The 72089-nt window shown below is 38.1% G+C and overlaps 2 protein-coding genes and 2 long non-coding RNA genes across 8 annotated transcripts in view; 2 read left to right on the top strand and 2 right to left on the bottom strand.

The window, feature by feature from the left end:
• Positions 1-16404: 16404 nt before the first annotated feature.
• On the top strand, positions 16405-19937 carry LOC118163250. Its single transcript, XR_004748941.1, has 3 exons — positions 16405-16740; positions 17922-17964; positions 19802-19937. It is a non-coding gene; the product is annotated as an uncharacterized LOC118163250 (long non-coding RNA).
• Positions 19812-35763, bottom strand: LOC118163251. Its single transcript, XR_004748942.1, has 4 exons — positions 35752-35763; positions 33928-33934; positions 32620-32624; positions 19812-19937 (listed from the first exon to the last, which is right to left on the bottom strand). It is a non-coding gene; the product is annotated as an uncharacterized LOC118163251 (long non-coding RNA).
• Positions 35764-40429: 4666 nt separating this feature from the next.
• On the bottom strand, positions 40430-56060 carry XKR9 (XK related 9). Of its 5 annotated transcripts, none has more exons than XM_035319770.1 (4): positions 53340-53371; positions 52988-53083; positions 43963-44186; positions 40430-42805 (listed from the first exon to the last, which is right to left on the bottom strand). In XM_035319770.1, the coding sequence occupies exons 3-4, from the start codon at positions 44057-44059 to the stop codon at positions 42168-42170; spliced, it is 735 nt and encodes a 244-aa protein (XP_035175661.1). In that variant the 5' UTR covers positions 44060-44186; positions 52988-53083; positions 53340-53371; the 3' UTR covers positions 40430-42167. The 5 variants fall into 5 exon arrangements, with proteins under 5 accessions (XP_035175661.1, XP_035175660.1, XP_035175659.1 ...); XM_035319769.1 differs by adding an exon at positions 56010-56060 and having other exon boundaries at positions 40432-42805; positions 52988-53379; XM_035319768.1 differs by adding an exon at positions 56010-56055 and having other exon boundaries at positions 40433-42805; positions 52988-53570.
• A 6034-nt stretch (positions 56061-62094) lies between these two features.
• The window catches only part of LACTB2 (lactamase beta 2), a 13493-nt gene continuing 3498 nt past the window's right edge, over positions 62095-72089 (top strand). The window contains exons 1-5 of the mRNA XM_035319772.1: positions 62095-62331; positions 63523-63686; positions 65024-65150; positions 67373-67551; positions 71027-71175. Of these exons, the coding sequence (XP_035175663.1) occupies positions 62210-62331; positions 63523-63686; positions 65024-65150; positions 67373-67551; positions 71027-71175 (741 nt within the window). The 5' untranslated portion in view covers positions 62095-62209. The remainder of the gene's footprint in view (positions 62332-63522; positions 63687-65023; positions 65151-67372; positions 67552-71026; positions 71176-72089) is intronic.

Genomic DNA, 72089 nt, shown 5'->3' with positions numbered 1-72089 from the left:
TGGAAAACTGGCCTGACAGGAACCTCATGAAGTTGAACATGTTGAATTATGAAGTTCTCCACCTGGGGAAGAACAGGACCAGGCACCAGCACATTTTGAAAGTGACTGTCTGGAAGCAGCTTTGCAGAGATGGTGGTCCTCATCGAGAACAAGCTGAACATGACAGAAAAATATCCTTTTGGCAAAGGCAGCCACAAGACTCATAGGCTGCATTAGACAAAAAAAGTTTCCAGAAGGTTGAGGGAGCTGGTCCTTCCCCTCTACTCAGCACTGGTGAGGCCACACCTGGAGTACTGTGTTGAGTTTTGGTCTCCACAGTGAGAGACATGGAGCTACTGGAAAGAGCCCAGTGAAAGGCTACTAGATGATGAAGGGGTTGGAGCACCTCTTCTATGAAGAAAGGCTGAGAGAGATGGACCTGTTCAGTCTGGAGAAGGATCAATGCATACAAGTACCCAATAGGAGGGAATGAAAAAGCTAGAGACAGAGTCCCCACAGTAGTGCCCACTGACAGAACAAGAGACAATGTGTACAAATTATAAAAACATTAAATTCCATCTGAACATGAGAAAACAATTTCTGACTATGAAAGTGACCTAGCACTGGCACAGGTTTCCCAGGAAGTCTGTGGAGTCTCTCTCCCTGGAGACTTTCAAAAGCTAAAAGCTTCAAAAGCAGTTTTCTTGGACCAGATGTCCTCCAGAAGTCTCCTCCAACCTCAACTATTCTGTGATTCTGTAAATGTTGACAGAAGTAATTACAGACCTTTGTAAAGCTTTTCATTATTTCTTCCCCTCTTATATAGTAGACTAATAGTTTTATCTTCAATTTGTAGGTTGGAAAACAGTGCTCTGTACTGATAAAGTACCATCTGACCTGAAGGATAGTCAGAAATAACATTCAACTCCTCTGAGTCCCATGGCAACACCTTGTCCATCAGAGCAAACTGATGTGAACACAAGCCAGAACAATAGAGAATGGTGTTTCCTAGCCATAATATTTACATGTATGACGAAAAATAATAATAATAATAGCCTAACAAAAGAGAAAGCTTAGACTACAAAAAGCTGATCTGTTTTCAAAGCTGATATTGTATTCCCAACATGTTCAAAGAATGCCTGTGTTGATATTTATGCACTAGAAAGCCACAAGAGCACAAGTGAAAAATACTTTGGTTTTCATTTGAATGTCCTGTCATTTATTCCAGAGGGATCTGCAGACAATTTTCCATCTAACGTGATCAAGTTCTGATTGCAAAGACTTCAGAAAAAGTCAGATCCAATGTTGGGTTTTAAGCATGAGCTGTTGAAAGTATTTGTTTATTTAGTTTTTTTAAGTTTCTTTACAAAATTAACATAATGAAATCAGCCCAACAGGCTGAAATATGCTACCCATATAACTAAGATTATTCCTGATCACTTGCATATTGCTTATAATTTTTACATGTTTACAATTTTAGTCTTTGGTAATTGTATGATAATCTATAATATATGTAAAATATGCCTATATACTGACTTGGATCATTTGAGGAAAATGCCTATACTGTCCTATAATTTCTTACTGAGAATCTGCATCAGTTTACATGGAAAATGAGGACAAAACATTGCAAGGTAAAGAAATAGAAGAGCAAGGTGTTTTCATCACAATAAGCTAAATCGTATACATTGTATACATCAAAACTTTAATTGCTTTAAGGATGGAATTTTATTTTATTACATTCAGGCAAATCCTAAAATGCAGCAATAACTAATTATATGCATGTACAAATCTATGGTAAGTGAAAACATCACGCAATAGAAAAAAAAAATATGTATTATTAGAAATTCCATTATGTTATTTGCTTTGGCGATCTACGGAAAAATAATGTGATACTCATGATTCATTAATTGTGATTTGCTTAGGGCTTTGTGTAAATCATCTTATTTCTGACTTCATGCAAAAGCTGTAGTACTAACTGGCACATCTCAGCTTCCACATTTGGTACATGACACACACAATGAGCAGGACTATTTGTTCTGGACATTCTTTATAAAATTAGCCTGTTTTCATAGCAAACCATTTATGAATTGACACTGGTTTTCTATGAAGAAATATTCCTGTTTTCTGAATGGCTTTAACAATAAATTAGACCACTCAACCCAGTCTGCTCACCAGCCCCTTTACTAACAATGTACTTTTGATAATAACTTCTGGACAAATCAGTCTTTGTACTATAATTCCTGAAAGAAATTGTGCATGTTACCAGCTGCCTGATCACAGCAGTTTCCTTGCAGTCCAATATGAGAGCTGTAACTAAACTGCAACAGGAGGCAGATGGCAGTCTGGACAAATGTACCTGTGGCAGATTAGATTTAACTAGTTTGGGTAACCCTGGAAGCCAAGTCCATGGAAATTGTACTGCTGTGAAATTTCAAGTGTTCTGGACTTTCCTTGAAGAGAAGATCTGGATTGCCATGTGATTACTTCTACAGGTTCAAGAGCTACTTCAGTCAACTATATATCTGACCACAGAGTATTCTGAATTTCTGCACAAATATCATTTTCAGGCATGGGAGACCAAATCCAGGTCTGTTTCCAGATTTTAGCAGTCAGAGTGATGTCTGATTGTATGGCTCTCAGTCGGTACCCAAATTCTGCAGAGGAGATGCATTAAGTTCTTGTGTAAAGGTATCACTGTAGCAATTGAAGCCTTTCACCAAAGGGAAAACAGGCAGCAAATTGTTTCATTCTCTTTTCTGGTCCTTATGTTAAAGTGAGTTGCATGATCTTTAGCAGAGATGTTGCTGGAGTACATCATGGTGTGGAAAGGTGAAATGTGTCTAGCACAAGCCAGGGTAATCCATTCCAGACTCATGTGTAATGCAGGGGAAACAGGTGCAAACAATTGAGCTCGCTGTCAGTAAGCTACAGTGATCGCTTTTGATATCTTAATCGTTAGTTGATCCATGTGCAACATTGGCAACATCACTGTCATAGCTGACTGCCTTCCGCACATCTGTAAACCTTTTCTGGGTGCTTCTTGATGTGTGTATGAGTCCACAAAGTCCTGACATCATGAGAACCTAAATTGGACATGATTGCTGCCATTTCCGTTTTCCTGCTAGAAAACCAGAGAGTTGACAAATGTCAATAATTGCTAATAGCTCACTACTGTTTGTCATGTGCCACACAGGGCAGGTGTGAAGAGAAAGCAGTGAGTTCCTGTGAGCACTCAGCGACCAATTCATTCATGAGACTGCTATCTAATTGCTTTTGCAGATAAAGGAATTGCTGCTGCTTCACTTCAGTGTTAAACATGTTCCCCGCTGTGTCTACTTAGCTCCAACAAACTGTGCTGCAGATTTCCTTACAGATAATAATAATATTTTAGGCCATATCATTGCTTCACATATAATGCTATCAGTTAACAAATTAGCCACCTTCTCTCTCTTTTCCTGTAGAAAATATTAACACAATTATCTACACCTAATTATGAACCCCCATAAAACATGACACTCTACATGATGCCACAGACTGTTGTTGTGGGTACTTCTGTTCCTAGTTCCAACAGGTGACACCAGCCTGAGTATATCAGATTTTTTTTGTATTCCATCACAGATCTGTGTACTCTGTTAATTTTAACTTTCAGTTTTTTGTTTTTTTTTTTAACTTTCAGATATTTTTTTTTGCAACAAAATTGGACTTGTATCTACACAGCCATTTTTTGTTCACAATAAGTTTCCAGGTGGAAATTGTGCCTTCTCAGAGCAGGGCTTGTTCATACAAAATATATCCAATGTTGTATATGTTTCATTAATTTCTTCAATAATTATTTGGTTTGGATCCCTGTCTACCTTATGATAGTGAATATTATGGCTTGCCATTAGATACATATTAATCATCATTGATTCAGCTCGTTTTAACTTATTTTGAAGCATTTCTTGAGAATAATATCACAGGCCTAACACATAAGTGACTGATCTTTTATTACATACTTTTATATGTATATGACTTTTATATGTATATGACTGCAACATGTTCAGCTGATGAGTTGTTCCGTTCACTGAATATTTCTTTCAGCACTTTTATTAATTTCTCTGAGAGTCCAGACAAAAGAAGGTCATTTAAGCATTCAATTTTCCCCATTTGACCTACTCCATTGTTGCTCACTGATCTTGCGCAAGCAGGTGTTCCCTATCTTCTAAATAGCCCTGCAGTGAAGGGATACATGAAAATCTTGCTTTCTGCCAGGGAATCCTTTCAGAAAACTCAGTTTCCAGAAAATGCTTACAGAACTTCTGTACCCTGGTTGGCATAAGGAAGTTATAGAAAGTATAGTTTCTGGGTTAGATCAGACTCAGAAATATTTTCTTCTCTCATTAATTAATCAACTAAAAAAGCAGATGGGTAGATAATATCACATGCTTCTTCCTTGGTTTTCCTATGTCATCAGAAGTAAATAGAAAATTTGGAGAAGAGTCTGACGTGGCTCCTTATTCAAACTGGTAAAATCAAAACAGAATTCATTGCAGGTTGCCGTGCTTTTGCTCATCTGACTTGCCACTCCACACTGATGTCAGAAGTGCTATGAGTGGATGAGTGGATGAGTATTTATGGATGACTGTCCATTATGGCTTTTCTTTTCATACAATTAGAAATTAGAGCCAGATATGACTGTGAGACATTATTTAGTCTGCCCCCATCGTCCCACTCAGGGGAGGATCATCTGTATCTAAACAAGACATGAGACATTTTTTCTAGCTTGTCCGAAAGCCTGCCCATAAGGCAGATGTATTCCAACTCTTCCTTTCAGAATCTGTTTAGAAAGAGGTTTATAACATGTCTCAAAGGTTCAAATAGAGGATTAACTGAAAGCCCATCTATTAGACTGTGCAACAGCAGCTGGGAAAAAAGAGTGAGAAAATGTGAGAGAAGCAGCCCTGCAGCCCCCCAGGTCAGTGCAGCAGTAGGGCAGGAGGTGCTCCAGGCACACAGCACAAGTTCCCCTGCAGCCTGTGGAGGCCCCTGGTGGAGCAGGCTGCCCCCCTGCAGCCCATGGTCCCACATGGAGCAGATCTCCACGCTGCAGCCCGTGGAGGAGCCCCCGGTGGAGCAGGTGGATGTGGCCTGGAGGAGGCTGCAGCCCATGGAGAGCCCCCGCAGGAGCAGGCCCCGGGCCGGAGCTGCAGCCCGTGGAGAGGAGCCCACGCAGGAGCAGGGAGCAGGGGGCCTGGGGGGAGCTGCCGCCTGTGAGGGACCCGTGCTTGAGCAGTTTGCTCCTGGGGGATGGACCCTGTGGTATAGAGCCGTGTGGGAGCAGTTGTGGAAGAGCTGCTGCCTGTGGGCAGCCCACAGGCTCAGTTCGTGAAGGACGGCATCCCGTGGGAGGGACCCCGTGTGGAGCAGGGGCAGAGAGGGACCGTGAAGGAGCAGCAGAGATGAAGTGCTATAGACTGACCGCAGCCCCCATTCCCTGTTCCTCTGTGCCCCTTGCATGGAGGAGGTAGAAGAGGGAAGGAAGGGGCAGTTGCTTTTAGTTGTAACTGCTCCATTCTGTATTTATTTGAAAATAAATTAATCTTCTCTACGTTGAGTCTGTTTTGTCCATAATGATATCTGGTGAGCAATCTCCCTGTCCTTATAAGCCTTTTTCATCATAATTTCTCCCTCTGTTCTATTGAGGAGTGTGGGAGAGTGAGCATATGTGTGGTGCTTAGCTGTCCATTATTAAAACACACCAACATAATATACATGAATTCAATACATATATTTACAGGTATGTCTAGTCAATTAGTTTTTAGAGGCGATCATAAGTAACCTCCAATGCCTTTCTAATGTCACTCTCCCCATGGTCCCAGGAAGCTCATAGCTTTCATTTCACAGCAAAAGCACTAACTCCTGCTTTTGTTTGACATATTTTCAAAGTAAATAAATTTCACCTATTCTCCCTCTTTTTACATATTGTTATTTTACTCAATTTGGAAAAATTTAAATTCTAGAGGCAGCACTTTGGAGCAACTGTTTCAGATCCTGTGAAGATGAAAAGAAGCGAAAGCTTGACTTACAGAGAATGCTATTTAAATTGTCTGTGAAACTTAGCTCTGCCCATCTGATTCCTTTTAAAGCAAAACCATGTGTGAAAAATAATGAATCTTTATACCTTCCTTTACCTTTTAAAAGAAAATTAATGTATTTGTTTATAAAACTGTTTGCTTTTGTTAGATTTATATTTAATTTCAAAATATATTGCTTTATACAATATGGATCATTTAGGATGGATGTTAGTAGGTAATTCTAGTAGTAGACCTTTCATAGTTCTTTGCAATATCATAATTAAATATTAAAACATTAGAAAAACATATCTGAACAACATGACTGACCTTTGGAATAAAAGCCTTGTAAGGCCAGAAAGAATCCACATGGTTATATGCAAACTTATGACCATGAAGCGAGACCAGCCCAGCTGCGCTTGGTGACATAACACCACGTGCATAGCCTCCCATCCAGTTTAATCAGCCCTCTACAAAGCATTCTGTAGTTTGCACCTAACCACATCTGCACTTGGATTATCCACGGCCCACAGTCTTTATCTGCCAGCAGCCCACTGGCTCTCACCAGTATGGAAATGATCCAAGAGGAGCCACAAGGTTGCACGGCTAACCAAAATGTAACCTGCTGCTTAACAGGGCTTTTCTCGGCAACAAGTGGTTCATGACTGCTGCCAAAGCCTGTGCTCCCTGCCAGCCAAGCGAGTGCCAGGGGAATTCAACAGAGGGGTCAATAATGGTTAAAAGGATTTTGCATACTGCATTCAGGCAGGTGTAGAGTTAGGTTTGGCTCCCATTTTGTCTTGAAATTTACAGCAGAGTGAATGAAGGCAAATGAAGGAGCAGGAGAGTGTCAGTACAATGTATATGACCATTAAGAACTGCATGTAGTGAATGGAGAGTGGAGCACAGGGAAACAGCCTTAGTTGGACTTCGGTAGTCCGCTGCTGTGGAGAGTCTGGAATTGCTTCTGGCTTGAGGATCCACAGGCGGATCCAGAAGTCTGACAAGTAGGTTTTTGATTTGGCAGACAATTTTATCAGATAGTCCCAATAACTCAAAAAGAGAGTAAAATCTTTTGGTACATTCAGCTGCATGCACCAGTAATGAGACACAATATCTATATTAGCATTGAAGATATAAAGATATAGATGGCTGATCTGATGTCCTCAGAATAGACTAAAATGCTTAGTCTGGAGAAGAGACAATGAAGGGTGTGAAGATGTCAATCTTGCATGGTATGAAGTTGAACAGAGAGCAACTGTTCACTGTCACACAGTATACTAAAAGTAGGAGACATCAACTAAAAGCACCTGGAATTATGTTCAAAATTAATAGAAGCTTAACACTAACCCTAGTAAAAGTGTGGAAACTTATGAATGCTAGGGATTTACAGGGCTTTAAGGACCATTTACACAAACTCTCTAGAAAAAAAAAAAAAAAAAAAAAAAAAAAAATCTCTTGAAGGCTATCAGAAAAGCAGATAAAGCAGATATTGTGTCTAGGTGAGAAAGACTGTGGGCAGCAGACACTGGAAGAGTTTACTGGACTTATCATTATCTATTTGCTCTATTCTTCTGTATTTCTGTAAGCATCTGAATACACTGAAAACAGAATACTGGACTAGATAAATCTAATCTGCTGCAATACAAATTGCTATCTATTAATTCTTAATTTCTTTGTGGGGAAAAGGGGGTAGGAACTAGTTTAGTGGTTAGTTGGCATTTCCACCTTTCTACAATGAAGACTGTCAAGTACTTAGAACAACAAAAGATTTTCCAACAAGACCAAACATGAACAAAGTAATTTACAACCCTCATCCAGTCAGATCCAATGCTCCATCCAACTTCTTGTTCACTGCCTCAGATTTTGGCCCTTTGCTTTTCAGGCTAAGATCTTTCTCTCTGCTTTCTCATCTTTCTCAACCAAGGTAATTACAACTCTTCAGAAACTCCTATAGACAGAAAATGCACAATGCTTCAACATTCAGAGGGCTTCACTGTTGAACTGACAGAAAAAAATAAAGAAGGCTCTTGAAATTTATCATGCAGGCAGGGTTACCATAGCTAGCTAGTATTTTGCCAACTTATAAAGAACAGAAAATGACCCAAAACCTGCAAAAATGCTGTCCTTGACAGCCATACCCAGGCGAGCCTTTACATCTGTAACTCACATTGTGGAGACTCTGGAAAGAATGAATTGTTCTGGAAGAAGCTGGATAAATTATGTTTTAAATTATTTTTGTGGGAAGGGAGCCCTTTAGTCTATTAACAAATGGCTTGCAAACTGACCCTGTATTCTATTTATGTATTAGCTGAATAGTTTAATGTATTTCAGCTTTTTGTGAGTTGTTCCAAAACAGTCTGTCAATGGTTACATGAGTCATAGGTCATTGTTTCTGAGAGCTGATTGGATGACTACAGTTTTTAATAAAGAGACAAAATGTGAAAAATAGCACCCAGAGAATAAAACACTTAAAAAGGTCTGTGCCAAAAGATTAATCAATTATGGTGAAATGTTTTAGTTTGGAGAGTTAGAGCCTTTTATGCTCTCTGAGCACTCAAAACACATGGGTGACATGACCTGCAAATAACAGTTAGCTGGATTCACCACTTCAGCTTAGACTATTTCATATCCTATAGCCTTTTCCATCAGATGTGACTTGGGTCAAAACATAAAACATGTTTCTTACAACTTTACACTTACTCTGATCTGTTAATCACAGACAGTAAATGCATGGCCTCAACTGCAGTTGGTCTGAGCTGTTTCTCCTTTTTGCTTCCCAGCTGATGAAGAGAGGCTGCACAGGCAGCTTAAGTTCAAGAAACACAAAGTCTCTGTTGTGGAATGGTGCACCTCTAACTGCTGGTGTACGAGTGTTGACAGGGCCTCACTCCTGCCCCAGGCAGCATCTGTTGCCGTGCTGTAGATTTCCCTCTGATGAGTCCCAGAGGTACTTGCACACCACACATCAGGTGATTCAATGCAGGAATCTCCCTCCTGGGGTCTGTGTTATGAAACTAACTCAAACCAAACAGTTCCGTTTGGCCACACCAGGTACAAAATAGCTTCTCAGTAGTCCCAGCTCCTTTGCATTACAGTATCCATCTTAGAGTTGTCCCTTCCCCTTCCTGGCTGGCTTTGGTTCTTCCAAAGTGTACGGCTTTGAAATACTTTGAGGGTCTCTTGCCCATAGTAGTTTGCTATAAGTGTAGGCAGTGAATCTCCTAGGCCATCTGTAAGCCATGCCACAAACTGCCTTCAGGATCACGGCCACCTCAAATGCCCACTTGGCAGCCACAACATCCACTGTTTGCCCCCAGGATGCCCATGTGGGCCATGAGCCCACCATGGAGGTTTGTGGCAGCACTCACCAAGCCATTCTTCCTGACAGACCCCACTCCTTCAGCTTACCTCCTTAACTGTCCCTGTGACAGGTCTTTAGTTTGCAGGTACATGGTAGTTATGAATCCTCTGAAGACACTTTTCCAGCAGTTCTTTTTACAAGGCAGCAGTAACCTACAGTACCTGCAGTAATTACTCGGGTCAAATTCTACATTGGGCTCATGAGTCATTTCAGCCAGCATTAGACTAGCAAGTCTGCATCTGTACTAACTGGATATATCTACACAACTATATTAGTAAATTAAATACACCCAGGATGGTTCTGTGCTGCCCCATTGGAGAGCCCTAGGGCACCTAAAGCCATGCCTGACAGCAACTGGGGTAAGTTTGCTGCCATGGGCACCAGCACTGCCAGGCACTGCATGTCCTGCACTGGGGTAGCCAGGCACAACTAGGACGTATTTCACTGCACCCCAAATAAACATATGAAATAGGTCATTCTATAAATGTCCATTTCTCTCAGTTGATAATAAAGGGGGTCTACTCTTGACAATTAGTTTAGATGGGTGCATCTATATTAGACATAAACAACTAATTGCCAAAGTCAGTTTAGGTGAAACACTTCCCAATCTGTAAACTCTTGAGTAAAACTATGTTTCCTGAAGGCCAAAACAAGCACAAAAGACATAGAACTTGAGGACTGAGGACTTTACTCAGCATCATTTAGAAATCATTTTGTTAGAGCCTGGTTTAAAATCTTCATTAAAATTCTAAATATTCAGGTCTTTGGCTTTTTTTTTTTTTTTTTCCTCTAGGCCATTAAAAAGCCTCACTTTTAACATTTTCTTCACAATTCTTGTGTGTCTAGAAACATTTGGTTTTTAAATGTAAAGTAACTGGATTCTCATTAATCCCTCCCTGGAACTTTTAAGAAAAACACCAAAAATTGCAGTAACAATCATTAACAACCATTTTTGAGAACAAGCTACCCTGCGTTTCAGTAGTACTTAACTCTCACATAAATCACAGCATTTGAATTAATTCTTTGACTCAGTCAGTGATTTCAGAACAAAAACGCACAAATGTATTTGAAATTTTGACCAAATACCCTACAAATGGAAGGAAATATTTGTGAAATCACTTGTACCATAGAGAGGATCCTTGGGGCAGGTGATGGGAAAGATGCTTGTAAGTGCAATTAAAAACGATCAGTTATACTGACTGTCAAATTCATTACTTTATTTACAACCATATCTAGACTGAATTGGCTTTTTGAAGTGGCTAGCTGTATTTTAGTACCTGTATTTTTAGGAGCTGAATGTGAAATATGGGGAAATAAAAGTGGGTGGCACTTCCTAAATAAGATTAATTTTGTATAAGAGTAGGAGAAATCATCCTCATTATCCATTCAGATCATTCATCTTACACAGATCCTGTGGTTTCACCTGATTTTTACTAGTTGTATGTCATACAATTGGGACAAACCTGCATGTTCAGTTTAATAATAATAATAATATATTTAAAAAAAAAAAAAACTCTCTTCCCGTATCATTTCAATCATCTCACAACCACTATGTAACAGATGACCTAATTATCCAACTACAGAGGCAACCAGCATGTAGCTCAGCTTATTGACTCCTGTGTGACCAAGAGTACGGAGAGTTTGTTCATTGCTTTCAAGATGTTCTGCAGCTCTACAAAACATGTGTACCAAAGAGATTTTAAGGGTTAAAGAGCCTTTAATTTAGGGCCATTGAGTCCCTGGTGTCTGAACAAAGGAGCAGGCCACCCAGTCCTTCACACAACTGATATCTAATTAGACACTGCTTGTCCACATATATTTGACAGAGGAGTAATTTGGACCTCCACTTCCCCTGTACTTTCCATAAGTACAAGAGCTGAGAGCACAGGCTGACCTGACTTCCTGCTCCCCAGATCACGTGCTATTAGAAGCCAAAAAGCCAAAAATTCAGAGCACCTTAGCTGAAGAAATCTGTAGCTCTTCCCTCAGAGCAATTTGTCAGCTGTTTGCATTGGCACCAGAAGACAAGGCAGGTAGAGCTAATGCCAGTGCAGGTGCAGTATTCTAGTGAACACAGAGATGTTCATTGGTTTGCTTCTGGGAACAGAGAGTGACAGAGCAAAGTGGAGGATGAACCAGCCACATTTAGTGGATGTATCAGTGGGTGTATGCTGCCAGGCACAACAGGCATATCTAAGAAGAAGGTCACAGAGAAGTTACACTTCTTTAAGGACTCCCAGATCTGACATGCCACAGCTCAGTGCTTCATGAGATTGATTGTCTGTTCTTGTGAAAGGGTCAAAAAGAGTTGTGCCACCAGAATAGCGCTTCATATCTTTACGTGGACTCTGGATTACATTGGTGTCTATTTCACATTTTGCTCTGTGTTTAAGCAGAAGAAATGTGTGGTATAGTCTGCCTTCGTAGCAATATTTGGAAATTTCCATGCTTTCTCTTTAAATCCATCTTTCTATTGTACCTTTGTATTCATTTTTATTAAGATCTTTGTTTTATTCTTGAGTCAAGAGATCATATCCCTGGAGGTAGATTGCATAATTGTGAAATCATAGAGACCAGAGAAACAATCACATAAGTACTCCCCAGAGCACAGCCAACATGGAAAACAAAAAAATGTTCTCCAAAGGCTGGTGCCTCCCAGACAGTTATAGCCTCTGATGTTATGTCAGCTTCTGACTTGTACATAAACCATAAGACACATGGCCTCTTTGCATCATTATTTTTCAGCTGCTTTTATTGCTCTATCATTGACACTAGTACTTGAAACACAGGCTGGAAGTAAAAACTTTCACAGTTGCTGGAGAATAATGAAGGCTGACCTGCCTTTTTCAGGTGCAATTTTTCATTTTTTTTTCAGCTTTTGCTAGCTGTTCTTCAACCTGTTCAACACTATCAAAAAGTAAAAACTTATCTGCTACGACTCAGGGATAGCAGGAACATCTTGACAGGGCCACTGAGTTGGGTAATCTTTTGTTTTCGGAGGGATTATGTCTTTTCTATTGTGTGGTTCAGTGCAATAGAAAACATGAAAAATGAGGGGCACTTCTTTCACCTGGCTAAAAAGATGATTATCCCTCAACTAGTCACCTTTCTACCCCTCTGAGAATTATAGTTAATCTGACATTTTTGATATAGGTAGCAGAAAGCAGCTGGATGACTGCCCAGACATCTTTGTCCTGAGTCTGCTGGTGGTGAATAATCAGAGGGCAGAGGAAAGGCTCAGATGGTGCAAGTCAGGCCAGGAGTCATTAGAAGTGTCTGGGTAAGAGGAGGCTCCTGATCCCAGATCCTGCAGGATCAGCACAGGCTGAGACCTTGCTGGTCTCCGTCACTGCCGTGCCTTATGCTGGGGAGGGACACGAGGGCTGGCGAGAGTAATGGTGGTATCCATCTTGGTAGGCAGCACATTGTGACAGTCTGCTGCTCTGCTTCACTAGATGTCCTCTGGCTGCTCTGCAAGGATCCCTGAGACATAACCACCATCTTCCCTGCAGCAGAACTCCTTTTCAAAAACAAAACAAAAGTTCTTTGCATCTTGAGAGGCTGTTTTTTAATAATTCTGCATGGCAAGGTTTATTTATTTATTTTTCTCAGCTTCAGACTGTAATTGTGCTTTTAGTGGATGTCTCTCTATCCTTCTGGTGGCCTTTGGCCATGTACTCCATAGTCAGAGTTGTAATGATGGCTATAAATACTTTAACAAACAGAGAATAATTTGACTTCCCGTGCCAGAAGACAGAGCCTGTCCTGGAGGTACCTTTGCTAAGGTGAAAAACCCTGTTCCCTCCCCAGCCCTCACTGATCGATTTCAAACCCTTCCCAAACATGAGAGGGGCATCTCTTTGATACTTTACATCTATTTACTACAGCGATCTGTCTTGTGAAAAAGTAAACACAAGGAGATGCCACAATGTCCTGCTTTCCCTGGTTAGCATTATTCACAGTAGATACAGTGTTTTTCTGAGGGGATGAAAAGACTTTAAAGCAAAAGGTAAAGTCTAATTGAAGAGGGTTTGAGGGCTATGTAAATATATATCAGTTTAAAGCTTTTGATATAACTTCATGATGTCAGCTTGGGTTAAACCTTTAAGATTGAGAATGGATATAATAGGGATAGTCCATCACGGGGAATGGGGTTTCCAGAGATCTGTAAGGTTAATCTAAATTATCCCGGAGATTAGCCTTGAGACAGTGAATGGTTCCACAAACATCACCACTGCTGTCCTGAGCAGTGATATGATATGTTCAGACTTTTGTTAACGTTTTCAAGGAGGCTAATCCTGCGAACCCTGGTGATGAGAAGACATGATTTTATAGGTGAGGCTGTCACTCTCCCTCTCAGTGAGTTATGGGGCTGGGCTGGCAGGGGAACAGGAGCATACAAGTTACAGGTCAAACTCTTCAAAGTCTGTCAGCTCAAGAAAATCCACTACGCAAATTTAAAGCTCTTCACCCTGAAGCATCAAGTAATTTATTTTGCTTTAGAAGAGAAATAAGCTATGACCTTGTTACTTACATTTCTAGCTACTATCTTTGACTTATTATAGTCATCCTTTAAGCACTTTGTGAGATGTACACAGCACTTTTTGTCATGGTAAAGCTCCCAGAAAGCTTTTCAGTACTCTGCAAGTCCAAAAGAAAGATGCTAAAATACTTGTTCTTTGACATCAAAAATGGCAGTTTTGCTGTCTGCAGAGATTTGCTATACAGATCTAATTCAAGGAGGCTTTTTTAAAATTAGCTCTCTCATACTTTGTTTGCCAAGTTGCATATATATACATGAAAAATGACTGATCATCATGACTACTAGTAATGCCTATGTAATATCATTGTCCCCCTGCACACACAAAGACAGATTTATACACTTACCTAATAGATGCAATTTTACCAGTTCAATATAAACATTTATTTTTCACATTTTGGCCCTAACTTATTACATAAATTATGTGAGGAAAAGCTTCATATATTTCACTTTCCAGTTGTGCAAATATTTGTTTCAGTGTGATTTTAAGGGAATTTGGTGGGTTCTCATTTCTAGAAAGCAGATTTACATAGGGCTGGAGACACAATAAGTTTATAATAACTTAGGATAACTCAAAATATGTGGGAGGTGAAATAGCAAGTAACATGTGAAATGGTACAGTGAATACAGGTCAGTTTTAAGTGAATATTCAAATAATAACAGATTGTTAGTTAATTTTTAAAATATCATTTTGTTGATTAATCATTTTGTTGATTATGAACACCACCTCAAATAGAAAATTAACATAATGCAAGAATTCAAATAAATATAATGTGTAGTTATGAAAGCATCCTGAAGCCAAGGATCAGTGTAGATGCTCTGATTATTTTTACTTAATTGCATTTTTAAAGAAGTGAAAAAGGAATAAATGATGCATTAAAAATTCAGGTAATATTAAGTATAAGACAATGAACCTCTCCAAGGTCAGTGGATTTTTTTATTTCAAGTGCCTAGAACTATGGAAAACTAGAGGCACTCATGATAAAAGTAGTTTTCTGTTAGTCAGTCTCATCAAACTTTCTTGTTCAAAATGAAAATGATTTGCAAATCAAACAGTAAGAAAGTCTGTTTCTTACTGATGCATCTATGGAAATGTGCTGTCTCAACATTGCCATTCTAAAATCATTTTTCATGTAATTTCTTACTCTGAGTGTAAGAATTGAGGAGACATCATAACCACACAGGCAGACTTGCATCTGTGCCTCTTTGCCCTCATTACACCAAACACTAATTCTCAGCTGCAGTGCTAGAATTTTTGAAATGGGCACACTTCATTTTTAGTTTCTGCTTAGAACTGAAATTGTTAAGTACCAAAAAAAAAAAAAGGCAGTTTGTCAATTTTCCAGCTCAGTTTTCCAAATTCAAAAAATGTGGACAGGTTGGATAAGTTTCAAGTAAACACCAAACAGTTCAAAGCAGCAAGAGGTAGATCCAAACCAAACCAAAGCTCCTGCATTTCACAGACCCTTGGATCCAGATCCAAAATTCTTTGTGGGCCCCATATTTACATAGGGGTGAATCAAAAATATGTCCAAATCACCTTTGTTTTCTTTTTCCTCCTTGAGCAATGAAAGTGTTTGGATCTGAAACCAAGTTTGAACATTACTTCTTATGCCAGTCTCCTGTTTTGGTGGTTCTTCAGACTGAACCTGAACACACAGATCTTTTGAGGTTTGTCCAGAAAAAAAAAAAAAAAAAAAAAAAAAAAAAAAAAAAAAAGATTTGAACAAATACTTCTGACTTGGCTACGATCTCATGAGACAGCATAATTGTGTCTGCTCTGAACGCCAAAATATTTCAGATGGCAATATGAGCTACTGTATTTTTATCAGCGAATACAGTGGCAGTGAGAGGCTCAGTGCACTTAGGCTTAGTTTTCCAAAAGCAACCAGTAGTTTGGGGTGCTTGGTTTGAGACACCAAATGCTTCATTTTCAGAAGAAGCTGAATACCTGAATTCTGAACATTGGGATACCTCTGAATTATTACTATTATTATTTAATTTTAAAGTGTAAAGGATTTTTTTTTCCAGAAATATGAAAAAGTCACTGCACCAGGCATTATTTCTGTAAAAATATTTTTCCAGAAAACATTTTTTTCTGTAAAAAAATATTTTTGTATTTTTTCACTTCTGTGCACTGAGCTTTTTGTAAGTGATGTCTACACATCTCACAAAATAAAAAAAAAAAAAAAATGCTGCATCAACTTTGTGAGATCTGGTCTTAGATGCGAAAAGCTGGAAAAGCGCAAAATCCATTCTTAATAATAATAATAATAATAGTAATATAACGCTCTTAAGGTAGGTAGATGCACGGGCTCGCTCGTTCGGCCCGGCGGGGGCTCGGTGCCCCGCTCCGCTCCGGTTCCGTGTAGGGGCATCGCCACCTGCCGGCGGGACCCGCCGCGGTTGTAGAGATTGTAAAGACCCCCCCGCAGCTTTTCCAAGCCGCTGCATGGATATGGGGGGGCCGGAGGGCTGGCCGCTCCTGCGTCGCTGCGGCGGAGCTGAATGGCAGACTGGTTGGTAAAAGCCCCAAGGTTTTGGACAGCTCTTTGGACGGACTCCTGTTATCAGGAGGGATCTGCAAAGTTGGGGCTTTCACGTAGCTGTGTGGCTTAATTATAGCTGTGTGTTGGCTTGGAGTGTAAATGGTGTCAACAGGGCAGATGGGGTAAACTGAGGGTGGCAAAGTGTTGAGCAAGCTCTATCAGTTGCATCAGCAGACAATTTAAGATATTGCTGGTTTATGAACTGAGGCTCTGATTGACTGTTAGGGGTGAAATTACAGAGTGAAATCAGAAAATAAGGTAAATACCTACTTTTATATACTTTTGTCATTTATAATCTCTCTATAAAGTACTGAGTACTCGATATAAAGTACATCTTTAACTTTAATGTTGGTCAATTTACAGTTTACATTTGTGTAATTTTATTTTCCCTTGTTAAAATGTCTTTTAGTACTCCCAGCAGCTTTGCAGTCCTTGCAGAAATACACGACAAAAAAAAAAAAAAAAAAAAAAAAAAGGAAAGAAAAAAGAAAAAAAAAAAAAGTGGTTAACATCGAAAAAAAGGAAAAAGCCTAAAAACTTCCCCTATTCTTCTATCATTCTCCTCCTCCAAAAAAAAGAATGCTCAGAGACAGAGACGTTCCTCCACTTGAACTGATGATCAACTGACTTGGATTTCAGCATAGAAGAAATCAGGACATACTGAGGATAGATAATACCTAGTGGTGTTTAGAACTTATAGTCCCAATGGATTAATTGGAAAACAGTGCTGGGTCTTGACCACATGTTTATCTGCAGTGGAGTCATGGCTTTTTTAGTGGGTTGGATTGTTGGGCAGGAGGGAAATGTAATTTTCTTCAAGAGGTATTCATTTTAAGCATGGGAACAAACTTAATGCAAGGCCTGACTCATTCTTTGATGTTACATGTATGTATATTGTAAATCTCATCAAATGCAAAAAGCTAACAAAGAATTGAGCATTTTTTAGCTGTAAACCATCACAGCCTTCCTTGGGAATGCCCATCTGCAAGTAAAGCTCTTCAGAAGAAAAAAAAAAAAAAAATCTAGGACATGATTTTTCCATGATTTTTACCCTTCCCTTCTGCTTTTGTCATCTATAATTATTTGCACTGGTTATAAATAGGTATCACTGCCTGTCTATGAATGAACCCATTTGAGGTAATACTTTTACATGTTCCTTGCAGCACTAGAGAACTGCAGTGTCGTATACAAAATCAATTGTGAGCAGAAAGCATGGTTTAAAAAAAATAAATATTTGGGGTGGGGCTTAAATGTGACCTGGATGTGTCAATGAAATCTAGAATTGTGGTGTCTGTGTTATCTCCAGTTAATTCAGTGACATTTGTATTTTTTACTTTAGAGGATGTAACATGGCATTTATCTTTATTTTCTTTCTTTTCTTTCTTTTCTTTTCTTTCTTTTCCTTTCTTTTCTTTTCTTTTCTCTTCTCGGCAAGTCAGGTATTGCTGATATTGGACTTTCAATCTATTTGGAATAAGTGAGGTAAAGCTTAAAGAGTGATCGATACTTATCGATATTTTTACTATCAGACTTGTTAATAAAATTGGAAAAAAAGAAAAAAGAAAAAAGCAACAAACCTTCAGGCACATAAGCCCTTCTTCCTGAGATATAGAAAATGATTTGGGGACCTAAGAGTGTCTCATTTTTTTCTCTTCTTCCTAATATGAAGAGTTGTAGCAAGCATTACCTCTTCATATACCTGGCCTCACTTATATCCTTAGGCCATCAAGCTGTGGGCTAAGCACAGCCCAATTCTACCCCCTGATCACTGCTTGGACGGTGACACTGCTGGGTGACCAGGCTTTCCTTTTGTTCCTCTCCTGGCAAATAGCTTTGGGATACCAATCATAGAAAAAAATAGCAGCAAAGTAAAGGAGTAACAGAGCAGGAAGCTGATATTCGACATGTTTGGCAGGGGAGGGATATTTTCCAGGCGTCTTTCATCCTTCCTCACTGCACTGCTTGTCTTCACCAGTAGTTTTCCCTACTCCCTTGGACTCCTTCCAGCCTCTTTAAGCCACCACCACTATTACAGAGCCCAAGCCCTTTTCTGGGTGGCAGCACTAGCAGTGACAGCAGATGAAGTGTTTGGGATATACTTATTCCTGCTTGGCATGTTCATCTTACCTCCCTGTCACTGACTCTGCTGGACAACCTCAGATGCTGGTGTAAGGCTGCAGCCAGAATTATCCTCAATCCACTAATTTCTGGCATAATTCCCACTTGATCTTCCCAACCCCATTCGTGGCATTGGGCACTGCTGAGTGCAGAGTGCCCTCCAAGCCGTGGTCATTAAGCCAGGGTCATGCTGCATGCTTCAAGTGTAAGGTTAGGAAGATGCATAATGTTTTGTAAGATGGGAACCTAGGAAGGAATTTCACAGAAGTGAATGCAGGCAAGTGACCAGGAATTACTATCCTAGATATGTTACAGCTTGAAAACAAAGAAGCCTGAATAATAACCAGTGACATGCTGCATGCAGTTTTTAAATGCCCAGGATGATCTAAGTCCCCACTGCTAATACCCTCCTGCCACCTCTGTTCCCCTGAACACACAGACACATGCACATGCACACATGCATACCTACATGTATAATCTCATTTGATTTACTACTATTATGTCTTTTGGGAAGGATCTTTCCCCAAAAGGCTCAAGATCTAATACTCTGCATTTATTGAGAGTAGATGAGCTCCAAAACAATCTGCTACATGAGTGAGTCACATTGACCTAGAATACAGTTATGAACTCGATACCCTATCCAGAAATGAGACCACAGTGAAACGAGGTGATGTGCTGTTTATGTGAAAGAATATTTGTACTAGATACGTGTTTTTTGTGTTTTTTTTTTTTTTAAAAAAAAAAAAAAAAAAAAACTTTATAATCAGTCTTAATAGATCATTATCAGGCTAAAGTAAACCTCTTAAATGCTCAATTTGCGTGCGTGTAGATGAAGCTATGCAGAAAGGCCTCAGGATAGAATGAAGTTTATGAGATTGTAAGCGAGCTCTATTTATAAAACTGTTTGGAAATGAAACAAAGAGTTGTTCATGGCTCAGTGTATACACACTATCATCTCTAACAAGCAGCCTGGGACACTGTACATTTGGGATTTCCTAGTTCAGAAGGATGGAAATACACAGACCGGGGTTTCAATACGAACAGTGATTTTCTGGCAAGTAGTTTGATTTTAAAATATACTGGAATAGAATAGGTGGGAAGTGTAAAAGAATAGTGTATTTGGTTCAGTTTGTGTCAGGAAGCAAATGTTAGTGAGAAAACCCATGTTGTGTTTTAACAGCTCTGTGTCTCTATGTTTTAGGCTGCAGTGTCTGGTGGATATTGGAGATTACTGGGAGTGTTTTGCAGTTTCTTTCAGAATTCCAGGCCTGAGTCCACCGTAGTTACCAAGCACTAAGTAAAATACTGAATATTTATCACTCGATCTTCATGGGATCCTATCCAGATCCCTCTGCAGAACCCTCCCACCCCTAAGCAGATCAATGCTCCTGCCCAGCTTGGTGTCCTCTGCAAACTTACTGAGGGGTGTAATTAATCCCCTTGTCCAGATAATTGATAATGATATTTGTGTTCTGGTGCACATTTGTGGTCTTGAAGAGTAATGTGCAAGTCTTTCTGGGCATTAATCTGCCTTTTTAATACCCATTCTTTCAGCCCTGGGAGATTTTTTGCCTGGTTTCATATTTATAAGCTGAACAACACGACGGTGCCTCTGTGACAGAAGGATCTGATGAGGAAAATTATCAAAATAAGACATTCTGGTGACACAGTTGTTTTTGTCTTTATAGCTTGCACCTGTTGAACTGTTGGCAAAAATTCAGTTATGATTCAAATTAGAAAAAAAAAAAAAAAAAAAAAAAAAAAAAAAAAAAAAAGTGCCACAGATGTAGCTTGGTGGGGCTGTGACTAAGGGGTTGGGAACAAAGGAAACTGGTATTTAACCTGTAGAAATTGTATTCTAGTTTACATAAAGCATCATTTAGCCTCCCATTTAACTTTTATAGATCTGTCTTTGTTAGTAGGCATGCTCTTTGGAAAAATCCTCAGGAAGTGCTCCTGCTGGGTCTCCCCAGCTGCCCCAAAGTACTGATCCCCTCAGCTGCATGCAAGGGGTGAGGCACAACCTCTCTTCCCCAAACTTACTGTCCCACATCATGGTTGTTCAGAAACTGCCTGGGATGTCAAAAGGTATTGGACCAGGACAGTGAGGTCTGGAGCCAAATCTCTCTCAGCTGTGGATGCAGTGGCACAAAGGGAAAAGCAGGAGGGATGTCCTCACTGCTTCTTCACAAATGGTCTGATATGTTGCCTTCTGTACAGCAGTGCAAACTGAACACAAAGCTAGAGGCTTGTTGCACAACAAATGAAGCTTGCCATATATCCTAAAAATGATGGCTTTTTCACTTTGGCAAACAGAACGCAGACGCTTTTATTATGAGGTCAATAATCAATTCCTTTAAAAAATACAAAACTTTTCTTCTGAGTTGATAAATTGCACCTTAAGACTGCAAAAAAATGCAGTTTCTGTCTTAAGAAAATATTGTGTGTGTGTGTGTGTGTTTTCCTCTCTTTAGCTGGCATGTTGCACCATGCAAACTGTTTGAGAAAATTTTTAATTAGGTAAATAGAGCATTAGTGTTAGAGCAAGAAGGGTTGGTCAAGCAATCATGACTCAAGATAACCTCTGAGACACTCTGACTAGAAAGGAAATACAGCTCTGTGTGGGTGAATGAAAGATGAGACCTTTTATATGCATTATTATTTATTGTTCTATTTGAAGTTTGGATAACAATTGTAAACCGCATGTGTGCCTGTATGTGCATGGACTTATAATAAATAGTTAATGAAATCTGGAGCACAAATCTGGATACAAATGCCTCTGCTGATCTCCTTCTATATATGTACATATATATAATGGACCCAGCCAAAACACAATCCCCAGGTTTTCCAGACCTGGGTCTAAATCCAAATGTCGTGGCTCATGCCCACCCCTACTTCTTTTCAAGGAACTCATTCATCAGTGGTGTAGACATTTCCCTGGACTTTATTTTAGCTGCCAGAGTTTTTTTAGCATTTTATAATAAGACTAATTGCAGTGCATGTGAGCCCCAAGGAATGAAGATGCTTCTCTGCTTTAAAATTAGTAGCTGTGACTGCCAAAGTGACATGCAGAAATATTCTGGAGGGCAGATAGAAAACTTGATGAGAGTTTCCAAGGCCACACAACGGAGTGCTGACTTTTTCAACTCAACAAATATAGTTTTTCAAAATACTTGCCTTCCTTTTATTCCTTTGGGGCACTGCAACTAAAAGAAGTAGAGCTAGCAATTTTTGGACTTAACCTCTTAATTTCCCCTCTGATGAGCTTTCATCTCACTCTTACTGCACAAAGCTATTGTTTTACTGGCTGTTTTGAATATTGGTTCCTTGGCTAACAAAATTTTACAAGTGATTTTGAAAACAAACAATACTATATTATCTTTTTTTTTTTTTTTTTTTAACTCATGAAATAAATATTCCATCAAAGAGACTTTTATGTTTCACAGTGGCAGTTCTCAAATGACCAGCATGGTATCATGTTCAAAACGGGGCACGGTCCATTTTTACAGTAGATTTACTCAATCACAGTTACTAATCGGATTAGTACTGCTTTTATGTCTGACAAATTTTTAAAAGTTGGGGGTCATTAAAGCACTTGCATATAAAGAGCTTGTGGTGCTGCATTGTGTTTTTTCTAGTTAACCATTTCTGCTTTGAAATAAATCAAACATTTTTTAATTTATTTTTTAATGCATATAGAAGCTAAGTTGTTCTTATAGATTTCAGTGCCACCAAGCATTTAAATCCATCACAACTGAGCAAAGCACATGCTTATGTTTGTAGTTAAGAAAGAATATCCACTTAAACAGTAGGAGAAGGCTGAGTACTAGGGAGGGACTCATACACGCTACTACCCAAAGGGAAAATATTTCCTCACACCTTGATCTTCCTCCTTGATCATATGCAAGACCTAACCCTTACCATATGAGTCACAGATTTCAGTATTATTTCACAATTGATCAAGTTGTTCAAAATTCTAATAAAAACATTACAGTTAGAATTGGCAATCATGACACTGCCGGTGATTTTTTTAAGAACTTAAGAGGAAACTACCTGTACCTCCGAAGGGAGAATTGGCCACCAAAAGGCTAAGTTTTTCTCAGGAGGCTGAACTCTAAGAAAGTCGGGGGGTTATTCCATATCTTGTGCACATATAATACAGGCCTTGTTTGGATGCTATGTGGGTATCTCCTTCTACTTTGGCTGTTCTCGGAAATTGCACAAGAAAAACAAACGAGAAAAACATTTTACTCATAAGACTATAGGAGTGTCCAATGTCTTCTAGCAGTAACTTGGTTTAAAGCTCAAGCAGAATCAATCCTGTCTGAAAGAGAAAGCAGACAAAGCAGATAAAAAGGGTAGAAAATGAAATCTAGTCTTTTATTTCTACTGGAAATTCCTTCCTGGAGTAGGGAGAAGAAAGCAGAGGGTGTGCAATAGCCATTCAATAACTATCGCAGCATTAAAACTGTAGGAGTGGTTCTGAATGGCTCATTGCTGAACAGACAGAAATTGGATGTAAAATTTGTAAAGGACCTAGAAAACATTCCTGGTGTCATACAACACCCGAAGCAATTAACAGGATCTGCCCTTTTTTGAAAGTCAACTCTACTCTAGTTTTAAAAGACTGTTACCAAAAGGGTGTCTTGCTAAAATCACCGTAGATGCTGATATCTGCAAAAGGTTCCACTGCTGCCTCGCTGATATGCATGCAAAAAAGTAGCTTTCATACAGCTATTATGCTACATGTTAGAAAGTCTTTACTTGCTTTAGTTTATTAAGTCTGGTATGAGCAAAGATTAGATTTCTTAATGGCTAAAGAAAAATAGTATTTTTTTTAACATGAATCAATTATACCCACAGATTTTCAGCTGAAATGAATGTACTAGAATATGAAATAGCTAAATATATATATATATATATATAGTCTATTTTTGTATATGCTCTCCATAAATACTAACATTACAAGAAAGTGAATAGGTTAGTATCAGCCAAGCACATGTAAGGAAATGATCAAATTAAATTTACACAGTGAAGCTTAGATTTTGTCCCCTGTGTATGTACATTGCTGTGAGATCTGTGACATTAATATATGCCATTTTTCCAAGCAATAAAGTTCAGTACCATATATCTACTACAGAGTAGTACTTTGTACAACAGAGTCTTGCTGTCTGTGTGTCAACTCCCACTTTTGGGAGAGAAGAATGAAATAAAGATAAAACCTAAAAGTTGAGGTCTCCTCCACAAGACTGCAAAGCTCTGTTGATCTGTAGAGTAACAACAGTATGGGGATATAAATCTACCTAGCTCTTTGTTAACAGAGCTAAGAGCTAGTCTGAGGTGGAGATTGTTAACGCAAGTCTTTATCCTTTTTGTATTCAGGGAGGAGTTTCATCTCTCAGTGGAAAGCAGGAGAGGAGTGTTTCCTTTGTTCTATCCAAAATCATTAGCTTTTCAAGAGCGTCAGAGATTAACATCCCCTGATAAACCCTGAGACTGTGAAACTATTATTAATTCCTCTGCACCCCACAAATTAGCACAAATAAACTATTCAGAGCAACACACTGACAGAGTTAAGCAACTTATTATCAATATGCCCATTATATTAATATGCCTATTATAAGGCTGGTACTGTGAAAACACAGTTGACAGAATAATATGTATGATATGAATAAACCTAAGAAAGTATTCTAGTGACATTAAGACTCAATAAATTTTTGGCATTCCTTAGCGGCAATGATTGAATTAACATACTGTGACTATAAGAACAAACTGACCCAAATGAGTAGTCCATAATCTGGGGCATGTTGAGAAACACTAATAGAACTACTGAAGATTCAGGAACTCTTACACAGGGGCATGAAGAGTAAGTTTTAAACAGAAAGCCACCAAAATTTTAGTCTTCTGTAAGCCAGGCCATCTTAAACTTTCAGAGTAATCACTGGAGACCTAGTCAATACAGTCAATAAAGCCAAATGAAAAATTCAGCTTATCCTAAGCTAAACAACTGGAAGAGGCATTCACTTTCCTAAAGAGAGGTGTCTAGGGCCATTTGAGATGCACTAGGTTGCTCACAACAGAACCACATGAGGCTGGGCACAAGATCTATGCCCTTCAAAAATAATAAGTACTTGCCAGAAGAAATATCCTGGGCCACCAAGAAAGTCACTAGATGTATGTGATTAGGCAGCTGAATCCCATCTGTACTGGATAGTCAGCTGAAGAGCTTCCTAATGACAGCTAGTGCACATATACATTCACTCCTAAATTTAGGTAGACACCTAAATCCCACATGTTGTGTCAGTTCCATAGTTCCTAGCTATGAGACGGATGAGTGCATGGAACACTGAGAGCAGAGCATAGGACAGTCTTAGAAGCAGTTCCTTGCTGAACACCATACAGTGATAATCCTCAGAAAAGAAAAGCATGAAAAGTGCTGACATACTGGTAATGGCATTTCATGTGTTCTCTTGGCATGTGGCTAGTCCCACTGTCAGTATGTTTATTCTTCTTAAGGGGAATAAAATAAAATAAAATAAAATAAAATAAAATAAAATAAAATAAAATAAAATAAAACAAAACAAAATAAAACAAAATAAAATAAAACAAAATAAAATAAAATAAAATATAGATCCCCAAGACTTTCACAAGAAGACACTACTAGTATTTATTCATTTCTACAAATAGATGTAGTAAAACTTTTGCCGATAAAAGTTCACAATAAAGATAGTCAAACAATTTGGGGAGAAAGAATTACCATAGGGAGGCCCCAGCTCCAGGTTCCTTTGCCAGGCTTCTTTTAATGTGGACCATCAAGCCCTACAGTAGCACAACATTTCTCCCATCAGCAGATCAGGAGGAAAGGCATATTTCATGCTCACGTTGCTGACCCAGACCTCTGGCCAAAAGGGAGTGATATTGATGTGCTCTGGAGCAGGTTTATCTGACTCTTAATCAGAAAGCCATTAGCCTGACACAAGGGTCAAAGTAGAGAGTATAAAATGCACTGACACAGGAGGACAGAGAGTCTGTGGCACTTCCTCTAATTATTTTTATTACCGTGTTGGACTTCAAAACGGCAGCTTAGGGAAAGAAACAGCAAAGTAAAACCCTGACCCCACTGAAAGCAATGGGAATTTTATTATTGACCTCACTGTGACAAAACCTGATTGTTCCCTAAGTTTAAAGAGTAGGTGTTTGTTTTGAGAATATTAGTCTTGCAAGATAGACAGGAATTTCAGTGAGACTGAGAAATCTCCCAGTGATCTTCAGTGCAAACTAGAGACTGTCAAATCCAAAAACTTGGTTTCTCTTTCCTGCTGCGTATGATTCACTAGTATCTGTCAGGGCCCTGATTGCACTAATTGGCTTTAATTGCCCAGGCCAGCCTCACCTGGAACCTGGAACCTGCCCATGTGCCCAGGACCCCCACTTAAGTTTGGCCCTGAGTAACCACAGGTTCTTTCCTGGGTTATTGAGTGGTATCCACTATATGGATAGATATTGGCCTATGTTTCCATCTTCTGGACAGGCATCAGACCTGTGCTGTAGTCCTGTTTGTGGTCCTTCATCCAATGCTCCTGAATGGTGTCCCTACTTGGACAGTGAACCTAAATCATTACTTTTTTTTTATTTTATTTTTTTTAGAGAGACTGTCATTTGACAGTTTGTGATCATTGTCACCAACACAATCCTGTTCAGTTACTGTATGACTGTTCCCTTGTTGGAAGGTTCACTCTCCACTCTCTGCTCCTGGCTGGTCTTTGCTTGTAGTGCACCTCTGTTCCTGCTGCTCTCTGGCAATGTTCCTCTCCAAAATGAAGCACCCAGTGGAAGGTGATGCTAATGAAAGTGGAAACCCCATGCTAGTAAGAAATCCCTTATTCATGAAGGAAAATATGTTAAAGAAAAATATTGTTCAAGTCTTTCAATTTCTGCTCTGTTAACGTTTTATTAAACTGCATTATTGATAGGGCCAGTGGCATCCTCTATTACTTCAGAGAGAAAATTAAAACTGAAGACTTCTAACATACTTTTGCTAGACTAGTGATAACTTTCCATATATAGTGTAACGGAATTAACTGTTATTTGGAAGCCTTCAGTGACAACAAATTCATTTTATAAATTGAGTCGTATTGTTGGCTACTTTTCTTACTTAGATCAATAAGCCTTATTTGTGCTGCTTACCTCATTTTTAACAACAAAGCAATTATGCCTCAGAAAATAGAGAGGTTTTGGGAAAACAAATAAACTTTACAGGAAACAGCTGCATCAGCAGGCAGACATGCTCCTTGTCAGAGTGTTATTTGTTATGCTTTACCATTTAAAGAAGTTCAAAAATAAATGTGCATGGAGGGATGAAAGTGTATAGCAGAAAACTGATAATTGGCTACAGAGGTTCTTCACTATTCCTGTAGGCTAACAATTACAAATCCAGGTCAGTAGACTCTATTTCAACACTGCTGCTTTTTAAGTTAGTTGACTTAGTGAGTGACTCCACTATTCCATAGAGTATATCTGCCTTTAGAGGCTTGTACGCTGTTCCTGAGTTTGTAATAGTCTACTTCTGCCTAACTCTTTCTTGTATGCACGTCTCAGTGCTCTGAATACACTCACACGTATAAATCTGTAAAAGTCTTTTCTTCAGTCTATGAAAGCTTTTCAGGTAGGGTTCTACTGAACGTGGGCTACTATTTCATCATTGTCAGCCTACAGTTCCCAGGGCTTCTCTTATTTCCCTTATGTACACCAGAGCAATATTTAATTTATTAATTACAGTCTATTTTGCCCAGCTCTTCTTTGTGGCCTTAGAAAATGCAAAACCAGGATTTGGACAAACACCTACAGATTATGGTTTGTATTCAATATAAATATAGGAGGGAGCCTAGTGCAAAGGAGAAATCAAATACAGAATTCCTGGGTTATCTGCCAGGAATGGTGGGAATGAAAGAGATGGTTGGGCAGTTTTCAAGGAGTGCTTTAAAAGCACACCACAAGGCTGGCAACTTGATCCCAATGTAAGTTTGAACCACCCATTGCCATGAATGCATCAGAGACTCCAGGTTTCTGAACGACAGGCAAGAGCAGGAGTAGTGTGTGTGTGCTACACGTGTTTGTGCGTATTCAGGCTGGAGAGGAGAAGGCTCTGTCTGGGGAGACTTTACAGTGGCCTTTCAGCACATAAAGAGGGCCTACAAGAAAACTGGAGAGGGACTCTGTGTCAGGACTCATAGTGATAGGACAATGAGTAATTGCTTTAAACTAAAAGAGGGCAGATTTAGATTAGATATCAGGAAGAAATTCTTTACTCAGAGGGTGGTGAGGCACTGGCACAGGTTTTCCAGAGAAGCTGTGGATGCCCCAGCCCTGAGGTGTTCAAGGTCAGGCTGGATGGGGCTTTGGGCAACTTGGTCTGGTGGGAGGTGTCCCTGCCAATGGCAGGGGGGTTGGAATTATATGATCTTTTAGGTTCCTTCCAATCCAAACAAGGTTCTAAAACAACTATTGTTACAGAGAATACTACAGAAAAAGGAAGACTTAGTTTTCATGAAGGGAGGAAGAGGTACTCCTTATATCATTCCTCCACTCACCATCACTACAGCCCCTTTTGATCAAGGCATTCCATAAGATGAAACTGCATATGTAACAAATGACAACAATGGCCTGTTTTCTAAGGAGAGCAAGAGTTGCCATTGTTGCTTCTCTGCTGATCTGATTAATTTCAATTTCCCTAATATGATACCATGAAAGTTAGATTCAGTAGTGTCAGTTCATTAATTGGAACAGAAGTATTCGCCATTGCATTTTTTTCCCTTAGGGAAAGAAAAAAAAAAAAAAAAAAAAAAAAAAAAAAAAGGTTGTTTGCTTTTTTTCTGTGCCTTTTTTACATTGACAGATTGACAGTGTGGTAGGTGGTTACCTATCTTAGCTGTCCTTAAAGTGCCTGTAAGAATCTATTATTAATATTATTATTTTAAAGTAATTATTAACAAATTAGAACCACATGCTTAAGCCATATATTTCTGCATATGCAGTTTTCTGCCACAGCATATCAAAGTCTGGACTACAAATTCCAATAACTACCTTATACAAAAAAAAACAGTGGCAGTGCTCAGTCTCCAGGTCCTGTTATACTATACCCTACGCTTGTACAGTACTGCAGGTAAGGGCATCTTATACTGGAGAGGAAATGGGACAAGTTGCTGACAAAACCATCTATATGTAATAAGCCCTTAAAGAATTCCTCTTCTGTAGCTTTTGCCCAGTGGCTGAGTAAACTCGTACAATCTTTTTAACATCCACTGTATCTAATGGCAAGATGTTTCACAGAATAGAAAAGTCTCTCCTTTTGTTTTGAAAATGGCACATCTGTTTTATTTAATGTCTCCATGTTTGCCTATCATAAGAGATAGGCAAATAGGGAGTGGTTATTTGCTTTTCCATGTCAGAAGCAATTTTATAGACCTATAGTATATTATCTTTCAGTTCACTCTAGTCAGAAGTTTTGATATAGTCTGTTCTTTTGTGTGAACGTTGTAATATATCTTTGGCTGTGCTCATCTCCCTGTAGGTATCTTTTGCAATCATACTGTATTTTTCTGAGATGAGAAATAAGAACAGCGCACAGTATTTGAGGTCAGCACACTGCAGAGATGTAGAATCACATAATATTCGTGCAAAAACAGTCCCTTCACAAAAAGATTGAGAAATAAAATGTTATGCCAGTTTCAAGTTCAAGTGCAGTTCTTCTGGTTTAAATGGAGGCCAGACCTGCAGTTCATCTACTAAGGCAGGGGGTTTACTCAGTAACATGGTAATCTTAAACAACCATCACTTAAATGATTATTCTGTTCAAACAACTGATCTGTGCTTGATCATACCAAAGCCAAGCCTTGGGTAACAGAGGACTAAAACATCCTTCTCTAATAATCCAGAGATGCTTACATAACCCTAGAATAACTCTCCAATTTTTCAGGTAAATCAATATCCTTCAACCTGTATTTATGCACTGAACCTTTACTGTTTAGCTAAGGGTGTGTTCAAGCCCCACGAGTCAAGTACCTCACTAGAACCTTGCTGCTTTCTTGTTTGTGGCAGTGAAATTCTCATCTGGGGTAATGAGCTATTTAACCACAGAATCAAGACAAAATGAACTATCAATTCCTTATTTCACACTAACTGACATAAGTAATACTGCTGCTACTTGCCAGATAGAAACTCTTCTACTAGTTTTTAACATTCAGGTTCATGCTACCTAATGTTTTTTCAGGCTAACATTAATTAAATTAAGAATCTGACTTGATAGGACTGGGTGGGTTGAAAACTTGCCATTACTTGTGTTGTAAACTTTTGTGAATAAAAAGAGAAACTCTACCCCTGGCATTGTCAGCCTCCCATCTTTGTATATCAGAAAACATATATATATATGTATATATATATATATACCTGACAGTTAGAGGGGGAGTAGGGAATAGAATCACGATCCAAAATTTTACTTTAAAAGTCTGTGAAAATTTCATCCCTTTTACTACATTCCTTTCTTTAGTAATCCCTTAGTCAGCTAAGTCTCCCAAGTGGAGAATACTTTCTTCACAGACTGAACTTCTGACATTATTACTATGCAAGGAAATCATTACACCATGCCCCGATGCCTATTTGAAAGATTGCAGTCTTTTTGGTAATTCTGCTAAGAATGTGTTTCTAATGGAAACTGTTTTCCAAATGAAAATAGTGTCTAGATAAAGACAGTCAACTGCATAATGAATGTTATAACTGCTGATTAATAGTTTATGCATGAAGTAGATTAGTTGGTAGGCCACAGAGCAAGGTTGACAAGGAAGATTTAGGAAAATGAAAAGCAGTCCCCACGCTTATTATTGCTTATAGAGTAAACAATACGGCCCCTCCCAGCACAGCAATAACCATCTGTTTTCATAATATATATGAATATCTTGTGGTCCTTCCTGCTGTTCTGGTTAGTATCATATTTGCTCTGTCTATACAACAGAAGACATCACTAGCAGAGTTGCTCTTTTTGCAGTCAGCTCTATTGCCTGGAGTAACTGGGGGTGGAGAGGGATACTTAAAAGACTTAAGCTAAAACTAGCACAGATCATCCCAGGCTGTGGGAATGAATGGCTAAGTTAAAAAGAGGCCAGTGATTCTGGATTTACTGACTCAGTATAGTCCATCTGCATGGATCAGTAAAGCACTGTGGGGATATTTTAGCTGAAGCCTAGAGGCCCTTACTTATACACAGCACTGTACCCCAGCAAACAAACTCTCTGAGTCCCAGGGGTTCACTATCTCTCTCTCTGCAGTGTGCTTCTTAACAGCCGCCTTTGCAGGGAATTTAGATCTCGTCTCCATGCCCCTGCCTTCACAGTGCAGTCAGTCTGCAGCTCCTGTGAACACCTTCCATTTCTGAAAACAATGAAGATGTGAATATTTGACCTTACTTCATAGGTATGGGAATAGCAATCTTAGAAAGGATTATGTGGTATTGGAACAATGTTTAGACCACAATTTTTCACAACATATAAACAAGGAAGACTACAACAGGTACTTAGGTGTTGAAAACTTTGCAAAAGTTATGTCTTTCTGACAATTGAGTGCATGTTATGTTTTCAAATCTACCAAGAGATGCTTTAGTCTGCTTATGGGCTGCAATTATATTTCAAGGTCTGATTTAGTGTTTTGTTGTTGTTGTTGTTGTTGTTGTTGTTTTGGTGTTTTTGTTTGTTTGTTTTTGTTTTTGTTTTTCATGTTGTGCTTCTTCCCTTTTTCCTTATTTTTTTTCTGGTTCTCCCAGCTCAAAATTACAATTTGTGATTATATTTATCATATGATAGTCTCTGGCAATTAGGAAGTATACATAAGAATTGCATTTCTTCACATTTCCTGGTTAATCAAAATACATGTGAATATTATGTGATCAGAATGATTTTTTTCAAATACTGAATTTTAGCTTTTCTGTTGTTAAATAAATTCCTCAGATGCCATCCTGTTATGGCTGTAACATACAACAATGTTCCTGGCTTGGGAGCCATGTTACTGTCTGAAAATGCTTTCTCTTAACTTGTCACCAGTACCCTTCCAAGATCATTGCTGCCAAAATGAGTTTTTTCAAATGTTCCTATTTTTGTCTTGTTCGCTGACCTGCAGTTGACTTGATGCCATTTCTGCCTGTTCAGATGCAGCATGCTAATTTCTGAATGTCACAGCTGACTGTTCCTTGAAGTTCAGATGACAGAAGACAACTCCTCTTAGCTTGGGAAAAGCCAGATAGATATGAAAGAAGGTGGCAGGGCAGCTGAAAAGCTTTGTTTCTGTTCAGATAAGCCACTAATTCAACCACACCTGCAAATGATTGCAACTCATTTAATAGAATATTAAAAGAATAAAAGAATAGCATAAAAAGAATAAAAGAATAAAAACTCATAAAAGAATAGCAGGCAGGACTAACTAGCATGTGCCAACACAGTACACCTTATCTCATCTTTACATACTTACATACATTCAGCTGACAGGAACCTCATGAAGCTCAACAAGAGGAAGTGCACAGTCCTGCACCTGGGGAGAAACAACCCCAGGGAAGTTGGAAAGCGGCCTGGCAGGAAAGCCCCTGGGAATCCCGGTGGACACCGACATGAGTCAGCAATATGCCCTTGCTGCTAAGGTGGGTAATGGTATCCTGGGCTGCATGAGGCACAGTGCTGCCAGGTATTCCCTTCCCCCCTGCTCAGCACTGGTGAGACCACACCTGGAATACTGCCTCCAGTTCAGGCTCCCCAGTGCATGAGATATGGACGTACTGGAGAGAGCCCAGTGAAGGTGATGAAGGGACAGGAGCACCTCTCCTGTGAGGTGAGGCTGAGAGCTGGGACTGCTCAGCCTGCAGGAGAGAAAGATGGTGCAGGGGAAATATCAGTGTCTCTAAATATGTGAAAGGAAGGTGCAAAGAACATGAAGCCAGGCTCTGTTCAGTGGTGCCCATGAGCAGGACAAGAGGCAATGGACACAAACTGGCAAACTTTCCCCCTGCACAGGAGTGGTGCTTCTGCCATTTCCATAGCCACCAGAGAAGGTCAAGTGGAGGCTGAGCTGGAACAGGGGCTCTAGGCTGGGACTGGGCAGGGACTAACCTGCCTCTTCCTTCTCTTTCCCATATGCCTTTGTCTTTCTTAGGCTTTATACAAAATCATGCTGCCATTTGGCCTCGCTATGTATAGGCTGTCTGGGTATTACACAAAGGTGCTTATCAATGGACAGTAGCGGCAGCAAACTCCTGAAGTAGCACCAGGTAGGACCTCAGAAAATGAGGGCGTGAGAATGGACAAAGGGACAAACTATGGACATATTCTTATTCAGAATATGGACATATTCATATTGCAGTTTTTCTAATTGCTTGTCATTTCAGGGTATACCTTGATATAAGATGGATGTTATATTTGTCTTATCAAGCTGTGCTCACACTGCTGGATGATAAAGCAGCAGTGAAATAAACCTGCTGAGAACCTGTTTCTAGAGCAAGTAGCAGGAAACTGTAACTGCTGTTAATGGATGGCTGTGACCTGTAAGGCTTGCTGGTGGAGATCCCAGTCTTCCAAAAATTATAAAATGGTTTTGTTTGTGTATTTTTTTAACGTGGTACCATCCTGAGTTGAGTGGTTTATTTCAATGAGCAACATCCATTAGGTTCCTGAGATTAGTTACAGCAAACCATATCAGTAGCTATGGGTTCTCTATAATCTGCTAAGAAAATATTATTAATAATAATAATAATAAAAGCTAGAGATCTTAAATAGGTAGAACTTTTTGCTCAGTGCGTGGCTTTCTGACACATACATAAGGTACCACTGGCACAATATTGATGGGACTCCTGTGAACAGCAAATAAACCATTGCTTCAACAATCATGTGTTTGTACTTTTTATTAATAAATGGAAGCTGCAAGTGGAAGGCATAGTATTTTGGTGGGATTCTGTTGCTTTTCTGTTAAGTGGTTGAGCTGAAAACTTGCCTCATCCTTTCTCAGAATACCCAAGCATAGTTAGCCATATAACAGCAAACAAAGGGCCATGCTTCTTACATGTGGAGTGTGTTAACTGCTGAACTTCAGAGGCCTGGCTATGTTTGGTGGTCTGAAAAGTTATTGCCCATGACAAGGCCAGTGAGTTACTCCTCCTATTCTCTCATGCACAAGCCCTCATTACCAAACAAACAAACAAACAAACAAAAAAAAGACTTGAGCTTGTTTTGTTTTTTCTTTCTGAGGGAGGCCACATCCAGCTGCTTTAATTATAATGCTAAGTACATACATATAAACATTATTTCTTTGGCTGGAAAAATATAAGCTAGAGGGGGCTTTGGCGGTTTTCATTTTTCAAAGAAATACATAAATTAGTTACTGATAGCTACAATTGTTGCTGTAGACTGATTATAATTATAGACATTAAATCACTAATTATAACTTGATATTTGCTTATTACACATGGTAGTTTGAAACTTCCATGCTTATTTATTTTTATAACATTCACCAGACTTTTTAAGAGAATAGTAGCAGTAGACAGTAAACTTAAAAAATAACTTTGCTTATATTATGCTTTTTTTAAAAAGCTGTTGATTATGATAAGTGGTTGCCATAGCCCAAGCTCTTTAGCTTATGCAGCTTCTGATACAGTCATTTAAGAATTTGTTGTTAAGAGACTTTTTCTGTGTTGTGGCATGTCTTCCCTTGTGTCTGTGTAACTGTCTTTTAGCTTTGCAAGCTGTTAAGATCACACTTGGTTAAGATCTTGTAGCTGGTGCCATGGTGGAGAACCAAGGGAAAATTCTCTTGGGTTAAATTCCTTTTAATTTTTTCCCTCAACTGAGAAAATATGACAGGGTAATATCAGCAATTTATGCCTAAGCAAAACGTAGTACAAGTTAATGCTCATTTAACTTTAAAATACTTGATGGTTCCTTATTACCCTGGAAACATTAAGATTAAGTTTCCAAGGAAGGTTGCCTATTTCAACATTATCTTCAGAAATGGTGTGAAGGATTTATTGAGGCAATCAGAAATACTAAATACAATTCATTATGCAGAAGCAGCAGGTGAGATTCAAGGGATCTCAGAAAAGTCTGTCTATAGGAGAAAGATGTACTCTCATCATCCAGTTTTAAGCTTTTCAATGGTAGAAATAATCAACTGATATCCCTATGCTCCTTATATAGACAACTTGCTGACAAATTACTGCAGTTCTGCTATTTGTAGTAGAGCTACAAAGAGTAAGTTATGTCACCTAACTTTACCTACCTAAACTGTGCCCTTTCAATGCTAGTGCTCAACAACCCCTCTGCAGTTAATGGGAAAGTGCTTCTCTAAAGGAGATTGATCCAATCTTAGACAGGTGTCAGGGTAGACAAAATGTGTTTTTTCTCTCTGTAGAGGACCCAAAACAACTTAATGTCCAAACTGAATTCGCAGTTTTGGCAGAAAATTATGGCAGAAAACAGAGAAATCCCAACCTACAACCAGCGTCACCTCGATAATGCTGCTGCATGCTTGTGACTGGCAAATCAGCACACAGCTATGTGAGGCACTGCTGTGCTGCTTTGGATTGCAGACAAAAGCAATTGGGAGTTGAATAAGATTTACCCTTTAATTCTAAGTTTGGGAATGACTTTAGCACTGCAAAACAACCTAGAACCGCACTGAAGAGACCTGTAGTATGTAATCTTCTCGGGTTCAGTTGTACCTGACACCATTGTCCAGAGCCCAGATTACAAAAGTACTTGTTCTTCTTACTATGCATTTTCATTCAGTTCAAACAGTGGTAGACCTGATGGTTAACAAAACTATCAACAGAATACAGTCTCTGTATTGGCATACACAGGATAACATCAACAGGGTAAATTCAGTTTTCAGCTGAATAATGTTCACTAAAGATGTAGTGGCCGCTGGTTCCATGTCCAGGTGGAAGCCGCTGATGAGCAGTGCCCCTCAGGGGTCTGTCTTGGGACTGGTGCTTTTCAATATCTTCATCAATTACGTAGATTATATCATTGATTGAGTTGCACCCTCTGCAAGTTTACAGATGACACCAAGCTGAGTGGTGAAGTTGATACAACAGAAGGAAGAGATACCATTCAAAGGGACCTGGACAGGCTGGAGAAGTGGGCCCACAAGAAACTCATGAGGTTCAGCAAGTCCAAGTGCAAGGTGTTGCACCTGGGTCAGGGCAATCCCAGACATGAGCACAGACTGTGAGAAAAACCCACTGAGGTCTCTCACCTTGCAGAGAAGGACATAGGAGTTCTGGTGGACAAAAAGCTCAACATGAGCCAGCAGTACATGCTTGTAGCCTAGAAGGCCAACTGCGTCCTGGGCTGCATCAAGAGGTGTGACCAGCAGGTCAAGGGAGGTGACTCTGCCCTAGTGAGGCACTACCTGGAGTGCTGCATCCAGGTCTGGGGCCACCAGCACAAGAAATGTGTGGACATGTTAGAACAAGTCCAGAAGAAGGCCACAAAGATGATCAGAGGGCTGGAGCAACTTTCCTATGAAGAAAGGCTGAGCTCATCAAGTTCAGCCTGAAGAAGAGAAGGCTCTGGGGAAACCTTATCACAGCTTTCAGTACTTAAAGGGGTCCTATAAAAAGGACAAAAAAAGACTCTTTACTCAGGTAGATAATGATAGGATGAGGGGGAATGACCTTAAACTAAGAGGACAGATTTAGATTAGACATTAGGAGGAAATTCTTCACTGTAAGGGTGTGAGGCACTGACACAGATTGCCTAGAGAAGCTGTGGATGCTCCATCCTTGGAGGTGTTCAAGGCCAGGCTGCATGGGGCTTTGAGCAACCTGATCTAGTGGGTAGCATCCCTGCCTATGACAGGGGGTTTGGAGTGAGATGATCTTTAAGGTCCCTTCCAACCCAAGCCATTCTATGGTTAAAAAGACAAAAGCTGGAATTATCATGTAAAATAGGAACATAGCACATGTTCCTATTACTTATATACATAAGTAATGTATCTGATATATTCAGCAGCACTAGAGTACTAGAACTGTTGGTGCTGCACTTGGGGGGGGGGGGGGGGAATGGATCAACTGGAAGAGAAAGCAGCAGGAAGGACTGGCAGTCTAGAAGATAGGATGTACACAATTAAGTGGCTTTGCGTTTTTGGCACTTAGAGAAGCCTGAGAAAGTGATAATGATCTTATACATAAATATGTAAAATACTGTTTTTCAGAAGAAGGAAATCATCTGCTCCACAAGGTAGGGAGGACAAAAAGGGGCTCAGACTGCAGTAAAGAGTCTGGACATAGCAGCTTTCTGGCCAACAAGGCTGTGAAGATCTGTGAGAGATTGCCTGTTATGCTGTATTTTTCAAAACAAGTTAGAAAGTTTCTGCCAGGAATGGCACAGCAGTGCCAAGACAAACTGTAAGACAAACAAACTACAGTATGACATCTGAGGTCCCTTTCTGCTGCTACAGTACAACAGACATTAAGTTTGATCTAGTGTGTGGAGAGTGTTATGTGGAAAAAGTTTGAAAAACGCTAGCTCAAACTGTCTCTCTTTTCTGTCTTCCTCTCCATCATCATGCATTCATCTCTGCAAGTGACCTTCAAACCTGTAGCTTTGTCATTTACTTTCTCTATCACAGCAGCCAGGAATTGTCCAGGGACATTTATACCTTGATTCTCAGCAGTTGACCTACTCCCAGATTGGTAAACATATCTTTACCAAGATGTCTCTAGGCCCCCATAAAAAAAAAAAAAAAAAAAAAAAAAAAAAGCTTAATCAAAGAAACTTAAGATCACTTGTAAGTGTTGAGCAGGCAAATTACAAAAGGACTTTAGTGCCATCTTTTTGTTTTGTGTTCCAATAGATATACAGTGTTCCATGTTTTTTCATCTTGGACTTCTGGACAAAGAGACAGTAATAGTAACAATAATAGCAATAAAGATCAAAACCTTGTACTGAAATTAGCAAAATCAATTAAATGAGAGTTTCCGAGGCATGAAAGCACCTCAGAATGTGCCTTACTATCCTTTCTCATTCTGCTCTACTATTTATAGCTGTATGCACTGAAAATAGAAATATATATATACAACCCAGAATCAACATGTAATCGTCAGAAGGCCAGCGCAGCTTGTAGTTTCAATAGGTGTTAACAGGTTAAGGTAAGTTTAAAACATCATTGCTTATCCCACCAAGGTATTTCACTAAACTAATGAATGCAAGACCCCACAGTGGGGATCTTCACCATGACTCCTATTTGTTGTATGCTAGATAATTGGAGGCAAAATTTTTATTCTTTTTTTCTGCTTATGATGCATCCCAATGGGCTATCTTTACTTCACTCATATCTCACTTGTACAGCCCTGTTACTTTACTATTCTTCTGTTAAAAATCCGTCAATTAAAGCTAAATTTCTAGGAAATACAGAAGAGCACAGAGAGATAGAACAGAAAAATTCTTCAGCTGGAATGAATGACAAGTACATGTATTGGCTCAGGTTCAGACAAGATAAGTTGTTTAACCTCCTGAACCTTATCCTTTTTTAGAAGAATATGTACGTGGCAAAAATTTTGGGCAGAATATAGGTAACTCTAAAACCAGCTACCTTTGAAATGTGTGCATACTTCTGCACTACACAATAAAAATGAGAGATCTAAACTTTGAAACAGTTTTTGAGATGTAAAAAAGTTTTTGAGATGTAAAACTCTATAGTAAAAAAAGAACTGATACTTTAATATATAAATATACAAATAATAAAATAATAGAGTTTATTAAATAAATATTTATTTAATAAATAAATATACAAAGGTTAATGTCTGGGCTTCAGACTTGTAGGAAGAAGTATGCATAGTCCGAGTAACAAGCAAGAGGTGGGACTCAGCACTCTGAAGGGTTAAAGTGAACTTTAGTCTTCCACTGATCACCCTCTGGTACTGTGTCTTCATAAATTTCCTCCATTTATGGAGTGTTTTTGATGGCAGGCAATTCTTTGTTGAAAGTTAAGTGCTCTTTTATATGAATAAATAAAGAAGGCTTTGGTTTGAATGAATACATTATTTTGACAAATGTTTATTGGAAACCCAATTATGGCTTCATAAATCAGTGCTATCTGTGCTACATCAGGTGAGCTCACCAATGCCATCAAATGGCACATTGAATATTAGTAGGATAATTAAAACAATTCTGTCGAATATTGTCCCTCTTACCCAGGTCTGACAGTAGTCAAAACAGGAAGAAACTGTTTATTATTTTTATTTAACTTATTAAAATACTTCTTGTAAGATGTAATGGACATACATAACAAAACAAAACAAAAAAAAAAAGAAAAAAAAACATTTGTTTTCAATTTGCAGTTAGATTAAAATGACAAGGTCAGGCACGATGCATGAACTGAGTGGCAGCTGAAGTTTAAGAGTAGTCAGGGAACAGAAAGGACATATAAAAATCTATTGTTTGAACTTTACACCTAGGTGAAGTGGGGGTTTGTTTGTTTTGTCTGAAGTGGCCTCTGATGGTATAAAATGTGTCTATAATCAATTCATATGGTTCCCTGCATTTTCCACCCCCTGCTACAGTGGTTTAGAATGACCAAATGAATTAAAAGCCATTTTCATAACTATAATCAAGAGAATATCTTGAACAAGAAAGAGAGGATATTTGAATTAGGAAAAAAAAAAAAAAAAAAAAAAAAGAAATCTAAAAGTTAAGAAGGGGACAAGCTAACAGGAATTCACTTCTCTTGAAGGCTCTCTGATGATGGCAGAACAGAGAGGATCACAGTATCCATGGCAGGGTATTGAGGATCTATTTAAGCTTTATGCAAATAATCTGTGTGACTTCCCAAAGGATCCATTCCAAGGTTTAGAATAAGGTTGAATTTATATCCACTAGAATTTACAGGCATAAAATGGGAAATGAAACTTTAGTAATTAGGTTTGTGTGTGTTTGTATTAATGTAATATAAATAGCTACACAGATGCCTTTGTTGCCAACTCAACTACCATGTGGCTTTCTTCATCCATAGCAGAGAAGAGGGAATGATAAGACATAAGAAGGAAGCAAAAGTAGAATAAGAGAAGGCAGCACAACATGCAGTTTTTCTCTCATGTAAGAAAATGAGTGCTAAGAATTGGGCAGAGATACAACGAAATACTTTTGGTTGGAATTTGTCAGTTCAGTGAGAGGAAAAGAAAAAAAAAAAAAAAAAAGTCACCAAGACAAATTTGTTTTGTTTCACCAGAAACTAACCTTCCTCCAGTACAACTCAGGCACCAAATTCCTGGCATCTGGCAGGCAGGCAGACAACCTGGAGGCCCTGGGGCTTAAAGTCTGATGCTCAGGCTTCTCAGAAGCTCATATTTCTCCAGAGATCTGCTTCCAAGATAATGTGCAAAGTTTGAGGTCTTCTTCCAAATAATAGAGAAAAAATAATAATTAAAAAATCTGCAAGATAGAGATAATATTCTTACTTTTCAACCCTGCCTTACCCTAGTCTCTTCTCAGGATTTCAGATGAACAAACAATGAAAGTGTAGGAAGCAATAAAGGGATTTTAGTTGTGAATATTTAGGATCCTATTTTCTCATAGAAAACTAAGAGTATATTCAGTCTAAAATCATGCATTTTGCTGCCAAAATCACCAACACCAGTAATAAATATACTGTAGATAAAGAAGAACTTGGGACTATCATGATGTATAAAGAAGGATGGAGCCTTGTGCTCTTTCTTATTTTTGCAGCCTTTGCAAGGCAAATTTTTTATGTTCTCCAGAGTAAAAAGAAATAAAAGGTCTTTTATGTACTCATTTGAGGAAATATATTGCTCAAGTTTTTATTTTTTTATCTCTTTCTCATGGATTGTGATTTTTTTCTCTACCTTCTGGAAGGATATTCTAGTCACCCCTAAGTGGAAATGAGGGATTTTACAAGTAAATTCTTCTCACTATATTGTTTTTTCACATGTATACTCAGAAAGACAGACCATGAAGTCCAAACTATACACCTAGCAATTAATTTCCTCGAATGGGATCAAGGAGATGTAAATGGTTGGTTTGGTGAAGAGAACTGTGGAAGCGATCAGTTTGACAATGGGACAGGAAAAAAGTACATTCAGAAAATTCACTGAGCTCTGCTCAGGCAGAAAGGTAACAATCAAAAGGCGGTCTGCAGTCCATGGACTTGACACAAAAGGCACAGAAATCAGCTCTTCAGCAACCTATCAACCCATCAGCCCTTCCCCCAAAGTGTCAGGGATGTTTGCTGTCAATCAATAATGCTAACAGATTTTGTTCCTGGCAAAGTTTATCAGCTGTGCTTATCTCTAGTCTCTTTTCTCAAGCCCCGTTTCCTCCCTTTGCCTGTGGCTATTCTAGCTGCAAATGTGAATTATTGGAAGAGAAAAGAAGGAGAAAAAGGAGGCCCACTTTTCGTAAATCAGCTGTAAAACCAGCAGCTCTGAAAGACTTCACCTTAGGTTTTGATTCTGATGAAATGGTGGCTATGAATTTTATTTTCTTGTACAGCATTTACTGTTGTTGATTTAGCATTTGAAAATTGGACTAAAATGTTGTCTAGTTTCACTCTACCTTCTGCTAAAAAAAAAAAAAATCTGATGCACAAACTGGTTATTCCATCACTTCTCAGCCCTACTCACTGTCACCTCCTGCAAGTGTAATGTATCAAAAAAGAACAGTTGGTTCCCTTTTCACTTTTCTCTAGTGACAAAGACAAAAGAAGCTGTACCACTGCATGCCTAGCCTTTTCTTTCAGTGGAAACCAGCATTTAGATTATTACATTCTAGAGCGTGGAGAAGAAGAAAGCTTCAAGGAAGTTTTTTCCTTTATATCTGAGAATCCTGTTGCTATCAATAAATCATTCAGGCTGCTATTATAATCCAGAACAATAAACTGGCATCACTCCTGAACACAAAAGGGTGTGTGAAAGACTAGCAGAACAAAAGCAATAAAGGAGTCATTAAAACACCTAGAAGATAAAGTGCTTTAAAATATCTCCCCAAATTTCCTTGTGGCAAGACAGTGATTGGACCATAAATCAAAACTATTCTTCTTTAGGGAAAATTTAAGGAAAAGTTAATGAGTTTTGTAGCTATGCTCATCTAAAGAAAAACTGCAGGTTTTACAGTAATGGGAAAAAGCAGACAGTTTTGCTGCCCCTGATTATTTCAAATGAACTCCTCTTTCTTTCCAGCAAGAATAATAAGCCTTGTTTTTAACAGAAGCAACACAAACAGAATACACCAGTTATGACAGCTTTCATTTGATTCACTTTAACTTTTCCTATGTTTTATTTACATTGGTTGAAACTAAAACAGTGAATTGGGTTGGAGGGATAAATTGTTTCTATTTTAAAAAAATAACATTGACCAGCACATAGAAAAATATTCAAGTTATAAAGGACTTGTACAGCATCACAAAAAAACAATGGTTATTCACAGCCAATAAATCTGGTCCATTAAGTGCTACTTAGTGAAAATACACAAAAAACAAAGACTGTGCAGCATTTGTTTTGAAGTCTACATAAAAATCTATACTCTTTATTGCATTATGAAATTCTGAAATCTACCAACTTCCACATTGTCTCTTGCCTCTGCATCAACTTCATCAAAACGTGTCTGTTGTTTGCAATAAACACTGGGATGAAAAAGCTTGTAATAAACAACAAGAAAAATAATACCTAACACCAGACTGAGAATAGTTAAAAAGCCCACAATTGTAAAATGTATTTCCTTGACAACAGAGGGTTTCCAAAACCAATATACAAGCAAAATGCCTACAGTTACAAGGGTGTGAGTAGCATAATAAATAGAAATGGGAACTTTTGTTTTTCTTCCCTTTATGTTAAAAAAGGTAAAAAGTAGGATGATTCCAACAACAGTTCTGTACAGATATTCCATCTCCTTAGACTTACAAAATGTTGTGTGTTGTTTCAAAGTCCAGGCAAAGCCACAGCTCCAAAGAAGTATCAGCAGAATTACAGAACTTCTAGCATTTAGTAGAGTGACCAGTGAAATACTGAGTATCCAGGAAGTGATGGTAAGCAATTTATAGAAGAGATACACCAACTTGGAAAGTACACGAAATTTGTCTTTATCAGGCAGAGATTTTCGTAATGATATCTGATAATCAACCGTTGAAAAGGAGATACCACAGAAACACATAATAATGGCGGCATCTAAACAAAACACAAGGGTAAGTGTTAGAACTAAGAAATATATTTATTTTACATTAAAATTTCTGAAGTTTTGAACAAGTTCATGTTTCTTTGCACTTTCCTTATACCAACATGATATTTCCTCCATGCTCCCGAACAAGTCACCTTAATTTTAAGGCTCAGTTTAGTTGCCTAAATCTAGGCACCTATTGCCATTTGGGATCTCTTGCTGTTGCTGGTTTTACCAAAGTTTTGTGTCATATTTGCCATTTCTGCACAACATGGGTGACTTAGAAACTCCCAAGGTATTGCAACAACAACAACAACAACAACAAAAAAAAAAAAAAAAAAAAAAAAAAGACCATAAAAACTTAGGTTTCAGAAACTGATATTGAGGCTAGGATGTTTTTAATATAGGTACCTATAACTGAGACTTGGCCCTTCACATGGTCATACTTAAGATGAGGTTAATCTAACCATTGTATCCAAGTACTTCTTAACTCCATGAAAAAACACTGGACAATGATGTAGGTCTCTCCATTTGGTTAGATAAAATCCAGCCCTGAGCAGCTCAATGTCTTGCCCATACTGCTGCTAGGTTCGGAGCTGAAAATAGTATAGCTACTCTCTTGCTTCTGAGAGTTAAACCAATATCTCCTCCTCATACAGCATTCTGAACTGCTGGTGTATCCTTTTTTTTTATGACTCTGTCCCTTAATGTCTCTTCCTCGTACAGCATTCTGAACTGCTGGTGTATCCTTTTTTTTTTTTATGACTCTGTCCCTTACCTGTAAAGAGTGGATGAGGATAGTGACAAGTCACAGGGCTGCTCTAAATATATTAACAATTTCTAGATGTCCAGTTAGTCATTTTAAAAGAACTATAGGCAAATGCACACTAATGGTTCTGAAATATATACACTAATGATATTCAACAGCTTATTCTCAAATGATGTATCATGTTTATATTAATGACTTGGTACAGTGAAACCTTCTTTCCATGAATTTAGCACAATGGATCATCTACTAGACAGAAATTATAACTAAGCAATTGTAGCAAAGCAATTATGTAATGCAGTGTATGTTTTCCAAGGTACATTTAAAATTTTATACAATAACTTGAGTTATCTTTTTAGGTAAAATATTCAACTTTCAAATCATAGTGAAAGAAAGACTCACATTGATAGAAATTATGGTTGTTGTGTTCCATGAGTACATAAATCTGGACAAAAAGCTGTGGTGTGGTCTCCAGAAAAGTCTTGAATATCCTGAGCATGTTAATATCGGTCAGTACATCAATGGCTTGTTTTTGAATGAAGTTGGGATGGCCTGTTTCTGATACATCTCCACTGCTGTTCTGTTTAAATGCAGCTTGGCAGCCATACTTCAAAGCAAACCAATACCTATTAAAAAGAGAGACTTGATTAGACAGTGTTTTTTGAAAGCACGACTCTATAAAATTATATAGGCTAACAAAGACTTTTTCCATTTCGTTCTTCATTCACATTTTTTCTTTGAATATAGTCCAGCACCTTCTGCTAAGATAAAATACAGACTGATATCTGTCTGGTATCAGTGATATCAGATAATTGTTTATGCCCACTGATACTAATATAATGGAAAAACTACTAGAAGAGAATGAGACTTGCCTGAATAAAGATTACAAATGTTATTTTGTTCATTTTTTGTTTCTTAAAAGGTAAGACATTTCTGAAAATTCCCTCAGCATCCCTTCTCAGTCTCTATGAGATACTCATTTCCCTTTTCTCTATCCTTTTAAGGGAATTAGTGAATATCCAGCTGTGAATATCCAACTCCATATAATATAAGACTATAACCCCCAAGGATAACAATGGATGAACTGCAAACATACAACAGGATTTTTGAAAATATATATATATATATTATCACTCAAATGTTCTTTTCCAAATACTCAGGAAGACTTTAATTTCAGAAAATTACTTTCAAGACACAGATCTCCTGGGACTACAGATTCTATTATCTGAGTAATTTTACAAGAACAAGCCATTTGCCTTAGCAAATGAGTGCACCTGAAAGACTTTTAGAACAGTTATGGTTTATTTTCAGTTAAGACTAAATTAAAATTTCCTCTAAAAGATCAGAAAATGTGAAGATACATAGAATTAGTTAGCGAGTTGGCTGGCATGCATTATATCTAGTAATATATAACTTTTTTCTGGTCAGGATGTCTGTATTGCCATGCTTAGAGATAAATAATTCCTAGCTTTTATTCCCATTTTCAAGGCCTTTGCTTCAGGCATGACAGTGGACATAGCACCTCACAAGGGAGAGAACAAATAAGTTTTAATCAAAAAACATTTTGGTAGCTAAGAGAGGACCCAGCTCTTGTTCATGTTAATTTTTACAAGCCGAGTTTAGGAAAACAGGACAGTGTCCACAGACTGATGTAGAACCGGAACTACAGCTGCTGCAAATTATGGTATTTCTACTGTCCCTCATGGACCCACACACACACTCAGCTGTGGTGAATGATGTGGTTCATTGTACTAGTGTTTGGGAAACCAGGAGCAGTATGTAATGCTCTGTCTATAGTAGATGAAGCTGGGGCAACTCCAGGGAACAGATTCTCACTGCTAATGAACTCTTGCCAGCTGAACTGTTCTCATCCTGAAGCAAAGCAATGCAAGCTCTCTTCTGCCAGTTACCTCATTTCAAGTGGTTAGTAGCACTGGCTGTGAAGGTTGTAGACTAGACCTTGAACCGCAGCACTGTAATAGTCACTGACATTGCTAGTAATAGGATATAAGCTTTGTACTGGCTTTTCAAGCCTTTGAGACTCATGCTTGTCAGTCTTGTTCTGTTTGACACTTTCTTGACTTGCCTGCAACTTTGTTTTACTTGTTTTAGCTACACCAATCTTGGTTTATCTTGTATTTTTCACAGAAAAAAAAAAATATAATAATAATAATAATAAATCTAATTGACCAGTTGGCTCTTTTGTTTGTTTTTGTGTGGTCCAGTCATACTTACTCTTATATGAGTTACAGTTACAAACAGATATTCTATCTTGAATGATATATATATTACTAACATGATGACAGAATCATAGAATCATAAAGGTTGGAAAAGACCTCCAAGATCATCTAGTCCAAACCCTACCACCAATAGACATGTCAGAGTATAGAGAATAGAGTAGTATAGATAAATATAGTCCTGGTTTGATAGCAGAGGCCCTGAGATGTACAGAAAAGTAATGCATAGCACGGCTTGGCATTGGAGACAACAAGGCTGTAAACTACACATTAAAGCTCACATTCTGAAGTGCTGACCTAGAGACAGATGAAAGTGGTTTTAGGGATAAAAAAGACAGCAAAGAAACAGCATCTAATATGAGTAAAAGGACCCATAGATACTAAATTTTGATGTATAATAAACTGCAGATAAATTAAGAGAAAGCAAAGTCCAAATGCAAATATACAAAAAAGTCCCAAAGAGAATCCTAGTGTGAAGAAGAAGCCATCAACATGAACTTAATATTCCTTCCATCAAGACTCCAGAAACTGATAACTGTAATACCCCCTTATACCAGAATGAAACTGCTGAACTCAGGATCTATAAGGAGCAGAGGACAGGTGAGCAAAAAACAGGAAAGGGAATAGGAAGAAAGAAATGTGTATAACAATTCTAAATGGATTACTACTACTGAAACTTTTTATGCATAGAAGCATTTTTTCTTATCTAATAATAAATGGATCCAGACTAATAATTAATCCTAGAATAAACTAGTGAGATTTTAATTATATAATAATTTCTTGGCTTTACAAGTAATGTATTTGCCTATAAATAGAATTTTGAGCCTAACAGCCTTCAGACATCACTTTCAACCTTATTTCTGCTTTTGCATTTCCCAGATCACTTGAGTTTCTAATGTTCTTCCCCAATTAACCCATTTGGGCTACATCCAACAACAGAAGTCATCCTTCCTCGAGAATATTGACTGTTATTCAGCCAACTTTTCTAACATCATAAACATTGCTAAATGTCTTCCCTCTCTACAGAAGAATTTAGTCATCTACATTATGAAGACTTCATCGTTCATTAGGATTTGTTTCTAGGAGAAATCAAGAAGAATATCACAGACCATCACTAGGTTATCTCACACATTTGTGCAAGTCTGCAAACATGCAGGCTGAGGAAGACAAGGCCCTATGCTCCCTACTTCTATTCCTTGAGGCTGCATCCTAAATGACTTCAAGATTCATGCTAAAGTGCTGTAGATCCCAATTCCCTGGTTGTTCACAGGAACATATACACTATGAATCCCATGAAACCTGTGCAGTTGCAATTCCTTTATATAGAAAACAGTGTGCAGGAGATCATTTGACACCCAGATCTCATTCCAATTTGGCACTGAAGCACCGTCCCTTTTGCTTACTGCTCAGACAGTAAGCTCAGCTCAGTATCTCAGTATTGAGTACTCAGTACCTCAGCTTACTGGAGGAGCTCAGACAGATTCCTGGTTCCTCCAGATGTTAGAAGTTTAACACCTTCACCATCTTTAAAGACCAAATCCCTTGACCCCAAGGGACACAGTGACAGGGGCACTTCTGTTGCTAAAAGTGAAAGAGTCAGGATTTGCATGTCCTGAGTTAAGTGCATACTAGAGGAGTCATGATTTATCTCCTGGAATATTAAGCATGTTATATGTAAAAGCGAAAATTTCCAGGCTTGCAACCTGGAAGCATCAGCAGAAGGTGTGGGGCAGCTATGCCACTACTGAGGAGCCTTAGAGGAAGATCTTTTGTCCTTCTCCTGACAGAGACTCTACAGATTGCAGCCCTGACGCTCAGGCTGCACATTGATTCCGTGAGCTGGCTCTGGATCCATTATTTACTCCCAAAGGAAACTGTTTTCTAGTTTTATGCTTTTGTGTATTTATTTTACTGTTTTCTGAGTAATCTCCCATAAGCAAAGAACTAAACTGTTTGGCAAGACATCTATAGCTTTTTCAGTTTATAAAACAATTAGGATACCAAAACATCTGGTTCTTGCATTGGAGATGTAAACATCTGGAGAGTTTATAATGTTTTCAAGAAAAAACAATTGGGTAGACCAATATGTTAGTTGTCCATGGACTCATTCACCAGAGCCTGTGTTTGGCCAAGCAGTAAGAAGTGAAAACCAGCTGCATAAATTTTAAGCTGCTGAGCTCACAGCTGAGACAGCAGATGATATGCAAAGCAAAGAGTAGACACATTGTAAAAGGAATATTTCAGTTGGATGCACACTTGAGATCACCTGTCAGTTTTCAGAAGCATATTCCTTCTAAGCCTACCATGGTATCTTAGTTTTCTATTGTTATAAGGAGGTATGCTATAGTATTTTTCACTAGCAGTAGCTGGTTTAGTCAACCCGCTTCTGACTTTGAATATTGTATAAAATACATTATTTTTTCTATAAAAGTCCAAATATTTCCATAGCTTTTTAACCATGTATTAAGCAAGATGGTGTTCCCTGAGCTCCACATGTCTTTGTCACTCACTATATTTCATTGTGACAGATCTTTCATTTTAAGGATATTTTGAGCTTATACTCCCATTCCCAACTGCCCATTTGGTACGCAATATTTTAGGAAGGGCCTATAGTCAACTTTTAGGCTTAGCATTGGACTAGTGCATTCAAAGCCACAGGTAGAGTTCATTTTGTACTAAGGGTCTGGTCAGGCTCCAATGTTCTCTATTTTTCATGAACACAGCTCACCTAAACACTGCCCCTGCTCTGAACCCATCCCTTTATTCCTACATTAATATATCTACTGCCATAGTAGCATTTTGTTCCAATATTTTTTGTTAAAAAAAAAAAAAAAGTTGTTAAAACTATTTCAACTGGAATGAAAAATGTATTAATCTAAAATATTTGATTGATAACGTACTTTAGATAGAGGTACATCTTCAACTCAGGGTGAGATGGGCATGTTTGTTTGTCAAGAATACATACAAATACAGGGTTATCATTTACTTTTTCCCTCTCTAAACTCATTATAGACTTTTTTCATTTATTAAATATACAAACAACTTGGAAGCTAAAAGAATGAAGAATGATGATTTCTTTACCACTGTAATTGTAATATGCGAACAGTAAAGAATTATCAGTGTTTCTGAATATCATATTCACTTTGATAGGAAAAAAAAAAAGAGAGAGAGAGAGATTTCTGTCTTTGTAGTGTTGCTTTGTGGAGAACAGATGTTAGGACTCCTTGTTATAAACACTCATTTAAGCACAGATCAGGTGTCTCTGTTCTTGAGCTGCTCCTACAGTTTCCTTATCATTTTTTAAGGGATGAAGTTTCCTTGTATTCTCCTGTAACATTAGGAAATCTTAGGCTCTCTAAATGTGACTGGAAGTTCACAAATGTGACAGCTAATTGTTTTTGTTATTTCATGGCTTCAAACATCACGGGCAAGCTGTCTTGACAGTGCTTCCATGTCACCTGCTTCCTCTTAAAATTTCCATTGCAGTCCCTGTACTACGCTACACATCCCATCTCATCAAACTGCGCTGATGAGGATTTGGATGCCAGCTGGAAAGTCATAGTTCCATGGAAGGAGAGAGTGAGAGAGACCTGGCAGCAACAATTGTCACTTCTGAATTCTGGTCAGGCAGTCACAGTTCACAGAATTATATAAATCCTTAATCAAAGGAAATTTCTTCTCTGCTGCACATTAAACTTAATCTTCCAAGTATCAAAAGGCTTGGATTAAGTCCAGGAAACTGATGTGACTATGTCAATACCTTAGGGCAGAAAAGTTTTGTTAAGAAAACATGAGCAAGTTCGTATTACTCTATGACTTCTAACTCACTTAAAGTAGCATTACAAACCTTCCACTTTAATTAACTCTGTACCTCACTGACTTAATATCTTAAATACCTTCCTAATTACTTTGTCTTGCAGATCTTCTTGTTGTACACAAAATTGCTGGAGGCACATTACCAGCTTCAGTCTTCGTTTTTGATCCACTCAGTTTGGGTGTGGTTTACCACATGCTAAAGCTGTACATATATAACTGGACATCATCTATCTCGACTACATTTGTCTCATCACTTTTTTTTTTTTAATGTCATGGAATAATACTATGTTTAACGGAGCACTTGCATTTGCTCTGATGTCTCATATATTTAGAATTCATCTTTAAAAATATGCAAGAAAATCTTTTTCATCTGCTTCTTTTTAAAGAAGTAGGGCATCTTGATCCTTCCTTTAAGCATCAAGAAGCACAATAGCAACTTTCACTATCACAATGTTAGCTGCCTCTATGGTCTGCTATTCTGACAGAGAAGTTTATTAATTGCTAAAATGTAGTCTTTTCTCAAGTGTTCTTGACTAATGTTGCAAACTGGTACTAGTCAGTGGATTCATATGGGATCACATAGAAATGTTCCTTTTTTCCACATTCACTGACTGTGTTACCTTCTTAATGTCAGCTGATATGCTGCAGCCTCTTCTTAACTCTATTGACATCTGTGGGACCCATCTAAAAGGGTCAGGATGAAAATAAATTTAGTCAGTATGGCTAATATATACTTTAACACTTTAATTTTGTCTTTAAATGCTCCTTTCAGAGAATAACATTTCATATAAAACATAACTATTATATACGGAACATTTTTTTCTTTTTATTTATATAATTTCCTATTTTTTAATATTTTATGGGTATATGTATTATGTTCACATATGTATGCACATGTGATTTCAATATTTATTACTAAGCACTGACAGTGTGATTACAAAACCTGAAGAAAGGGAGGGAAGAAGGGAGGGAGGGACAAAGGAAGTTTGGAAGGAGAGAGAATTTGGTAAGGTGTATTCACATCTTCCAATTTCACGCATTCTAAGTTCTCTGGTTGAGTCAGTATTTACTGGTTAGGTCTCTTTTTCCCTCTTTGGTGGTTGGGGAAGATGAGTTCCTGCCCCAAAATGACAACCTGGGGAAGTTCACCTTAATAATTCTGACCTGACTTCTGACAATATCTGTTTTGACTGTATTGACTATAGAAATAAACCTGGGAGACTCATTGTCTAACTCTCCTGGATGACTAAGAAGGAGGGCAGGAAGGAAGTACACGTGAATACACCTAAGAAAACAAATGTTATATACTTCCTATTGAAATATATAACAGCTGATGACCAGGTACAAGCACAGGTGTCAGCTTGCTGTTATCAGCTTATACTTTAATGTATGCATTATCACACTGCTGAATTTTGAGGAGTGCCTCAAAGAGTTTTGTAATTTATATATATCAACTTGGAATTTTTTTCCTGCTGTAAGGAGCACCACAGGAGAAAACATCATTTGTGCAATGGAGAACAGGTGACCAAGATGGCCACACTGCCACTGCAAAGGGTAAAATTATGTTTACTAGATAACAAACCACTAGGAGAAGATGGGGTTAATTGTGGGAAGGACATTTTGGAAATTATAGAAATTCATGGTAAGATGTGTTCATTGGAAAGTCTAAGAATTAAATTAATCTATTAAAAATGTGTGTGTAGAGGCAGTATTTTGAATTGATACAACTTTTTAGTCAATATTACATCACCAAGAGTTGCAGGTGATCAGAATTTGGATCTGAATCCTGAAATTTTGAGTTTGAAGAAGAGGTCTTAAAGATAGGAACAAATCAGTAGGAAATTTTAGGGGAAACCTAGGTGTGTAACACCAAGCCAGAATTACAGTCTGATACAGATTACAGAGAATGATGTCATGGTAGTGAAAGGGGAAGAAGGGAGGCTTAACATATGACACTGTAGTTTCTGGCTTAACGTTTATCATCAGTTATCAGAAACTGAGGTCAGGGCTTTAATTTCCTTTGGAAGAAAAAATCTCAGAGGGGCAGGTTTGTAAGCAGCAACATAAGAGTGGCACTCCCAGCCATACTTGAAGATAGCCTTGGAGATGGACAAAAAGGAATGGGCCACAGTGGGCCCAGAGATATCCCCTCTAAAAGGCAGAATCTAGTAGTGTCCCTGTGGCTGTGACTTTGTACATCTCACTTGAACCAACCCATGTTAATGGATTTGAATACAAAACCTACAAAACCATTGGTGAAACTGAACAGGGTTTTTTTTTTTCCTTCAAAATATTGTATTTTAAGTTTTTCTACTGCCTGACATCAGAAAGATTAAATCTGGAAGTAAATACTCCTCTTTGAAGTCTAAGGCTTTAGGATTGTAAGAGGAGAGGCAGAAAAACAAAGATGCTGGACAAAAGGAAATATATATATATATTCAGAAGTAATTGTTGTATGTAAAAACTTCATCATTTTCCTTAATTCATGATAATATAAGATGAATGAAACATGTATACTAGAGGAATTTTTACATTGGCATAAATATAGGAACTTAAAGAGGCATTTTAAATAAGCATTTTATTAAATGTCTCTGAGGAGTCTGTATCTGCTCAGGTATATTGAACATTACTTACAAAAAAATAATGAAAATTCAAGTCCTCAGGACTTTTCATCAAAATCTTTCAAATCAGTTTTACAATAAAAGTAAAATCTTAGCACAAATGATCTCGATAATTTTACAGTAACACCACCACAGAAGCTAAAGAGAGAATGTTAAACATATGGTATCTTAAACTACCGCTGGACATATATCTGTCAGGAAACAAAGGTGACTTGTCACCATTAACTCATTCCCTGCAGTAAGTGTTCTCACTTAGTATTGAACTATTCATTTCTTTCCCAAATTCTGGTGGTTTTTCTAAGTTTTGTTAGACTTTTGGATTCACAAATTACCTCTTACTTCAGCTATGTAACTTGCTTCAGCTAATGTAACCGCACGAATTATCTTCCTAACATCCCTTTATAAACCTACATTTCTTTATCAGGTACAACAGTATTCCTCTGTAAAGCAATCTTATTAAAATATTATACATCAACAGGCTGATGAATCAAATATAATTATTAATAACACCTTATTAATAGGTAAAATGAAAAAGAAAAAAAAAATCTACATTTCCATCAAAACCTAGCATAATTTACCACTGGCATAAGTAGACAAAATTCATTTGGTAGTTATTGTTAATACCAGCAGTGTCCCTGAAGCCATATTAACATAATAACCTGGCACTGGAATTTCTTAATAAACTGGCTAAAAGCAGTATGATTTCTCGTTTAAAATTAAAATAATAATAATAAAATAAAATAAACTGCTTACCTTATAAAAATTCCACAGTGAAAGAAATGAACCAGAAAAATCCACTTGAGTCTCTCAGGATCAGTACCTTCACAGTCATTTTTAAACCACTGATAACTGAATATCTGAGTTATTAGTGATGACAGACATCTAAAACAGATTATCAATATAGCCCAAGTATATTGTCCCTGATAGAAATATTTACTGGCTACCCAGAGATCCACTCCAATATCAACTACATAAATTATAATTCCACCAACTAAAAAAATAAAATTCTCCTTGGTATATTTCATCATGTGTTAGATTGTTGCTGTTGTCATTCTGTCCTCATTTCATGTGAAGAAAATCAGATTAAATCTAAAAGCTTTCTTACAGCAGAGTCTTCTTCCTGGTGATAACACTTGATCATTGTCCTTTATGCAAAGAAAAGTTGGTTGCATATTTTTATCATGGCAAGATGAGTAAAAACAAAAGGATTTCCATTTTTCTGTGTTCTTGAATTAAATATTAAACTAACTTCATTGATGCATGTCTATTCTGGAAAACATAAATCTAAATTGTCTTTTTAACTGGTACGGTCATTCTCCATTATGGGTTCCTAAACCTAGGAAGATAAAGGAAGATCATCAGTAACAATAATATATTTTTAAATTATCATACAGCAATTTGCATGGCCATTTAAACAAGCAAGTACAAAACGCAGAATGTCTGAGACATCTGTGAAGAATGAGTGCAAGAGAAGCTGTACCTCTGAACCCCCTGAGGGCGGTCACTCTTCCAACCATGGCGATCCTTCTTCTCAAGCAGCCACTGAGGCAATTCTTAACAGTAGCAAAATACTTAGAAACAAGCTTACCTCTACTACCTTTATGGAAAAAAAGATTGACTACTTCTGCGAACTTTGACTTCTGAGTGACTCCCTCACTGTGCACAAAAAGCTGAGGGAACTCCTGTCTTGGGTACACACCACTATATCAGAGTATGCGTCATTAGGTCACCTCCAGCTGGGTGACTGGGCTTGTATGCATACACCTCGTGGTTTTCCTTTCCAAGTTTGTTTGTCCCAGTGCAGCAATGCAGTGCTGAATAGGACTGCAGTTCTCCTGCTAAAGAGACTCGAAAGGACTCAGGCCTTCTCCAGTCTACACCTCTTTGATAAACACCTCCCAGGCTGTGTGAGTAGTAACTACACACAGATAACCTAATCACACTAGCTGCTACAGATGGAATTTGTTCACAGTCCAAAACTATGTTTAGATTGCCTAACATTGTAAGGGTCCTTTTCAGACCTGTACTATTTGGCAGGTGCTACAATGAAGTACATCTTTGTCTCATTTAGTTCCACCTTTGCTAAGCTGTGAACATTAGAGCCAGAGCATCCACTGTTTTGTTTGCATTTCCTAGGAAAAATTCTGCTGGCAGCAATCCCAAAGAATAAAATGTAAAAGCACCATTTGAGAATAGCTGCACCAAGGCAGACAGGGCAGGGCGGGCAGAGGCAGGTCTCGTGGCGTTTTGTTAGTTCAGGCACTCTGCCCCTGAAGAACGAAATGGCACAATCAGTTAATATCACATGAACCTTTGGAAATGTAATGACTATTCTGAGCTTCTGTTGACTGGGCTTGTCTACACTCTGACCCAGGTACAAATCCAAAAAAGGAACCTAAGCTCTTAATTTCCTAAAGACAGTAAGGACATAACAGCCTAAATAGGTGCTAGGTCTCTAAACATTATATTTCCTACTTAGTTCTCATATCCTGGCCCAGAAGACGTCAGTCAGGTCAGGTGATATCACAGCTGGAATCCTTTCATTGTCCTTTCCTATCCTCTCAAAAAATAAAACAAAACAAAAAGAGCACTAGTCTTTTTCAAATCACTAATGCAATTTATATCCAACTTACAGTCAGATTCTGGGAAGTGAACTTCAGTGAACTTCAGCATAAACTGAACTTTGTCTTTATGAACGTTTCTTAATCTGCAAACTTGTGTATGAATCAGCCAGTTGATTAGCAGTGTTCTTTCAAGAAAATTCCAAAGAAAACTATTTACTCTGCATATGAACATGTCATTCTACAACTTGATGTACCACCGTTTTGTGATAAGTACATTATGCATGGTTTTAAGAACAGATTCAAAAAAATAAAAATAAAAAATAAAATAAAAAAATAAAAAATCAGTTCACTATTTGACTGTTGTAGAAAACACGACAGTAAAAGATAAGTCAATGACTGGATCCAAACACTATAAGGTTCATATTTAGTAAGTAATACTGTACTGGACATTTGAGTGACAGAGAATAGCCTCCAGTTTTGTACCTGGAATGAATAACTAGGGTAACTGGATTTCTCTGTCTTTACAACCTCCTATCCTTCTGTGACTGAACACTTCACAAACAGGAGTTATCTTATTGCCTTATTACCCCTAATGAGAATGGAAGTTTTACTGGCTCCATCCAGATGCTGAAACAACTGCATGGAGAGTAGCTGGGAGCCAGGTGATTTCTACCTCTGACACACAACCCGTCCAAGCAGCTGCCATGCCGTCTGTCTCCAGTCGTGTCTAGTGATACAGAGAGCCGTCAGGTAAGCTGAGACTAACTCGCAAATCTGTATCCCCCAAAGTGCAGTCCAATGTCTTAATTCCAAGACCAAACACAAATGCCTGTTCGTGGGTGCATATGAAATCTGTGTTAAAGATCTCAGCCCCTAATATCCCCTACCTTTTGTCCATTACATCAGTTCAAAGAGCAGCATGGTCTCATGCACCAGGTGGGGTACAATTAAGTGCTACTGGCGAGAATGCCTTGTATCATTGTATCATTCACAGTTATCTGGTCCCTGGTCTTATAGTACATACGATATCTAACATGACAGGAGTGAGAAAGGTATAGTATCTGTAAGCCAACATAAATATAAGCATGCTCTATAAACTAAAATAATTTTACAGAATCAGTCTGTGGTAAAACAGAATCAACAAAAGGTTATTAACTAGACTTTCCATTCTCTTGATGCTTTTCAAATACAATTAAAAAATGCAGACTTACCTTAACACTTGCCCTGGATAAATAGATTTTTTACTTTAAAAACTGTAGATTTCTATATTCACAGGTTTTCCACCCACCCTTTCATAAGACTCACAATCCAAGAAAAGTTTAAGGGCTACTGATATAACACAAACAGAAACTGAAACGATATGCAAAGCATGTGACACAGTTAATGATTTGCTACCTGTCAAGAACTGTTATTCTTTTAAATGTATTATAAAAATTCTATTCTAAAAGGTAGGTTTGGAAGTCCTTGTCTATGTTTGATGTATTATAAAGTTTTCTTCAATAAATTTATTTCACATTTTATTCCTTAGAAGGAAAAAGTACCAACGTCCTCCACTGTGTGTGTGCGTGCGCACACACATTTTCAAACTTAAAAATTATTTTGTTACACCTCTTGAGCAAAAGCCAATAAATATTTATGGAAACTTGTAGGTATATATGTATGTCTTTATATGTAAATATTTATATGTATACATATATAAATATTTGTATATACATTTATGTATCTCAAAGATTTATGGAAAAAATAGTTATAGTTAAAGGATATACTAAAACACACTTTAAAATATTTGTGAAAAGCTTTTCTGTGCAATGATATGTGAAGAGACTGCATGTGTCCAGGGACAAATGATTAAAATTGTTTTCCTCTGGTAAAACTGCAGGTGTTTGCAAGAGTCTGTTCCAGCTGTGCTATTGTTTCTCAACACAACTTTCCTGCTACTGAGAAAATCCAGAACACGTTTAAAAGAGCTGCAGGGTATGATGAGCAGGTGTTGGGATTAAGCCTCTCTGACTGTGCTGCACAGGATGATACAAGCCTTCAGCAAGAGCAGACTATAGCTCTTCTAGGTCTTAGGACAGGAGATAGAATCTGATCGGTGTCTTCATAAGAAACATAAGATCATCTCTTCTCCTGTTTTGTACAGGAAGTCCTGGACTTGCATAAAAAAAAAACAGAAGGCACTGGACCACTGGTTTTTCGTAACCTTCACTTCACTGAGAGCTCAATCAATGAGACTATATAAGTAGCTGCAGACAAGGCTGTGGCAACCCATCTGTGGACTACACTACATACATTTAGAAATTTTTACCTAGACTCTCCATGAGTCTGGGACAGATGTGAAAACCAGGTGACCTCCAGTAAACATGGATTTCTTTTAAAGTCCAAAAAATCTCCAGTGATCTAAATCAATTATTAATATAATTCTTTTAAGTATGAAAGCATTTTTGCTCATCTGAGATATGCATTCTCTCAGAATGATAAAAATATATATAATTTTGTGGCATAGCAATAAAGACATTATATAATTAGTTTGTTACATAGTTTTAAATTCTTATAATTCCACCTCAGCTTTTTAAAATTTGTAAGAGGATTTGCAAGCTGTTTGCCCAAATGGTGACTAAGCTCCTGGGGCTTTAAGGGAAGATGTCTTAAATCAGCCAAGTCACACACTCACTGCTGTGACCTTTGTTATTATTAAATAAATTACACAAACTCTATACTACAGAGAGAGAAAAAGAGAAAGAGGTTTACACATCTGATCCTTGGACTGTAAATCAAGCAACTCATGAGCTAAATTACTGGCTGGATGATTTATTTGTTTTCTAGCTAGACTTGCTATTGAAGAAAGCACATCTCTACATCGTGACAAAACTCCTATGGTATTCAGTACACATCTTGTTATTTGCTTCTAAATGGAGATGGAAGGACCTTTTTTCTCTGCTTTAATTAGTGTTAATAGGACATTGGATAGTGTGTCTTTGGAATAGTTGGCTTTTTTCAGACGTCAGAAACTAAAATCCTCACTAATACTAGCATAGAAATAAACAGGACGAAATGATAACCTGAAACAAACAAACAAACAACAACAACAAAAACAGGATTTCTGGAGATTTGTCGTATAATTTTCTCTTTACACTTGATATTTAAGCTTTGCAGTAAATGAATGTTTTTGCTGCTGGTATTAATGGATGTTACAGGAGTTAATGCATGGCTCAAAAAAGTACATTGGTTGAGGACTTCACTTCAGTATGTTAACTTCCCCTGTTTCTCTATAAGTTACTCCAATATTGTTGTACAAATTAGCAGCAGTTTTCTATCACCACTGCTAATTTGTATGCTGCTACAGCAGAACCCTCAGTCACCTGTCCAGCGAACACAAAAGTTGAAACTGTATGGAGTACTTATGCTCTCAGCAACATTAACATATTTTTTTAGGAGAATCTCACAGAATTACAGAACAGTTGAGGTTGGAAGGGACCTCTGGAGGCCATCTGGTCCAAACCCCTGCTCAAGCAAGACCACCCAAATCAGGTTGCCCAGGACCATGTCCAGGAAGCTTTCGAAGATCTTCAAGGAGGTACACTCCACAGCCTCTCTGGACAACCTGTGCCAGTGCTCTGTCACCCGCACAGTAAAGAAGCGCTGTCTGGTGTTCAAAGGGAACGTCCCGTGTTCTAGTTTGTGCCCATTGCCTTTTGTCCTGTTCCTGGGCACCATGAGCAGAACCAGGCTCCATCCTCTTTGCACCCTCTCTTCAAGTATCTATACTCATTGCTGAGATCTCCCTGAGCTGCCTCTCCTGCAGACTGAGCAGTGCCAGCTCTCTCAGCCTTTCTTCTCACAGGAGAGGTGCTCCAGTCTCTTCATCATCCCCCCTAATAATGTCCAACAAGCCAGGTGGCCGCTGGCTTTCTACATCTTCTACACAATGCTGACAAGCAATATAGGCATCATCTTATGGCCTACATCCCCCCATGCAAAATCGCCTCTGCTTCTATTTGGTTTAAGGTCTTTTTTACTTATCTCTACCAGGTATTAAGCATAAAAGCATAGTGAAACTCAAAGAAAAATACTGTAAGTACCAAGAAATAGATACATATCTTCCTAAAAATGTTTTATAAATAGCAGTGAGTTGTATTAAAATACCATGAAAATCTATCAACTAAAATTCTTCTCAATAAGACTTTCAGACAGCACTGCCTAGGAAGATGATATAACTATCTCAAAAATTGTTCTTTGTACTACTATTCAGTTGATTCAATTACCACAGAATTACATGCTTGTGCTTAGATCTATCAGACTGTTCCACAGCCACAGTGGAAAAGCACTTATCCTCAAGTATTGTGCCTGAAAGGGGAGAAGGACAAGTGCCAGGACTCAAAGATTTCATCAGTGCTGAAAATATAAACAGTGGCATTGTGGGATTTCCAAAATTACCATACTGCATTTCATGTATCTAATAGTTGTAGAAAATTAATCGTACATCAAATAACATATTGTATATCACCAGCAATCTCATTTGAGGTTTGTTGAAACACAGATTTTTTATTATTTTTTTTATTTATTTATTTGTACTGGCTAGTCTAACATTATCTGCTTCAGAATATTTTTTCCCCTCAAAATTTTGTATTAATAGTGTAAAACAACAACTTAACCAAAAGAACAACTTGAGGGTATGCACTCATAGTTCTTTGTACCACATTAGAGAGTGTAAGAGTAAGACTTTCAGTGTGTCCCCTATTATCCACTGTTTTATAAGAAACATCAAACTTTAAACTGGGAAGCTTGTGCAGGAAATGAAGATGACAAAGAAGGAACCTGGAATTAATTCTCCAAAGGCACCCACTGCTGCCACCTACAGACGAAACAAATTCAGAGCTCCAGCCAATAACAGAAAATTTTACTACACCATGGTAATTAATAGTAGTGAGTATTCCCTAGGCAACAGGTCTACACTTCCCCCCAAAAAAAAATCTTTATTAATAAAAAAATAAATCTGTTATGTTAAAAATAACTGGTACCTTACTACTTCTCAGTTATCAATTATATGTAAAACTTCAGGTAAATAATTTTAGAAATCTTAACATTTTCAGAATTTTCTTAGAAATGGAAAACCACTGAAATACTCAGTTTAGTCTGGCTTAGCTAGTACCTTCATCTAACAGCACAGCTACCTAACTTTACCTAGTGAGTGAAAATGAGTTGAATGTACCACCAAGTCAGTATACACATGTGCTGCAAAATCAGCATAATAGGGTACCTCAGGATCGAGTAATTTCAGTTCTAGTCAGGATTTCTTATAAAGCAATAGACTATGAAATTATATGTAAGAGACTGAAATATTGTGTGTCTTGTTTATTCCAGTAGCACACATGCACACAAAAAGGCCTCTTTCCTTCAACATAAAGTATCATTTTCTGCTGACCCTATTTCACAATTTGATGAGCCTGAAAATAAAATAAAATAAAATAAAATAAAATAAAATAAAATAAAATAAAATAATGCAACATGTGGGGAGGAATAATTCAGATAAACCAAAGAGCTTGGCTTGAAGGCCTAAAGATAGGGATGTCCATCCAGTATCTGCACTCTGGTTCAGTTGCCGTCTATGGCTTTTCTGATGGCTACCAATTAACAACTGCAATCAAAGTCCATGCCCAGGAGCAGATATTTTTAACTGCTGCATGATATAGGCCTGCACAACATGCTGCCAGCAAGCCTCGTGTGCATCCCAAAGGAAATTGGCTGAATGGGTGACGGCAAAGTGATGCATACTGTTTGTGTAGCTGAAGGGCTGGTTAGCACTTTTAAGTGTACTACCATGCAGCTAAATTAGCACTGATGAAGCGGCCTAGAGGCAAGCACACTGTTGGTGCCTGGACAGAGGAGATGCATTGCTGCTGTTTGACATGGCATCTGAAGGGCAGTGTATGTTCTCTGACCTTGGAGGACTGCTGGAAATCTTGGGTTGTGCGCTGACACCAGCAAGTGCAGCATGGTGAGGCAGGTAGCTGGGCCTGCCTCTGCTGCCTCCCTGCCAGGTACCATCCTCTGCCTCACCACTGCCCAGGAAGCTAAACACGTCAGATGGATCTGTGGCAGACTGAGAACTTGCTATGGGAAGAGGAGAGACATCACATTGCAGTGGGAAACACCAGTTTGTCATAAATGGGAAGATGCAGACCTTTATTAGCATGCTGAAGTCTTTAATAGCTAATCTCCTGGCATGTTTCACGTGTTACTTGCCTACATTAGGGTATAAGTAAACCAAAACAATTAAACTTTGAAGTTTCATGAAGTTATGAAGTTCTGTTGAAGCCATGAAGTTTTGTTTTTCAGTTCCATACCACAGTCTGAGTTGTTTGTATCTAATTCCAAAGTTCTGGAAGTTTGCCTCTCACGATTGCACGTGAGGATATGCACCTCTTCAGAAAGCATAAGGAATCTGTCCTGTTTTGCCCATGCAAATACTAGAAATGGAACTAGATCACATATATTTTCCCATTAGAACCATTTAAGTGAGGGGAAAAAAAAAAAAAAAAAAAAAAAAGTGACCACGATACACTTTTTTGAGTGTTTTGTATCTTTATTATCACTTTAAAATGTACATTATTATAGATATTATTTACCTCTACATATTTTAACTATTAGAGGCAATATATAAAATCACTTATAAACAGCCAGATAATATTTGAAAGCAGACCTTGAAATTGCTGACATTGGTAGTAGGGTGATGGTTGGACCAAATGATCTGGAAGGTCTTTTCCAACCTTAATGATTCCATGAACATTGCTAAAATTGCCTGTGTTGATATTCGCTGCATTAATTTCAGGTTAAGTTTTCTTTATCCTTCTTTTGCAGGTACTTTGGGAGAAACGTGTGCTGTGATGTCTCTAAGAATGCCAGTTGAAAAGTCTTTTATCAGGAGTTTCAGAGGGGACGCTACAAATCTGAATAGGTGAATCGCATCGTGTGTGGCAGCCTGTAGAAGGCTGTTCGCAAACATATTACTGCTTGTAGGACAAGGACAAAATTTCACAGAACCACAGAACGGCTGAGGTGAGAAGGGACCTCTGGGGACCATCTGGTCAAAACCGCTGGTTCAAGCAGGGCCACCCAGAGCGGGCTGCCCAGCCCCACGTCCCACGGGTGACTTTAGAAGATCTCAGAGTGGCAGTGTCCACAACCCCTCCTCCTGGGGAGTCACCGCCACGAACCTAGCAGGCGCCGGGCTCCCCTCAGGGCCGTCACAGGGCCCTGCGGAGGGCGGAGCGCGGGCCGGGAGGCGGTGCAGGGAGCCCAGCGGCTTCCGCCTCGCCGGTGTCGCCGCCCGGGTCGCCTTTCGTGACCGTGAGGGGAACGGGGCCGCGCCGGGGGTGGTGGCGGTGGGGTGGGGATCGTCGCGGCCGAGATGGTGTCGCTGCTGCCGCGCATCGAGCGGCTCTCGTCGCGCGTGGTGCGGGTGCTGGGCTGCAACCCGGGGCCCATGACTCTGCAGGGCACCAACACCTACCTGGTGGGCACCGGGCACAGGTAACGGCACCGATCCGACTGAGGGAGAAGGGGCCGGGGCCGGGGCGGCGGCGGTCGCCGCCAGCCCGGACCCGGCCCCTTCCCCCCGCCCGCTTTGGGGCCCGTGTGCTGCCTCCGGGGAGGGAGACGACGAGCAGGGGGAGCCGCCATCGGGCTCGTGCCCCGCTCCCTGACGACCTTTTAAAGAATAAAAATTTTAAATTTTAACTAAAGAAAAAAACCACCATTTTCGGAACCGGGCCCCCGGTGTCGAGGTCTTGGCGAGCCACCCATAGGCAGAGGGGGAGTGGGTGGGCGGCTCACCACAGGCCTCGGCACTGCCTGGTGGCACAAAACCGGTCAGAGGGCACAAAATTGTGGGTTTGTGGACCAGAACTCACGCCCTTTGTAAACAGTGTTGTCATGAGGCGAAATATTATAGAGGAAAGAGTCTTGGATATATTGCTTTGTGTGTCTGAAAGGATAAACCTTACCTCTCAAGTACAGCGAGTTTCAAACCCTACCTGTCAAGTATAGCAAGTTTCCCACTAAGGAATATAAACTTTGGAAGTGTAGCAGGTTTGGAAATACATATATATATATATATGTCTAAAATATATCTAAATATATATAATACATTGTATTTATATACATACATACACACATATATATAAGCTGAGGGAAGCCTGCCTTCCTGGACTCCACGTAGTTCTGTGTGGAGTGACCCAAGCACCGATATCCTCCTGATCCCAACCTGATCCCAATAAAGGAGTGCAGAGCCCTCCAACGTTGCCTGCATTAAGCTAGACCGAATATAGAAAAACCTTGCCTTGATTGTGGTGTGTGGGTTGTCTGTGCACACAGCTGAGCTACCCTTAAAAGCAGGGTTTGAATGGTGGTGCACTCAACTAATTTAAAAAGATCCCGGAGCCAAGATGGTTCTTTGTTAGTGATGGAATTAAACTGTAATCTGATAATTCATAAAGACTGAGAATTAAAATAATGTTATGTGGCTTTTAACTGGTTTAATGATTAAAAACTCAGTAAAATTTAGCTGGAGATACCCATTATTACCACAGGTACATGCAATGTCATTATTTTGTTTGTTTGTTTGTTTGTTTTAACATTATTTAACTCATATGAGTACTCTAAATTCTCTCTGTTCTTTTGTGTGTTTTCTCTTCCCCTTTTTTTTTTTTGGTCCATATGTAGAAGAATCCTTATTGACACTGGAGAGCCAGCTGTTCCTGAATACATTGGCTGTTTAAAACAGGCACTGTCCGAGTTCAACATCTCAATTCAAGAAATTTTAGTGACACACTGGCATCATGATCATACTGGTGGAATACCTGATATCTGCAAAAACATCCCTAGTGGTAGGCCAGAGATTTTTATATATTGTTGAATATGTGTTAGGTATGTGGCAAGAAACAAATTTTGCTTAGTTCTTCTGTCTGCTTCAGCTGGATTATTCTTCTGGAATCTCCATGTAAACCACATGTAATTTAACAGTACTATCATAAAGTGTAGAATGGGAACAGTGAGTAATCTGAGTATCACAGTTGAAATACTACATTTTTTTTCCTTCAATACCTGTGTGTAACGCCATAGTGTTTTTTTCTTACAAGGGAATAATAAGCAGTTTACACAATATTAAAAGATGTGAGAAAACCTTGATACTTTCTACATTGGCAGTAGAGAAAAACAGAAAAAAGTTCCTTTCTACATTGACAGGAGTGACAAATTGACTATTACTTTTACTTGTGTAAATCAATAAGAAATCTCTGAAAAAGAAACATGAATACCTTTGATATTTCATACAGAAGAAATAAGAAATTGCTGACAAGTTCTTAGGCCTCAAAACATTTGGAGAAGAAAGTAGGGACATTTATAGATAAATTCTGATATAAAATGTGCATTGTGTGTTGATAAGCAGTAAGAGACATTTCTCTTTTGATACCTGAGAAGAGAATAAGCAATAAAAATAACGCAGCTCATCTTAGTTCTGTTGGACTTTGTCACTGGCTTTTGTAAAGTTGTGAAGTCATCAGGTTTTGTAAAGCTGCCAGATGCATGTCTTCAAAGAAGCCTGTGCACTACTGGAAACAACATAGGTGTCTTTGTGAGAATTTTGATCCTGTCAGCTCTTGAGCATGACAGTAAAGACGTGCAAGGGATATAACTGCCTGGTTTCTAGGTTGCCATCCATAACATAAACAGTTCAGAATGATAGACACTGGGGGAAGTTTCAGGGCAAAAAGGCTCCATCAGATGTTAAATAAACGTTGAATAGTGCTTCTGTGACTCATAATGTAGAGCTTGAGCAACGCAGTCTTAGTGCTGTTCCAGAGACTTATTTTTTGGTGCTTGATGAGTCAAGAAGGAACAATATTTGCAAAATGTAATAATTATTGGAATTTTTTTTTTTTTTTACTAATTTCACTCGTGCTTGTTCATCTTCAAAATTGGTGCTGGTACAGAGTACAGTATATCAGATTCAGAGCACAGTAGTCAGAGTTCACTACTCTGTAACTCTAGGTTGTTTAATAAACATAACATTACTGTTCAGAATTTCTTGCTTCAAGTTTTGCAGTGTAATAGTGTGTAATGATTAATGGTACATCTACAAAGAGTAAAAATAATTCGTGGAGTTAACTTTGTTAGTGACAAATTTAAAATATGAACCATTATTATCTTTGCTTCCTTTAAACAGACTCTGAATATCGTATCTGTAAGCTTCCTCGTGTCCCTGACCGTGAAGAAATAATAGGAGAAGGAGGACATAAATATTCATATCTTAAAGATGGGGATGTGATACAGACAGAGGGAGCCACACTCAGGTAAACACTAATTTCTGCAGCTTTGCTTGATCATCTTTTTGTTCAGAATTCTGGCACATACATGTATCTTAACTTTTAATGATTGGTAATCCATACAACTGATCCTGTCAACACTTGCTTGTGTAAGCTTCCTATCATGATCCAGGAGGGTATGCTTACCCAATAAATTGTTCTAATGAATATTATCAGCCTTTAGTCTTTGGCCATGCCAGAGAAATTAAGAACATTTCCCTTGAAAAATAATTCCTTAGGAAAAAATCATACAGGATTTTATGTAATTTCTCATTACTCAAGTAGTTATGATGTAAAATTAATACTTTTGGGGATGTTTTTGTTGTAAAGATGGATAAGGCAAAATATTTCCAAAGGGGACATTACAACATTTAATATTTAGTATTAAAATGTTAAATTTTAATCCTTTTACCTGTCAGGTTCTTGCAAGGTACCAGTTGGGAGAAAATTCTTCCCAGGGAATACGTTGCCTGTCTTGTTTGCACAAATGAGTCTGAAACGAATGCCACCCTCTGTCACACAGGCACCAAAAAAAAATCATTGATCATTCTGTCTCCAGAATTCTTTCATCAACAAGGCATTACTCTTCTCAGGACAAATTTTGCTTGTTTTCTTCAGTTCAGATGTGAATTATATGCCAGCTAGCTGACCAGCAGAAAAGCTGTAAAGATAAAGGTTTAATTTGACCAAAAGTGTTTTATTTTTTAAGTTTAAAACAAAATACACAGAGTGGGCATAGAAATATTGAAGACATAACTACCGTAAGTATTGGGACATAATCAAATTACAGATGGAAAACAATCTGACTCCAAGGAAGGCAGGTAGTCAAACTGCAACTGCAAACATTTTGAAGTTTGCAGTTACGCAACCGAATTTCACACTTGGTTAAAAGCAAATAATCTCAACTGGTTGTTTAGTTGGTACTTTAAGGATAGATGTCCATCCAATTGGTTCTAAAATAACAATATCTGCGCGTTACATTTCATGTTGCAGTTAGCAACTTTCAAGTTTTAAAGGAGGTGTGCCATGCTGCATTGGGTTCTTTTTTGTTTTTTTTTTTTTTTTTTAACTGTTAATAATGAAATTTCCAGGTGAAGTTTCATAAGGAACTGGAAGATACCACCTCCCACAAAGGCAAGGTGTAACCCATCAAACTGATTTTACGTTGCCTCAGCAGGGCAACATACTCATATACTTTCTGCTGAAAATGGTGTTCCATGAGAGGTGGGAGTCATTGCAACAGACAGTGGTGGGCCGCTGGCCTCCCAGCCCGGCACTGACAAGGCTGGGTGCTGTTCAGCATTGGCTTGTACACCACGCTTGCCACCAGCTCTGTAAGTTCATAGTCACTGCTTTGATGCAGTGATTTTGATTGATGCTATTGAATTTTAGCAGTGATGCTGGTCTAAGTTGCGTGCTTTCAACTTGAATCAGAAGGCCTTCTGTCTTTTTAAAACTGTAGTGCAAGGACACTGCAGTGCAGCTCCATAGCAGCTTGGGTATCCTATATACATATCAACTGTTCTCATTTGTGGTATTCATTCAAGTTGTGGGATCCTAAATCCATACCTTTTGGATGTTTTATGACTTGCACATAGAACAGCTAAAAGGCTACAATTCCCTGTATTTTAAGGTTCCACTCCACTGTGTCATGGACCTTTCAGGGTAAAATAAATTTGGGGAGACAGAATTTTATTTGGGTTGGTATATACAGCAGTATACAGTGAATTTCCAAAAGGATTAGCAAAATCACCCTTACCCTCTTTTGCCAAATACAATGTCATGAACTTTACACTTTTCAATCTAGAAATAACGTCATTTTTTTCTTTCTTAAAGTATCAGAGTAAAGACCTCTGTACCACAAATTTTACATGGTTAGCAACCTACCTTAATGTACTTTTATTACGATATGTCATGTAATTCAGTGTATGTGAGTGATGATGATACATGTTCTCTACATGGCATAAGAAAATGGACTGCAATTAGACAAAATTATATCCTGTTTACATTGACTTTCTGAGTACTTCACTTTTTCAGACTTCCAGTCTGATTTTCTTGATACTATACATTTTCTCATTCTTGTTGTAAGCTACTCCATAGGTGTATCATTTTATCATTATTTGTTTCTAGCTTCTGAAAACGAAGCTAGAATTTCTGTATGACTGGTGTATGAAAAACTTACACTTTTGTTGTTCTTCCTCTTTAAACAGAGTTTTACATACACCTGGGCACACTGATGACCATATGATTTTACATCTAGAAGAAGAAAATGCTATATTTTCTGGTGACTGTATATTAGGGGAAGGAACAACAATAATTGAAGACCTGTATGATTACTTGAAAACTTTGAAAAGGCTATTAGAAATGAAGCCAGATTTAATATATCCAGGTTAGTTGTTCTATTTTTAACTGCTGTATATTACTATATAAATTGTATCTTCTCTAAGAACCTGAGAACTCTTACTACATCAAGCATCATTATTAATGTCACAAGTTTATTACTTAATGTACTGCTACCACTAAGCTATGCTGACTTACTGTCATGGAGTTTTGCAAGACTTAAAAATCTTTCTGTGATAGATGTCTTTCTTTCCTGTGATTTCTCCCTCTGAGGGTGAACCTTGCGCTTCTGTATTAAAAGCATACAGAGGCCAGGATCTTTTAGTGTAGGAACCATAGAGAAAATTGGGTTTACTTTTATTAAACTATCCGTGACCCTTAATGTTACCCTGGAAGAGAAAAATAATAGTTGTTCTTTTGATCCTCCGCAGCCCTATATACGCTGCCAATGTGGGCAGCTTTTGTTGGTAATGTTTTTAGTAGTGTTCATAGTAGTAGTTAGTAGTAATAGTGTAGTTAGTGGTAGCAGTGTTAGTTTTTCAGTTGTGTTAGTAATGTCTTTGAGAGAGAGGTCTGTCCTTTGCAACACAGATTAATCACAAATTCATCTTGGGAGGCTGCAGAACTGTCAAATGGTTATCTTAGTTAATGACTTAGCTCAAATTTGAACGAGAGCCAAGAGGTCGAACATCATGTTCTAAAAATAAATTGCTGATTCATTCGGCCTATGACATTGCTTTTCATTTTTTCTTCTTATCTCCCCCAGACCTTGGGAATGCATTTAATTTTCATATAAGCCATGTGTCTATTTGACAAGATTGGATTTTAAGAATTCTTTATGTAACTGAGGTTTAAGCTCCTCATTTTCTTTTCAGAGCTACATCTCAGGATTTTTTTCAGACCTTTTCTATTTCATCTTTTTCAACTAGCCATTCTGAGTGACTCTATTCTCACTTCTGTCTTCCTCCATTAACCATCTATGTTTAACCTACATAGCTGAATCTCTTTTGTGTTCATTTTTAAAATATACTTCTTCTGAAGTAGGTGTTCTTTAAGTGTTTTAAGATCTAGGATCATAAAAATGCTTAGTTGTGTTTAAAAAAAAAAAAAAAAAAACGCTATTTAAAAGAATACCATTCTATGTATTCCATGGATGTGAAAGCTGACACAGAAATAGTATTTTTAGTAATTGACTAAACTAGTGGTAAAACTAATAATATTTTAGCCTCCTGAGTCTCAATCTATTAATGAATGAAATGTTCTACTTTCTTAAATATCTGGAAAGCATAATCTATTCCTTTAATTGATTTCTGTCTTCCAAAACCCCGTATGTCCCAAATTCTACTTGGTTTATCGGTTTTATCTGTTGCCTTTCGCTCTCTTCTTAGTCATTATTTATCTAGATTACACATTCACCAACGCTGAATATTTGTCCCACTTATCTGTAACTGTTTGCTACACTGTTGTAAATATGTTCATGTTGTACTTGCAGTTACAAAGACGGTAGGACATCATGCATTTCCCTTGCTAAGTAGCTAAGGGTTGAGATGGTTTGGAGCTAACTTTGTTTCTTTATCCATTATCACAACATGTACATACAACTGTGTAAAAGATAACTACTGCCAAGTCAAAACAATTGTTTATATGACTGGTGTGTAGTACAATAAAATGATAACTATAGCAGAAGGCAGTTTGTTTTACCAATACATTCTGTACAACCTCAATACTTTGGTCTTATTGCAGTTTTAGAACTTCATAATTCTTGCATTGTGTCTTTTCCCTGTCCATGCTTTAGCACTGACATTGCAGTCTGAGAAATAAATGTAGGACAGCATGAATTTTTATAACAAGGTGATTGCTGGCTAGGTGTTAGTAGCAGAACTTTGCCAATCCTTCCCTTTTAATGTTTTTTTTTCTTGTTTGTTTGCTTGTTGTTTGTTTGTTTGTTTTTGTTTTTAATTGAATGTGTAAATTATTTCTGGCAAAGTACTCATGGCAGTCTTATTTTCCTGCTCATAGTTGAGAATCCTTGGGAAGAGAAAAGGGTGTTTTGGCCGCCAGAGGGCTCCTTAACCTGTAATAATAAACAGTGTTACTTGGTAATATAGGAAAAATGGTAGGTAGGAGTCTGTGCAAGATTTCATGAGCCAACTATTTTCTTCAGTTTTATTCTTTGTGCTTTAATTTCTCATGTGTAAACTTAGAGAACCTGTGTGTCTTCACAGTGCTATAAGAATAAATACTTACTGTTTGTGATCATCTGGAATATACAGAGGTCTCAAATAATACAAAGCTGTCTGATGCAACATCTAAGTTAATATTGGAAAGATGGTTGTATTTTAAAAGATCTGTTTAAAATTCTCAGAAACGTTTTAAATATATGTGGATATTAATTTATTTGTGAAATTAACTACATTGCTGTCCCTGAAAAATGACAATGTGAAAGATCCACATCTAAATTTAGTACAAGCTTTCTAACATAGTTTTAATATCTGTATGTGCATATGAAATGGCAGTAGACCATATGGCATAGTGAATTCCTACAGGGTGGATTCATTTGACACTTTTTATTTTACAAATATTTAAATCATGAAAAAATGTTTGCTCCTTTTCTATAAGCTGCCTGTCCTCAGGCAAAATAAGCCATAAATTTAAACGTCTTTAAGTTAAAAACTCATTTAGTCAGTCAACCCAAAATGATAAGCAAAGAATATAATGATTTTTTAAATATAGTCAAAGAGACTCAAAATAAATTGATTTGGATGATACATAATTTCTAAAAGACAATTATTTTTACAGTAGCTGCTGTCCTATTCATTTTATAAAAAAAAATAGAGTTTAGTCTGGCAGAGATGGAGGTTGCTGCTGCTACTGCAGGTGAGGTGTATGAGGAAAAAAACAGGAAACCTTGCTGTAAAAAGCATGTGATAAACGCAACACTGCAAGTAAATTTGTACATAGGTAAATCATAAAGTTTAATTTATGTGCATGTAACTCCCATATCTGAAAAATATTTTGCTTTCATCTGTTATTTATTGTATCATGAGGCAGTTTTTCCTTTTTACACAAAGGTTAGTGATTTATCAGTTAAGCCTTTTTCTAATTCTATTCAAAGACCTTTCAGTATGTTGAATGGTTCTCAACTGCCTCAGTAAGTCCAAGAAAAAGCACGTGCATTTTGTTTATTACCCAGCCAGATCCACAATGATCTATATGTAACCTTTCTTGTGCATCGCTTCTTCCTGCCCCGGCATGTTTGGATTGTCTCACCGATTTTTCTTCTTTCGTCTTTCCTTGCTTTCCTTATACCATTGGAAGTATTCCTTTTCCAAATTCAGACTTTTTAAGATCTAATTCCCCCTTTCCATCTTAATCCTGTTCAAGTGCAGAATGTGATGCACTCAATTTTAGCCTATTTATATGAAAAAAAGCTACCATAGTTTACATAAGAATGAGTCAATTATTCGATAGCATACTTAATTCCAAATGTAAGTAATATCGCTTTGGTATGTGTTTCAATTTAGGTCATGGCCCAGTAGTACGTGATGCAAACACTAGAATTCAAGGATACATTTCTCACCGAACTGCTCGTGAAAAGCAAATTCTGAATGTTTTCCAGAAGAATGCTGGAAAATCATTTACATCCTCAGAGCTCCTAAGTATAGTATACAAGGTAATTCTTGGTTAAAAGATTTTAGATTAAATAAAGAAATTGAGGTTATGTTCATAGAACAGTATGTGACAGCTTAAGTATCTGAGTGAATATCATGGTGCCTTCTTAAAAAGAAGAAAAAAGTTTTAAAAGATTTCTGCTTGTTCAAAATTCATGTGACTGTCTTGGACTGGGACCGAGATGATTCTTAAAAATTTCTGACTTCACTATTCAGATGGTCCTAAATTTTGTTTCATAGGACCAAACAAAAATACAGTTGTAGTGCTTGGTTCCAAGTGGAAATTACAAGATGACTGTTAATTATTGATATTTCAAAGTGTGTTTGGAGACAGACTGATTGGAATGTGTACTTCCTGATTCATCAGCCTACACTTTCACAGAGATGGGTATTGCTCTCAGAAGTCGGGTAGATTTGGGCATCATTAGACAGGCATAAAAGTCATTGTTTGCGACTTCATTCCTCATGTAACCTCAGGAATTTTAACATGTGGTGTGGGGATTGTCCCTTCTAGCAAATGGAGTTCAGAGAGATGCAGCATTAGCTTCAGAAGATGTCATAGTTGACAGTGGCTGTGGTGTGTGAGGAGGTCTATAACAGCTTCACAACTCATTTTTTCATGGTTCTACTAATTCCCAGATTCCAAAGAAGTGACTACAAGTCACACTGAACATTTTGCAGTGCTGATGTACCATTAACTGTGGCTGTTTAGCTCTTGCATTTTTCCTGCCTGCAATACTGCAGTTTTTAAGTACATAGCCATTCACATGCTTCTGTAACAAAAACCATTTTTCCCGTCATTATCAGATCAGAGTTTTTTTTCGTACTACTAAAGCTTTAACGTAAAAAATGTGTAATCTGTCAGAACTTTTTAAAGATTTGCAATTTATTGAGACCGTTTTCTGAGGATTTCTTC

The sequence above is a fragment of the Oxyura jamaicensis genome, chromosome 2 (genome assembly GCF_011077185.1).
Source record: "Oxyura jamaicensis isolate SHBP4307 breed ruddy duck chromosome 2, BPBGC_Ojam_1.0, whole genome shotgun sequence".
NCBI classification, from domain to species: domain Eukaryota; kingdom Metazoa; phylum Chordata; class Aves; order Anseriformes; family Anatidae; genus Oxyura; species Oxyura jamaicensis.
This window is presented reverse-complemented; position numbering and strand designations above follow the sequence as displayed.

Excerpts from the sequence above, each read along its gene's own strand:
- XKR9 (XM_035319769.1), bottom strand. The coding sequence starts at position 53,262 with ATGATGAAATATACCAAGGAGAATTTTATTTTTTTAGTTGGTGGAATT. Across the intron at positions 44,187-52,987 it reads CACTGTGGAATTTTTATAAG|GTATTGGTTTGCTTTGAAGT; the intron begins GTAAGCAGTTTA and ends TCTTTTTAATAG. Across the intron at positions 42,806-43,962 it reads CAACCATAATTTCTATCAAT|ATGCCGCCATTATTATGTGT; the intron begins GTGAGTCTTTCT and ends TGTTTTGTTTAG.